The sequence below is a fragment of the Triturus cristatus genome, chromosome 2_1, assembly GCF_964204655.1.
Source record: "Triturus cristatus chromosome 2_1, aTriCri1.1, whole genome shotgun sequence".
Classification (NCBI taxonomy): domain Eukaryota; kingdom Metazoa; phylum Chordata; class Amphibia; order Caudata; family Salamandridae; genus Triturus; species Triturus cristatus.
Window position 1 is genome coordinate 797,688,747 of NC_140581.1, and position 72,089 is coordinate 797,760,835.

Below are 72,089 nucleotides of genomic sequence, written 5' to 3' on the forward strand. Positions count from 1 at the left end.
CCGGGTTGGGGTCCGGGCGCTCGTGTCTCTCTGGCCGCTTCCAGTCTCGGGCGCCCGGGTTGGGATCCGGGCGCTCGTGTATGTCCAGGACCGGCTTCTGTTGGGCGCCCGGGTTGGCTCCGGGCGCTCGTGTTCTCCTCTGCCTGCTTTTGGATGCGAGCGCCCGGGATGGGGTCCGGGCGCTCGTTTATTCTTGCGCCTGCTTCTGTTGCGAGCGCCCGGGATGGGGTCCGGACGCTCGTGCTTTCTGGGCCCGCCTTTCCGTGTTGAGCGCCCGGGATGGGGTCCGGGCGCTCGGTGCTCTTCCGGGCTTGTTTTTCTTTGGAGCGCCCCGGTTGGGGTCTGGGCGCTCGCTTTTCCTGGGTCCGAGTTCCCGTTTCTTGGATGACGACGGGTGGGCTCCGGTTGAGTTGCTGGCTTGTTCTGCCTTCGGCGGCCGAACTCAGCGTTGTTTTCTGTTCTCCTGTGCTAGCCACGCCCCCTTTTACCTCTCTTTCGGTTCTGCTGGGGGGGAGGGGTTTGTCTTGGATTCTTCAAAAGGAGTCCTTTCTCAATGTCTATACTGCGTGTTGGTCTTACCTTCGGTTACTGCTCCTGGTTTGCTGCTGTTTGTAATGGGGAAACATCATAGAAAGCGGAGGCATGTGTCTCCTATGTCCTCTTCTTCTTCTCCTCCGGATAGTGAGGATCCTGCGCCTGCGGTGAAGCGTCCCAGGTTGGATGAGGACCGGTTGAAGCTTCTGATACTGAAGACTTTGTCTGACATCCAATCCTCCAAACACTCTGCTGCCGGTCGTTCTGGTGGGGGTGTGGCCATTTATTCTGACATTTCATCTTCTGGGTCCTCTGATGATGCTTCTTTGAGTGCGGTGGATCTTAAGGGGAAGTATGTCTCCAGGGAGTTGTTGCCGGACCTGCTTTCTCATGTTCGTGAGAACATGGGGTTTCCAGAGGACGCTGTGGCCAGTACTTCGTCGGATGCTGTTCTGCCGCAGTTTCGGAAACCTGTTGCGACTTCACTTCCTATTCATCCGTTTGTGATGGATGTGCTCTTGAATGAGTGGAAGGACCCTGATCATATTATGTTGCCGCGCTTCATGTCAAAGCTTTACCCGTTGCAGGGCATGGAGGATTCTTTTCCTGAGTCTGTGCAGGTGGACTCCATTGTCGCTAGTTTGGTTGGCCGTCCTTCCATGGCTGATGATAACATTCTTCGCGATGGGGTGGATAAGAAGATTGACTCTGCTTTGCGTAAATCCTATGCTGGTTCTCTCCTTGCCATACGTTCCGGTATCTACGGTGCTTATGTGGCTCAATCACTCCTGACTGACTTTAAGACTTTGTTTTCAACTATGCAGGAGGGTGGCTGCTGTCCTGATTTGCTGGAATCTATGGAGCGTCAGACTGAATTCCTTTCGGATATTGCTTTTGATTCTGTGCGTGCTTCTGCTCTGTCTTGTGGTTCCTCTATCGCTGCCCGTAGGAATCTACTGTTGAAGGGTTGGAATACTGATGCCGCCCAGAGGTCCATGGCCTTACGTTTACCTTTTACTGGCCCTCGTCTCTTTGGGGATGCCTTGGAAGACAAACTGCATAAAGTGTTTAAAGAACGTAAACATTCCTTTTCCTTCCGGAGGCAACCTTCCCGTAAAGATTTTTCCTCTTCGCAGGCCAAGTCTTTTCGTCAACCTTCCCGGTTTCAGCAATCCTCCTTTAAAGGTTCTCGTGGAGCCGGTCGTGGTTTCCCTCGGAAGTTCCAGAAGAAGCCTCCTCGAGATGCTGGTCCTGGGCCGCAGCGTTCCTGACTATGCCCCTCCGTTCGTGGATCCCACTGGAGTGACGCCCGTGGTTGGTGGGAGATTGAGGTTGTTCCTTCCAGCCTGGCGTCTGTCGACCTCGGATCAGTGGGTGCTGGATGTCCTGGACCGGGGGTATCGGATCGAGTTTCTGTCCCCTCCGCCTCCCTCGGGTGTGGTGCGGACTCCGACTCCCTTGTGCCACTCCCGTCGACAATCCTTGAGGGACGGTGTTCAGGCCCTGTTTTTCAAGAACGCTATTGTTCCCGTTCCCAGGTTGGACTGGGGTCTGGGGACCTATTCGATTGTTTTCCTGGTGCCGAAGGTCACGGGGGGGTTCCGGCTTGTCATCAATCTCCGGAGTCTGAACCTATTTGTGAAGAAGATCCCGTTCAAAATGGAGACCTTGCAGCGAGTGGTCCCGCTGATTCAGGCCGGATGGGTGTTTACTACTCTGGATCTCCAGGACGCCTACCTTCATGTGCCGGTGTCCCGGGAGGATCAGATGTTCCTGCGTTTCTGCCTGGAGGGTCATCATTGGCAGTTCTGTGTCCTTCGGTTTGGTCTCCGGTCCGCTCCCCGGGTGTTCACCAAGGTGGTTGCTCCTTTGGTGGCCCTTCTTCACAGCCGGGGGGTGTCTGTGTTCCCCTACCTGGACGATTGGCTGCTCCAGGCTCCCTCCCCAGAGGTCATGTCTCAGCACCTTTCATTGACCATCCTTACGCTAGAAAGTCATGGTTTTCTGGTGAACTTTCCAAAGTGCCAGCTTCTTCCTGCCACTCGTCGGACTTTCATTGGGGCCATCTTCGACTCCGTCCTGGGCAAGGTGTTCCTGCCGGATTCTCGGATTCAGCGTCTTCAGTCCCTGTTGCGGATCTTGTTGTCCCAGGCTGTGGCCCCCCTTCTTCAGTGGCTCGAGGTTCAGGGTCATATGGCCGCTACTGTCTTCACGGTGCCCTGGGCCAGGGTTCATCTGCGGCCTCTGCTGTGGCATGTTCAGCGTTGGGTGCCGTTTCCAGTTCGGGACTATGCTCTGTCTGTGCCTGTGTCCTTGGGGGTGGTGTCGGATCTCCAGTGGTGGCTGGATTCCGCGAATCTCTCGAAGGGGATGTGGATTCACCTGCCGCCCCCTTTGGTGTTGACGACGGATGCCAGTGCGGCCGGTTGGGGGGCCACGTTGGGACAGTGGTCTGTTCAGGCTCGCTGGCTCCGGATGGAGTCCCGTCGCTCGTCCAATTGGAGGGAACTGTCTGCTGTGGCCAGGGCTCTTCGTTTCTTCCATTCCCGTCTGCTGGGGTGCAATGTCCTGGTGAGGTCGGACAACACCGTGACTGTGGCTTACATCAACCACCAGGGCAGTACTCGCAGCCCTTCCTTGAATTTGGTGGCTTGTGCGATTGCGGGTTGGGCGGAGCGTCATCTTCTGGCTCTCTCGGCTCAGCATATCCGGGGGGTGGACAATGTGGTGGCAGACGCCTTGAGTCGCAGGTTTCCATCTTCCCTCTCCCTGTGTCTCTCCCCCAGGGTGTTCCGGTTGATCTGTCGGAGGTTCGGGACTCCCCTGCTGGACTTGTTTGCCTCCCGGGCGAATGCTCAACTCCCCCTGTTTTGTTCTCGGGCCCCGGAGTTGGGTGCTTGGGGGGTGGAGGCGTTGTCTCTTCAGTGGCCCCCTTGGTTGCTGTACGCCTTCCCCCCCTTCCCCCTGATTCCTGCCTTCTTGCTGAAGGTCCAGCGGTTGGGTGCCCAGGTGGTGGCGGTCTTGCCTCACTGGCCGCGGAGGTCCTGGTTCCCTTTGTTGTTGAGCCTGACGGTGGGCCCTCCTTGGATTCTGCCACGTTATCCGTCTCCCCTGAGGTCCCCCTCCCCTTCCCTCCTGGTCCCTCTCACCTTGGCGGTTTGGAGGTTGAACGGCTGTCGCTTGGAGTCCGGGGTTTGCTTGATCACCTCATCACTGTGATGCAAGGGTCTCGTAGGGGTTCCACTTTGTCCTCCTACTCTAAACATTGGGCTTCTTTCTCCTCTTGGTGTGCGGGGCTTGGTCTCTCTCCTGTCTCTTGTCCTATCGCTTCCGTTCTGCAGTTTTTCTTGGATGGTTTTCAGAAGAAATATGCCTTATTTACTCTGAGGGGCCAGTGGGCTGCTCTTCGGGCTTTCCGGGATCCGGCTTCTCTTCCTCTTGCGGATGGTTTGTTGGTTTCCCGTTTGTTCCGGAGTTTCTCTCTGTCATCTCCTTCTTCACGCTCTCCGGTTCCTCCTTGGGATCTCTCTTTGGTCTTGGGTGCTCTGCAGTCTGCTCCTTTTGAGCCGTTGGAGTCGGTGGACCTCAAGTTTCTCTCTTTTAAAGTGGCGTTTTTGGTTGCTGTGACTTCTGCCAGACGGTTGGGTGAACTCACTGCTTTGCGTTGTTCTCCTCCCTTTTTGCGTTTCTTGGATGACGCGGTGATCCTTTCTTTGGATCCTGGTTTTGTTCCCAAGATTCGTTCTAAGTTTCATTGCTCTCAGGAGTTGATTCTTCCTTCTTTCTGTCCTTCTCCTTCTTCCCCTGCTGAGTTGTTGCTTCACTCTTTGGATGTGCGGCGTGCTTTGTCCCTTTATGTTGCACGGTCTGCGGGGTTCCGTTCCTCGGACTCCCTTTTTGTGACTTTTGGTTTGGCTGGTCAGGGTAAAGCTGCGTCTCGGCTTACTCTTGGTCGCTGGATTAAGTCTGTTATTTCTTTGGCTTATCAGGGATCTGGTTTGCCTTGCCCTTCTGGTGTTCAGGCCCGTTCCACTAGGGGTGTTTCTGCTTCCTGGGCTGCTTTTCATGGGGTTTCCCTTGATGAAATCTGTCGGGCTGGGACGTGGGCCTCTGAGTCTACTTTTGTGAGGCACTATTGCTTGAATTGTGCTCTGTCTGACCGACCCAATTTCGGTAGTGGTGTGTTGCGTGCGGTGGAGGTTGTTCCGCCTCCCTGATTCTGTGTTTTTTCATTAAACTATTTTTGCTGCACGCCTCTTTGTGTTCGGTCTCTGTTTTCTGTGTGGTTTGCCAAAGGCCTGTTGTTGGGGGTGCTTTGGTATGCCTCATTAGTGATGACTGGGTCGAGGACGAGGGACGTAGAGGTAATGCTATGATTACTTACCGGTAATCCCCATTACTCTTAGTCCTACTCGTCCTCGACCCAGTCATACTTCCCGCCCGCCCTCCCTATCCAGGCCTTTGTTGCTTGGTATGTCAGGATGTGCTTTTGGTTGGCTGGGTTCTTATAGCCCCTGACGGGAGGGTGGGTGGAGCCTACAAAAGCGTTTCCTGTTTTGTTTCCTGTCTTGTGGAATACCTCATTAGTGATGACTGGGTCGAGGACGAGTAGGACTAAGAGTAATGGGGATTACCGGTAAGTAATCATAGCATTATGTATCGTCATATGTTGCCCTAAGCCCCGCCCCTAGCCCCGCCCACTCACCACGCCTCTAGCTCATATTAATGATGTGTAATTTCCTGTGAAATGTAAAATATATTCCTGACAGCCACCACAGAATGCCGTTCTCGTTCGTGACGCTGTGTTCCTCGTCAAGAACGAAATGTGTGTGTGTATATATATATATATATATATATATCTATATATATTATGTATACACACACACACACATCAAACGTCTCGTGCAGAGAGTTACAAACAATATTCGGTGTTCCTTAAGGAAACCCCGATTCTCCTCATTAAGCATGAATAAGCTTGAAAGTGGTATATTTTATGGATGAGTGTTTGGTTGTGTGAGTACTTGTATGGGTCCATGAATGGGTATGTGAGTGGATGTGTGGGAGTGGAAGAGGGTGTATGAGAGGTTCTATGGGTGTGTGTGTGGGTGTGTAAGTGGTTCTGCATACAATGTAATTTGAGATGTCATCAGTGATGTCATCAGTGATGTCACTGACCATATCATGAGTGATGTAATATGTAAGATCAAAAGCAGTGGATTGCAGGGGCATGAGTTATAATTAGCTCAGGTAACTATAAATGCTGAATTTCTATGGTTTGTATGAGTAAATCTGAGCCTAACTATAACGTCCCTGTAACCCTTGTTTTTTTCTGTGAATTTCAAAGTTTTTTTAATTGTATTTCCTAACTATAATGTCCCTGTAACTTTTGGCTTTTGTAAATGAATTTCGATGTTTTAAAAAATGTTATATCCTAACTGTAACTAATAACCATTCACAGTAAGTGTGTGAGTGAGTGGATGAGTATCTCAGTAGGTCTAAGTAGGTGAGAGTGTCTGAGTGAGCCTGTGAGTGACTGCATAAGTACCTCTCTGGGTGCGTGAGTAGGTGCATGAGCATCTGAGTGGGTCTGTGAGTGGGTATGTGAGTGTCTGAGTGGTTTGCGAGTGCCTCCATTGGTATTTGAGTCAGTCTGTGAGTAAGTGCATGAGTGAGTGGGTCTTTATGTGGGTGCGTGAGTATCTGAGTGAGTCTGTAAGTGGGTGTGTGAATCTCTGAGTGGCTCCATGAGAGTACATGAGTGTCTGAGTGGTCTGTGGGTGAGTGCATGTGTCTCTGAGTAGGTCTGTGACTGAGTGTACAAGTCTATAATCGGGTCTAAAAGTGGATGCATGAGTCTCTGGTTGGGTCTGTGAGTTGGTGTGTGAGTCTCTGAGTGGGTCTGTCAATGGGTGTGTGAGTGTCTAAGTGGGACTAGATGTCAGTACATGACTGTCGGAGTGGGTCTGTGAGTGGGTGCATAGGTCTCAGAGTGGGTCTGTGAATGAGGGCTTGAGTCTCAGTGGGTCTGTGTTGAGTGCATGAGTCTCTGAGTGGGTCTGTGAGTGAGTGTATGAGTCTGAATGGGTCTGTGAGTGGGTGCGTGAGTCTCTGAGTAGGCCTGTGAGTGGGTGCATAAATGTCTAAGTGAGTTTGTGAGTGGGTCTGTGAGTGGGTGCATGCATCTCTGAATGGGTCTGTGTGTGGGTGTGTGAGTGCTCTCTGTTTTGCCCTCATGCTCTGCTTTGCCTTTTCTGCTTGTTTGTCTGCCCTCCTTTTTGCCTTTCCTGCTTGTTTTTCTGCCTCTTTTGCTTTTCCTGGTAATTTTTCTGACCTCCATTCTGCCTTTTTCTGTACGTTTTTCTACTCTCTGTTCTCCCTCTTCTGCTCGGTTTTGCCTGTCCTGCTTACTATGAAGTTTGCAGCCTTTCAAACTTTTGTTCTTTGTACGTTACTGTCATTGTTTACTCCAATCATGTAAGAAGGTTTAAAATGTTTTCAAATCTTTATTTTCAGTAAGTCAAATGGCAATTGCTCTATTACCATACTGATGGAAGAAAATGCTACTATGCAGGCAAGCAAACCATATTTGCTGGAATGTGCTACTCAAATCACGGGTTGAAACTTTAAAAAAAAAGATTTGAATCAATGCAGCAAAGGGTATGCCCAGAAATTGGTATCTTGCTTGCTGTGCCACAGGTTGTATGATGGTACAACGCATGTCAGAACCACACGGTCTCAAACATGACAGCGCCTTTACCGTGCATGCCTTTCCCATGCATGCCTTTACCATGCAATTTTGTGGTAAAGACATGATTGGTAAAGGGACATTTGTGGTAAAGATTGCACACCTGCCCCCAGTCCTGAAAACTGTTCCTTTTCCCCCGATCCGCCCTAAGCCCTAAAAACATCCTCGACCGCAACCGCCCCCTGCCCAGAGCACTAAAAACTGTCCTTTACACTTGGAAACTACCAGACACTGTCCCCCCACCCTGAGGCCTATAACTGCCCACAGCCCTGAAAACTCTCCCTTGTCCCGGCCGCCCTGATCCCTAAAAACTGTACCCATGCCCTAAAACTATCCCAACTCCAACTACCAAAACGGAGCCCTATCCCTGTTAACTACCCAGACCCAGCCCCCCAGGCCTGAGGCCTATATTTGCCCCATCCCTGAAAACTGTTTCTTCCCCTGCCCCACCCTAAGCCCTAAAAACGGACCCCTTGCCCTAAAAACTACTACAGCTCCGTGCCCTGAGCTCTACAAACTGACTGAAAACTACCCGACCCCCCTGCCCTGAACTTGAAATCCCAGCACCCTGTCCTATAATCAACCCAACCCTAAAAACTACCCCCACCCCCAAAATCCGGCCCCAGCCCCACTTACCTGACCGCATCCTCTCCTGATCCTTCCTCTTCCTGTACCCCATTCCAGCATCTAGACCGCGCACTGCCTTAACCACGCATATGCGTGGTTAAGGCAAGCATGGTACAGCTTGCAGGGAAAGAGCACGCGTGGCTCAGCCCGTGTTTTTAAAGTCATTTCTCTGTGCCACATAATGTAAGCTATACATCACTGACAATGCCTAACTAGGCCCAAACCATTCTGGGGTTGCCTGCCTTCCCCTTTGGAGGGGCATCACTTGGCATTTTGGGATGGACTGTTCTCATAACGGCAGGAATAGCACTGGCACTGGTTATCATAAACTGGTCGTCTTTGTAGAGTGGTGCAGTGGGAAAAAGCAGTGGGTTAGAAGGCTACCAGTATTTACCAGTGGTTTAGACTATATGCAAGCATTCCTCCTTTTGTGGGTTAGAATCATTGTGAGTCAGTCAAGTTGCTCATCCATGACCAGTAGTGACTCATGTCCCAGCAGAGTGGTGGGTAAGGGGGGGACGGATGACAAACACAGGAGACTCAAAAAACAAAAAACAAAAATGTACCTGCCACATTACTGCAGTGCCACTCTTGTGCTCTGTCCTCACCAGCACAGGTTTCTAAAATCCCCTGTGGCCAATCTTGATGCTTCTTTTATGCTGCTAAAGAGAGAGACGGCTGGCCAAACCGTCATGCGCACTGACAACAGTACCCTGCCCACCACTCCTCCTCCATGACGTACCCCAATTAGGCCCTGCCCCCAAGCCTTGGCTATTTAAGTGAGAAAAAACAAGAAACACTTTTATTGTAATTTTATTTTAAAGTATTGAGGCTGATGAGAGGGCAATGCTCTCCCGCCATAGCGGAAGATCCATCTCTGTCCATGACTGACTTGTCAGAATTTTATTGCGTAGCGGTATGCACAGTTTCAAAGTCTACAGACCTGCAGATGTAGGATTTAGTTTTTTTAAAGCCTTTGAAATTTGTCGAGTTCACAACTTTTTTTTAAAAAGAACAGCTTCAATGACTGGTTGAAATTCTCAATCCATTCCTAATGAGGCAACAGTCCTTTCATGGCATGATGCACATTCTCTCCGACCTCACCTCTGCTCCAAGGAACATTCCTGCCTCAGTCTTCACATCATTCACTAAGCCCTTGTCTAGTCCCAGCTTTGACCCATCCCACTCTTAGCCTGACCCCCTGTTAAGACAATTTCACTTCCGTTTCACTAGCATATATATGTAGGTATGTTGAATGTACATGATATTTCTATAGCGTGAACCTAGCCAAAAGGCAGCTGAGCATAGTACATGGTCAAAGACAAGCATAAAGTCAACCAGTACAGGGGAGGAAGCTAGGTTATATGTGTTAGTGCATTGTAATGTAGTGTTCTTTAAAGTGGTGAGTTTTTAATTCTCCTTTATTAGAGCAGTGTTGGAGTGGGCTTGATTGATACAGGCATATTATTCAAGATCCTTGGTGCATAGATGAAAAAGACCTGCTGCCTTATTTCTTTCTTTTTTACTCTACTTAGTCTGCAGACTGAAGGTGTCCTGGCTGTGGTTGTGCTGAGATCCACCAGAGATCACTAGCTTGCCTGCAAGATAGGTGTCGGTGTTGGTTGCTTTGTAAGTGATGGAGCTCGTTTTGAAGATAGTGTGGGACAGCAGGGGGAGCCGATGGAGTTCCTGCAGGATGGGGGTGATGGCATCATATATGTTCAGTCTCTGGATCAAACGTGCTGTGGCATGAAGGATGCACCTAAATGTGGAGTCTGGGAGGCTATGGAATATGACATTATCACCATACAGATACAAGAGTATGAAGGCTTGAACAGTAGTCCTTAAGTCGCTTTCTGTAAGAAAGTTCTGGTAGCAGGGCGTTTTTGGTTTTTGGCAACGAGGATTTGAGGGTGAGGTTGGTGTCTAGGGTGAATTTAAGCAACTTGCCATTTGGTTAAAGTTGGGGTTTGAAGTCATCAAGGTTCATATTATTAAGCAAAGTTTTACTGTATTTTGTTTATTGTTCTTGGCAAATTACAGAAATTCTGTCTTGGTTCTGTTGAGCTTTAGGAAGGCACTGGACATCCAGGTCTGAATGATAAGCTAGCTGTGTTTGATAAGTTGGATTTCTAAAGCAGAGGAGATTTTCAAGTGAATTTGTGTATCTTTAGCAGACTGTCAAATCTTGATAATGTTATCTGTGATCAGAGCACAAAGTGGCTCCATGTACAGCTTGAAAATGAAAGGAGATAGCGTGGAGACCTAGGAGTCTCCACAGGTGATAGGGATCTTTTGGGACCTGGACTGATGTCCAGGTCCCAAAAGATCCCTATTTTGTGCAGTCCAAGTCACAAAAGATCCCTATCTTTTGTGGTCCAGGTCGCAAAAGATCCCTATTTCTTGTGTGGTCCATGTCTCAAAAGATACCTATCATCTGTGGAGACCCCTAGGGCTCCATACTGCCTCCTGTCATCTACAACCTATACGTGGAGCCACTTGGTGCTCTGTGAAACCTATCTAAGTGTTCTAATCTCAAGACAGCTCCAGTGGCCAACAAGCAGTCTACAGTCACATCCTGAGGGCTATATCTCAGGCTGCTGCCTTCACAAGTGAACAAATCCCAGAGGAGAGAGAGAATCCACTGTCTTGTGCCAAACAAGGCAGAGATACCCATCAAGTTTCACAAAACATACATGCTTTGTCTTTAGACAGCAAAACAGTTACTATGACTACACAGAAAGTACAAGTTCAGGCCTCAGACAGCAGAGCTGTAGTTCAAGCCAAAAATCTGACACTCCGAGGCCTGACAGAGGATAGCTGTCCCTAAGTTTCACTTCTCTTAGTATATGGCTGATTGAACATAAATTGTAATGCAGGGTAACCGTGTAGGTTGTCGAGCAAGGAGGTGGTACCTCATGACTTGATGCCTACCTTATGTGAGGCCTCTCAGCTCTACACCCTGATGACTTGATGTCTAACTTATGTGATGTCTCTCAGCTCTATACCTGTTCTCTGATGGTTGCTGAAGCATGGAATTTCAGTATTAGACGTTCACTTTGTATTTTTATTTCTTGCATTAGTTCAGTTATGACTGAAGTCTGTCTTTTGTTTAGTGCATAAACTGTTGTGGTGTCATTTATCCCTATCTGGTAATAACTGTGACAAATACACCCCGGGGCAAAGAGCACCAGAGGGGTTTTGTACTAGATAAATGCATTTGTGCCAAAAGATGTGGAATAACATACACAAGTGGTGTTCATGATATAGAAGTGTATGTTATTGACTGTATTTAGGCTAATGTAATGTCTAGTGGGATGCAATGAACCAAGGAGAAATTGTTCTTGTGAAGAAAAGAGGTTGTCCTTAACAAATGGTAACAGGATGTGGGCATTTCTGACGTATAACAACAAAACTTTCCCAAATGATGCCATACAATGTATGCATAGAAGTTTAGAGAAATGTTGTGGGCCAGGCATGATTGTGTTAAGATTAGGAGTTCTGGGATAGAATGTGGGAGAAGGATGCACAGGCTTGAATGTTGAATACATTGTTCTGATTAGTAGACCAGTGGATGCTTTGACCATAGCAAGTGATGTTTCAGTGGTACCTTAGCTATACCCATGTTGCCCCACCTAAAATGAGATGTGAAGTGAGCATAGTTAATAGAGGGGAGTGGCACTTTGTGTTCAGGGTTGGACTAGCCTATAGGAAAATCAGGTAGTGCCTGACAGGCTGGTCCGAAAGATTAGTGTGTGGGATGTTTTTGTGGCGGTTTATGGGTCTGTTTCATGCTATGCTGGGCCTGGTTTGCTGTTTATTTTGCTGATATTAAAACAAACACGGCTTGAAGCAAGCTCAAATTCATGCAGTCGTCTAATATCTCAAAAAAACATGCATACAGCGTGCCTTTAGAAGTTCAAAATGGCCCCACCTTGCAAACACAGGCCACCTTTTTAGCTTGCTAATTAGCTAATAGGGACCACGTTTATTTTGGTGCCCGGGCCTACATTCTGTCTCAGTTCGACCCTGCTTGAGCTGTGCCTATTATAAAGGGGTTTGCCAAGGACTATCTGCAAATCTAAGCACCAATGTGTGACCTATACAACATTTTTCTAGTAGAATTTTCTGGAGATTACTCCTAAATTTGACTTCATTTAAGATCTTATGAAAATTTGCAGAGATAGTCCTTCTAAACATCAGACATGCTTTTTAGAAACTGGGACAAATTGATTTTGACTTTTTCCTTTAAACGTATCATCCCTCATAGAATGCCTTGAACAATACTAAGCATGTATTAACATTTAGAAACTACTATTTATCCTTGAAGTCAATTCAGATATTTTAGAAATATGTATTTGTTTAGCACCCACACTTCTTCCTGTTTATTGGTGTTTGATTTACTTGCTTGCCATAATCAGAACAAATTTAAGTTAGGGTCAGATTTAACAGTTATTCTCAAAGTGCAGCGCTCCCTTTCCTAAGTGGAAATCATAGCCTTCCAGGACAAAATACCATTCTTAGACCAGCTTTAACCCTTTTCTCTCTTTGTATGTGTGTTGTAAATTGCAGCACGCAATCAAAGTCGGAAAAGGAAGGAGAAATGAAAGCATTTCTCCTTCCTTGTGCCTACTTCAAAAGGGAACAGTTTTCTGATGCTAAACCCTGTCTACTTTATTTAGTAAACAGGGTTTAGCATCACAAACCTCGGATGGTTGCATGGGAAAGCCCATGCACCACCCATGGTATGCCTGCTTGGCACAAAGTAATGGAAAGCAGTGGATACTTTACTTTCCACGTTATTTCCAGTGCTAAACAAGTTTAGCGCTGGAAAGTAAAGCGGAAAAAAAAGATTTTGTGATGATTTACGTAATTATTGTGCTGCAAACACGGCGTAAAATCGTAGCAAACCTCCCCCTTGTAGTCTTGTATTGTTCCCAGTTGAAGTTGCACTGCAGGAGTTCCACCTCCAGGCAATACTGATTATTGGGGGGCAAAATGCCTTCTCTGAGTGTCATTCCCTCACTCACCTCTCTGTATGTGCTTCTACAGGAAGTCAAAATATTGTAGGATGGACTTCCAGTTCTACAACGCATTTGGTTAGTAACTTCCAGGTTCTCAGAGCCAGGGTTTCCACCTACATTACTGTGCAGTCCACTGGGATCAATAATTGACTCACAGGAAACTCATTTCAGGGCTACTGATACTACCATCAGCTCAAAATTGGTATTAGCCACATAGGTGAATTTGGTTCTCCTTTTGGGGAGCTGCAGGGGGAGCATTGATGAGGCCTTATCGGTACATTGCTCATTGTCTTTCTCCCTAAGATCAGCTAGGTTGAAGTCACACATGCCTTAGCATATTTTAATTTGCCTGTACTCCCGGCACGTAGCCTGGTGTTGCATGAATTTGTTTAAACTAATTTGAGTTAGGTCTGGCTACTCAATAAGAGGATGCAACTAATGCACAGAAGTTCTCAATGGGAGGGGTATGAGGGGATACCTTAGCATTTTTCGCATTGGAGCTGCCGGAGTAATCACAAGGCAGACCATGTCCCCAAAGCAACCTCCTCATTCCATGAGTGCTCCCACTCCCTGCCTCTTGGGTGACTATATTAACCAGTCTAGCTGCATAACAGACCAGGGGCCATATTTAACATTATGCCCAGGGGGGCAGAGCAGGCTTGTGAGCCTGCTTTGTGCACTCCTCAGGCACAATGGTATTACAGATGGAGCAACAGACGCTTGTGCGTCCCCTTCTGTGATACAGATAATGCAGGGGCACATGTTGTTCCAGCTTTATCATAAGAGGGCGTTTCCTCATTTGCATGAGGTTGTGGCCCTTTGCAAATGAGGGAATCAATTTGCCACCTATACTGGCAAAGTGGTTTTGAATACTTTGATTGTCTTTTAACATGTATAGGTGTTCTTATCGAACTTAATGACAATATCATAATACTTGGTCTGAATAGCAACGTAAATCATGCGTTAATTTTTTCAGCATAATTATCAAATGACTGATAATTGCTCGGGATGGAAGGATTCTGCCTCACCTACGTTTAGTGCATGGATTGAATAAATGTTCTCTGAAATTTGCTTGTAAATGTACGGAGACACCCAGCATGGCTTCAACCAGGTGTAGGTAGTTTGGTGTTTCACCCCAATATCAAGTTGGAAAATTGTCTTACCAACACTATCATTGCTTTTTATATCGTGGTATCCAAAATATCGTCATCTGGAATATTGAAAGTAATAATACTGGGCCTGATCCACAGAACTAACTTAAGACAAAATCCTAAACTTAATACCATTTTGGTGTTCACAGAAGGCACTTACTCATTTTGGTATTCACAGAAGGCACTTACTCATTTCGGTATTCACAGAAGTTAGGAGTCCTAACTTTAGGATTCCTAAATGCCTTCTGTGAATACCGAAAGTCTTAAAGTTAGGACCTTTCTCAGTTTAGGAGTAGTAAAGTTAGGACTCCTAACTTTAGGACTCCTAAATGCCTTCTGTGAATACCGAAAGTCTTAAAGTTAGGATTTTTCTCAGTTTAGGAGTATTAAAGTTAGGACTCCTAGGTATTCACAGAAGGCATTTAGGAGTCCTAAAGTTAGGAGTCCTAACTTTACTACTCCTAAACTGAGAAAAATCCTAACTTTAAGACTTTCGGTATTAACAGAAGGCATTTAGGAGTCCTAAAGTTAGGACTCCTAACTTCTGTGAATACCGAAATGAGTAAGTGCCTTCTGTGAATACCAAAATGAGTAAGTGCCTTCAGTGAATACCAAAATGGTAGTAAGTTTAGGATTTTGTCTTAAGTATGTAATATTGTTTTTACAACATTTTTGTATTATTGTAAATGTTTTATGTTCTTTAATTTTTTTTTGTTTATTAAAGTGTTTCAATATTTTAGGAGCAGGCTGTTTTTGTAGGGCTATGGCGTGGATAGTATTTTAAATTGTTGAAAAATATTTTTTAAAGTTGAGATGTAAAGAAGTTGATTTTGATGTATTTTTGTTGTGTTCATTTTATTTGATTTATTTGGGGGAAAATTGGGGAGATTTCTTTGAAATAGTTTATTTTAATTTAAAAATATATATATTTGAAAATATAATGATCATTTCTTTATTTGTTTTAATTAAATTTGTTTTAAAAGTAGTAAGTCATTATTTTTTAATTTTTCATGTTTTTGAAGTTATTTTTTTACCATATAATTTTTTAACATTTTTTTAAAAATCTGTTAGAGATATTTTAGGCCTGATTCTCAAACTGCAGTTTGTAGTACATTTTTTATTACAGCAAGACATACTGCAGAATGTAAGTTTTTCCTTTACTTATGAGAGTGGAGTTGTCCACCCTGACTGTAGAGTCCTCACAGATGCAAGTATAGATTTTGGTAGTAAATGTGGAAAGAACACAGGGGAGTGAGTGGGAAAAGAGGCAGACTTACAACTAAAGGTAATGGGACTAGAGAGGAGTAAGAGAGGTTAAATAATATTGGATCAGTTAAATCAAATTGTATAATTAATTTATTGCATTAAAAAAATATATTTATAATTTATTTTACTACTTTTTTATATATTTGATGTAACATTTTACCTATTTTTTTGCTGTATTTTTAGTGAAAGTTATACTTTTTTTAAATTATAGTTGTATTTGAGTTGAAATAGTAAACATACCTCCATTTCAGTCCAACAATGTCTCCATTGTTGCATAGATTAGAGTGGGAATAGTAAATCTAGCCCCTTCAATGACCGACACTTTCCCCAATGTAGTTTACAAAGGAGCGGGAATAGTCAATCTAACCCGTTAGATGTTCAGCGCTTTCTTTCCCCTATGGTGCCTAGATCAGTGGCCACTCCTCCATAGAGAGAAAAACGCTGCATTTAATTTCTTAATTATTGCAGCTTTTACATGAAAACAAATGATCACACCGATCATTTGATTTCATAGAAAATCTGCAATCTCAACTTACACAAGACAAGGGCTTCCCGGGCCTGTATTGTGCATGTGTTAGGGAGGGCTGTTACAGTCCATCCTCACACAGACACAATTCATATCTGACATGCTGCACTAGCGTCAGGCAGTGCAGCATGTCAGATAATGGTAATATGGGGCCTGTCTGTCATGCGCTCTTATGCCCTCTCAGAAGCCTCGATAAAGGAAAAAGGATAGCCTCCTTTCCTATCGAACCTTCTGATTGGCATAAGGTTGTGAACCTTTCTCTGGGGCGATAAGGACTGAGTTCCCTGGCAACGAAGTGAGTGAGGAGAGTGCATCTATAACAAAATCCTCTGGATAGGCTAAACCAGTATGTTACCCAATGCTCATGTTTCAACATGACACACAGCTTTGATTTTGGAACACAGCAATTACACAGCCCTTACCTCATAGAAAGCACAAGGAAGGGAGAGTGCGAGTCCCGAGCTATAAGTAAGTCTTTCATTTCTGCACCTTTCACAGTCTATGAATTAAATAAATATTTAATAATAATTATAAAGTTATTATTAGTTCATTATAATTAATTTACTTCCCACACTGTACTGCTACAAACCCCACAACCCGGACCTAAAGCTTAACTTAAAAAATAAATGAATTACACAATGTACCTAATTAATTATCAATTAAATAATTAATAATAATTGAAAATGAATTACTAATTAATTATAATTAATTTACTTCCCACCCTACAAACCCCAGAACTCACTATGACACAAAAATTACAATAAACAATTAAATGACATTTATAAACAACAAAAAATGTAAAAATGTAAATGGGCTAAGGTTGGGATTGATACATAGTCTTGCATTTCAAATTCTATATCTTTCGTAGATATTGAGTAAAGAGGGGAGAAATGGCTAACCCAAGTTTTAGCGTCTTAAAATATGTCTTTGCTACATCTCCCCACTTTGTTTCCTTTAGATATCAATCGCCAAAAACCAGAATGGTCTTTGGCTTTGGCTGCACTAATCAATTCAGTCCAGATGTTATGTTCCCATTGTTTCTTAGTTTGTATTAGTAATTTCTTATACTTGTTCCTTTTCTCCCTTAAGGCCACTATATCTTTGTTGCCAAAATAAGTTCCTTTTTTGCCTCGCAACACTCTTTGTTATACCAGGGATTATCTAAATTACGTGCATCAGTTTTCCCGTTTTTGCATTCTTTAGGAATCCTACTCAGGATAGGTGTCAATGCATCTACCAATTCACAATGTATGTTCATAATTGGTAACTCTGAAGCAGGCAGATCTACATGCGGAGAGATAATGTCTGCAAAGGTTTCGTAAATCTGCTTCATGGGCTCATCATTTCCACCTATAGAGGGCCATTTTAAAGCTCTACAATTATTACTGAATAATGGTTCAATGACACTAGAGTTAATATCTCCATTATTCGAGGGAGTTGATTGAAAAAAATGAGCTGCTAGTGTCAAACATAGGGGATAATGATCACTATCCAACCTAACCTCAACTACCAAATCATGTAAAATTGGCCAAAGGCTAATGGATACCAGTATATAGTCAATGCTGCTTCTACAGTTATCCCTGTTAAATGTAGCAACATTCGGGCTATCAGAGGGCAATCGGCCATTACAAGCTCGGAGTCCATGTCCTGACACCAATCTTATTAACTCTGCAACGGTGACTGTACAGGGTACAACAGGGCCACTTTACAATGGGGGAATGTTGTTTGCCATATCCTCTTCTTTGAAGATATTGTCAAATCCCACAACAGGCTCACATTTACGATTGAAATCGCCCCACAATATTACTCTTGGATCTATTGAAAATAATAATTGGTCTAACTGTTATATTACAGGGGATTCTTTGCTAGCTAAACTAGGTCTGCTATAGATATTTACTATATATAATTCAGTTTTATCCTGAGTTCGGATCTTTACTCCAGCTATATCCTTTGATGGAAAATCCAACTGAGTTATATCAATACATAAAGTAATTCTTAGCCAAATAACAAGACCTCCCGAAGGCCTCCCTCTAACTGAAGGAGTAGCATTAGTGCTACATGTTTTAAATCCTACTTTATGAAGGGTTTCCACGGCCCAAGTTTCTTGCAAAAGAATTATGTCACTTTGTCCAATGTACTCCTGCCCCGCTACATCCATTTGTTTTCTTGTCAGCCCCTCTATATTACAAGATGAGAATCGTATTTCTGATTGCCATTCATTCCTTATTTGCTGATAGAGTACTACTTCCATCTCATTCCCGGTTCCTAAGGTTTCCTGATCCCTATTATCTAGGTTGCAATTATAATTAAGAAAATTAATTTCATTATTTTGTAATGGCTGGTTAACCTCAGCTGTAACCACACTTTCGCCAGGCAAAAGCACTGATGGTACACCCGCTGCATCATGAAGCGTAGCTGCTTCTTGTCCATTTGTCAAACATATCCGATCCTGATCGTCAGTCATCAATTGTGGTTCACCTGCATTTCTGTTCGAAGTGTTTAAGCAGTAATACGTGTTGTTAGTTGTCAAATGATGTCCCTGCATGTTGTTACTCAAAGCAGTATGGTCATAAGCCATTGCGCTATCTGGATGTGCTTCAATCATTAGCCCCGGGCATTACAAAGTAGGATTTTCATTTAAAACTTCGGAATTGCTATGGTCAATGTATGCGGCCTCCATTGAGTCCATAGGTGCCAGCAAGGCTAGGGGATTTGTTTTTAGCGGGCCCTCTAAAATCTGCTTGTTTTGTGGTAGGAATGAGTCAGTCTATATCTTCCAGAGATGGAAGTATTTCAAATCTATTTTGTAAAGGGAGACTAAATTGTTGGCGAATAGTATGGATTGTAAGCCTCTGTAATAAAGGTTGATGTACGTAGTGCCTAGGAGGGTAAAAGTATCATAATGTTAGAACACTAATTCCATCTTGTGACACGTGGTCACTACCGAGTCTACACAGGAACTCAGGTACCAGTCTCGATGACCTAAAAGTTAGAACAATGCAGTCGCCAGGCAGTGTTTTTTCCCTTCTCCATACCCAGCCTATTCTTCTCACCATCTTAAATTGGTCCCGAGCCAACAGAGGGCCTTCTTTCTCAGTGTCTCCCATGATTCAAATACCTGGGTGGTAGGGTGTGGTACATTCACTAGAATTATGGTATATGGAGTGGCTTCGGAGGGCAAGTTCAGTCTCGCCTCCTCCCTTACCAAAGGGAATGTGTCTGGGAGTGGCGGCAATTGGATTTCACTAGACTTGGTATGGGCCAAAGCAGAATTAAGTAGTGGGCCAATAATAGGCATGGGACCTAAGGGCTCGCAGTTTAAAGAGTGCGAAGAATTTGCCTGGGAAGAAGGGATCACAACTCCATCAGCCAATAAACAATCTGAGGGGTTGCAAAAAGAATTAGTGGTATGTGCTCCATGACCCTTTCTCAGCAAATCCTCAATGGCTGTTACCCTAACCAGCATGGTTTCTAGGGGCGCTGTAACAATAGTCTGAGGAGCATTTATACCCAGGCCTTCCCCTGTAGGAAAAGTAAGCTGTGATGACACATTTAGACTAGACAATTTACATAATTCATAGTTCAGAAAGTCTAGTCGGCCCCGAAGTTCAGCAAAGCTGTTGTCGAATAGTTCTTTCAGTTGTGCAAAAGCCATACCCACAGTGATTCTCCCAGCAATTACAGGCACGGTGTTCTCTGGGGAACTGCTTATGGGTGTCAATAAAGCAAAGTCAGTCTGTGTGCCAGTAGTGCCAGTAGTGCGATCCTGAGGCTCCTCAAGGTTAGGTCTCTAGGGCCGCTTCAGTTGTTTGGATTTTCGGGTGCCCTCCCCCTCCTCCGCTTCCCCAATACTTCATTCGTCTTATCCTTTGAGTGAAGGAAAAGGGCCCGTGACCTTGTAGCTAGACTGGGCCCATTTGAGGTAGTGGAAGGTGGAAGGTGGAAGGTGGAGGAGGTGCTTCCAAATCGGTTGCAGAAGGGGGCTGGTACTGACCATCTGCAGTGGAGGGCAAACAGGTAATAGGCGCCCCACCCGCGGTGTTAGAGCCTAGTAAGGGGCCTAAGGAAGAGCGCCTCTGCAAAGATAGAGGTTCTAGGGACAATCGTCTCTCTGTGAGTTCAATCTCATGTGTGAGCATTGATTCTGCCCTAATAATGAAGGCGTCCAGGGTGCCCACGACTCCACCATGTTTGCTCATTGTGAGTAAAGGGACGACGTCACAAGATTTAAATACTCTTCAATATTTAATCCTATCGGGGTATGTGTGTGCAATTCCAAGATGTAACATGACTCGAGTTTTCTGAGCTTTTTTTCTCGGTTTCCACCTCGAACATTAGGTGGAATACAGTCAATTACAAAGTACGATAGACCTTTTGCATTTTTGTCATGATGAGACTCAAAGTGGCGCGCCACTGGGTAAAACCTGTCCCCATTACGGATTGCTCTTAGATACTGCAGCACTCTTTTGTGTATGGGGTGAATTGTGCTACCCACATACCTCATGCCACAAGGGCACTGGAGGACGTAGACTGCATAGTCTGTTTTACAGGAGAAGAATCTCTTAATCTTTTTTTCTCTTCTAGAGAGACCTAGTACATACAATGAAGTGTTTTTACTGTACCCACAGGCCTTGCATTTGGTACATTTGATAAAACACTCCTTTCTTTTTAGCCAGTTAGTGGCATGACCAGCTTGTTGTTTCTTTGACACCATGTTGCTGACTAACATTTGTTTTAAAGAGCATGCTCTTCTGAAAGTTATTGCAGGTCTTTTCTGTACTAGATTGCCTAGTAGCGGGTCATTGCGAATTAGATGCCAATTTCTCACCTTCCCATGTTGGCGATTAAAGGAGGTGATCATTCTAACTTGATTACTTTTAGCTTGTTCTGATTTAATTTTACTCTGACTTTTATTACAGAGGATATCTTCTCTGGATCTCTTTTTTGCTCTATGGATGGCAGTTTGTACATTTCCTCTGTGTAACCTCTTGCTTTGAAACGAGTTCTCAAGAAGTTTAATTCTTTATCTAAGACATCCTGTTCACTACAGTTGCGTATTGTTCTCAGGCACTCTCCATACGGAATGCTTCTTATCAAATTATAGGGATGGAAACTAGTTGCATGAAGCAACGTGCTGCCTGCTGTTGGTTTCCTATAAAGCATTGTGTGCAATTTGGAGTCTTTGACATAGATAGTCGAGTCCAGAAAGTTAACAGAGGTGTTGCTGATTGTGCTGGTAAATTTCAGATTTAAATCATTTACTTGTAGCTTTTTAATGAATTTTCTCACTGATTCCACAGTACCTTTCCATACGACGAAAGATCGTCGATGAAATGACTCCAATGTGGCACATTCTCCTCCCATTCCGCCTGGTAGATGACCCGAACCAAGTGCTCCTCCCACCAGCCCCTATGCAAATTCGCATAGCTAGGGGTGAAGCAGGTGTCCATTGCTGTCCCGCAGATTTGGTGAAACAGCTCGTCATTAAAGAGGAAATAGTTGTTTTTCAAATAGACAAAGACCATGGATAGTAGCATCTGTGTATGTGACCATAGTTTATTTGGTCGATTGCTCCGGAAATGCTTGATAGCCTTTAGGCCATCTTCATGCCTGATGCTGGTATATGATTTGGTGACATCAATTGTTACCAGCAGCAGGTCTTGGTCCCAGGGAAGGTCATACATTTTCTTCAAAAAGTCCCCCGTATCCTGACTATAGGAAGCGAGCACCTTTACCAAAGGGCACCAAAACGAATCTATGAACTTTGAGGTGTTTTCTGCAGCTCCACCAATGGCGGAGATAATCGGGCATCCTATGGGAATCTCAAGCCTTTTGTGAACTTTTGGTATTAGATAAAATACTGGCACCAGAGGATTATCAACTTTAAAAAATAGCAGTTCTTGATGTGTGATTAGACATCGATTATACCAATCCTGTAGTTGCTAATTGTACATCCTAAAACTAGTATGCATAGTTGTTTCAGTAATTTTAGCATAGTTACTCCGATTGTTCAATTGCTTATAGGCTTCATTAAGATAACTAGCCTTGTCCTACAAAACGACATTCCCAACCTTGTCAGCATTACACACAATGCAATTACTGTTCAATGCCAATTGAGTAACCAAAGCAGAGTACTCTTTTTCATGCTGTGATAAAATTGTATAAACAACAATTGATGGACAGAATGCAGAACAATGTCATACATTCACCCCAGTACAGAGATCTGGGCCTAAATCCATCGTTTTTTTGCTCACCATGCCGTTCCAGTTTGAACCCAGCCATATGCAAATCAGTCTTGACCCTGTGCCTCATGGGAACAGTCCAGCCCGAACTGCCAAGCCAGGTCCTCCCTGGACTGGAAACAAGCATCCTAGGACCGGTTTCTGGCATTTCAGCCGTCTTCAGCCAGGCTTGCTTGATTTCCAGTGGCATGGAGAGCAAGGGACCCACGTCTGGGCATACCCTTCCCACTCGGGGTGACAAATGCAAAAACAACAATTGATGGACAGAATGCATAACAATGTCATACATTCACCCCAGTACAGAGATCTGGGCCTAAATCCATCGTTTTTTTGCTCACCATGCCGTTCCAGTTTGAACCCCGCCATATGCAAATCAGTCTTGACCCTGTGCCTCATGGGAACAGTCCAGCCCGAACTGCCAAGCCAGGTCCTCCCTGGACTGGAAACAAGCATCCTAGGACCGGTTTCTGGCATTTCAGCCGTCTTCAGCCAGGCTTGCTTGATTTCCAGTGGCATGGAGAGCAAGGGACCCACGTCTGGGCATACCCTTCCCACTCGGGGTGACAAATGCAAAAACAAAAATTGATGGACAGAATGCAGAACAATGTCATACATTCACCCCAGTACAGAGATCTGGGCCTAAATCCATCGTTTTTTGCTCACCATGCCGTTCCAGTTTGAACCCAGCCATATGCAAATCAGTCTTGACCCTGTGCCTCATGGGAACAGTCCAGCCCGAACTGCCAAGCCAGGTCCTCCCTGGACTGGAAACAAGCATTCTAGGACCGGTTTCTGGCATTTCAGCCGTCTTCAGCCAGGCTTGCTTGATTTCCAGTGGCATGGAGAGCAAGGGACCCACGTCTGGGCATACCCTTCCCACTCGGGGTGACAAATGCAAAAACAACAATTGATGGACAGAATGCAGAACAATGTCATACATTCACCCCAGTACAGAGATCTGGGCCTAAATCCATCGTTTTTTTGCTCACCATGCCGTTCCAGTTTGAACCCAGCCATATGCAAATCAGTCTTGACCCTGTGCCTCATGGGAACAGTCCAGCCCGAACTGCCAAGCCAGGTCCTCCCTGGACTGGAAACAAGCATCCTAGGACCGGTTTCTGGCGGAGAATGTCTGCATTGTCAGCATTCCGTCCATCATTTGTTTGTTGTAACGCTTTTCGCCCTAAGTGGGATGGGTATTCCCAGACGTGGGACCCGTGCTCACTACGCCACTGGAGTCAAGCTATCCTGGCTGATGACGGCTGATAGCCAGAAACCGGTCCTAGGATGCTTGATTCCGGTCCAGGGAAGACATGGCTTGGCAGTTCGGGCTGGACTGTTCCCATGAGGCACAGGGTCAAGACTGATTTGCATATGGCCATGTCTAAACTGGGGTGGCGTAGTGGGCAAAAGAACGATGGATTTAACCCAGATCTCTTGACTGGGGGAGAATGTCTGCATTGTCAGCATTCCGTCCATCATTTGTTTGTTGTAACGCTTTTCGCCCTAAGTGGGATGGGTATTCCCAGACGTGGGACCCGTGCTCACTACGCCACTGGAGTCAAGCTATCCTGGCTGATGACGGCTGATAGCCAGAAACCGGTCCTAGGATGCTTGATTCCGGTCCAGGGAAGACATGGCTTGGCAGTTCGGGCTGGACTGTTCCCATGAGGCACAGGGTCAAGACTGATTTGCATATGGCCATGTCTAAACTGGGGTGGCGTAGTGGGCAAAAGAACGATGGATTTAACCCAGATCTCTTGACTGGGCGAGAATGTCTGCATTGTCAGCATTCCGTCCATCATTTGTTTGTTGTAACGCTTTTCGCCCTAAGTGGGATGGGTATTCCCAGACGTGGGACCCGTGCTCACTACGCCACTGGAGTCAAGCTATCCTGGCTGATGACGGCTGATAGCCAGAAACCGGTCCTAGGATGCTTGATTCCGGTCCAGGGAAGACATGGCTTGGCAGTTCGGGCTGGACTGTTCCCATGAGGCACAGGGTCAAGACTGATTTGCATATGGCCATGTCTAAACTAGGGTGGCGTAGTGGGCAAAAGAACGATGGATTTAACCCAGATCTCTTGACTGGGGGAGAATGTCTGCATTGTCAGCATTCCGTCCATCATTTGTTTGTTGTAACGCTTTTCGCCCTAAGTGGGATGGGTATTCCCAGACGTGGGACCCGTGCTCACTACGCCAATGGAGTCAAGCTATCCTGGCTGATGACGGCTGATAGCCAGAAACCGGTCCTAGGATGCTTGATTCCGGTCCAGGGAAGACATGGCTTGGCAGTTCGGGCTGGACTGTTCCCAAGAGGCACAGGGTCAAGACTGATTTGCATATGGCCATGTCTAAACTGGGGTGGCGTAGTGGGCAAAAGAACAATTGATTTAACCCAGATCTCTTGACTGGGGGAGAATGTCTGCATTGTCAGCATTCCGTCCATCATTTGTTTGTTGTGACAAAATTGTATGCTTTACACTTGTGCATTTTTCCAAATTCTTCAGATCAATAATTACTAACTCATTGAAAACATCAACTGAGTCTCTCGTGGTCATTGGTATGAATCTGGTAGCTGGTCTAAAGTTTGTGGCGCGCATTGCCGCCAATATCCACTTCTTGCTCCCGAGCAACTTCAAGAACCTGGCTGGCAAACATCTGAGTGTCCATATTAAGACTAGATGGATCCATCTCAATTGTTTTTTCCATATTTAGACTGTGAGCTTGTTTCACTTACATTGTCCATTCGCCTTAAATGTAATAGAAGATCCATTTATGTATATATATATATATATATAGCACCAAACTTCAAGTCCATATGAGCATTCTACAACACCTCAGGGCAATGACCAAACTTATCCAGTGGCGAGGCACTTCAAAGAGGTTCATAACAATAACCTTCAACACCTCAAATATTTTGTTATTGACAATGTGCCTGTATCAAGAAGAGGTTGTAACCGGGAAAAACATCTTAGACAACTGGAGTCACGTTACATATTAGACCTTAACACCAAGACACCAGGGGGCCTTAACATGAGTGAAGATCTTTACAATTTCTTATAATTAACTGTTTCTGTACCTGTGTTCAGATTTTTGTCGAATCCACTAATTCCCTATTTTTTTCTCTTTCTTTTTCCTCTTCTCCTGGTTAATAGAGTGATGATTGTCTGTTCCAGGCATCTTAGTTAGCTACATAATTTAGCATCATGCAACTATGTTCAATTTCATGCATTCTTGCATCATCATGCTACACTTTGGTATGATCATAATCTATGTATTTACATGATCTCAATACCCTAGACTATTGTCTATGATCATTTTGTTAGCTACTCTTTTATTGTTCAAAGAGTATCTGGTTGAACTCTGATTAAGTTATCCCACAATTCCCGCCTCTGGTGGGGATGGTGGCGTCTGGCTCCCATTTTATCAATCTCTGGTTAACTAGAGGACAGCACATTTAGCATTTATACCTCACACTGTATATATCAATAGTATGTTACCTTTTCTACACTTGTTTCACCTTTGCACATTAATTTTGCTGTAAATGCGTTTGCAGTTCCAGCAGCACTTTCTTCTTTTAATTAACACTTTGTGCACCCAGCACCTCTTTACCTACCCGGATCAACTCTTATTAGCCAGACGGTTATCTTATATTGACTCACCAAACACCTTCTAGTTGTCCTGATTCACCACACAGGTAGCTTAACGGCATTACAGGGCTACGTGTTCAGAGATATGTGGTTTTTTAACATATTGCATTATACAGAGATTAATTATTGAGTGTACTCAGATTGGAATATTTGTGGTTTTAGCTATGTTTTTTTACTTTCACCATTTAGTGAACTACTTGTTTTCAGTTTGAGCCACTTGTGAGTTATTATATGACATGATTCAGCTTTTAACTAAAAACAATGAACATGTCTTTAATGTCTGATGTGCCTGGTCGTTATGAGAGTCTGTCCATGATGTCTGTGACCAACTTGTTACTACCATGTGGTATATGACCTAGGGGAAGGCAAAGGTTCTCTCAGCTGTGCAAATTCACGTTGAGAATGACAAAAGGGTAAAAAGACTGTACCTTATATAAACTTGCCATTTGTATGTAGCACGTAATGTGAGCAAGGCCGCAGGTCAGCGGCCGAAACTCTTCATGTGGACCATGTCATTGAATAAAGCCTTTCACACAATTTGGAGTCTGTGCCCGAGCCATGATTTTCCATTCACCTGGAAGGATTCGGATATATATATATATCTGATTGGGAACACTGGATGGTGGGAAAGCTGTTGAGTGCCTCCTTGGAGCTCTGACATTTGTTTGAAAAAATATGGACACGTCGGCCCTGCCGTGGTGGAGTGCACCATCTGTGAATCAAGAGAGGCTGCGGTTGGAACCGTATCCGAGCTGCTATGCAGCACAGTGAGTCATAAATGAAGATTGTGTTGCCCTGACAGTCTGGTTCCTACTAAGGACAGCTAAATTGCTTTTAATAAAAAGATGGCGCATTGAACTCCCTTAGGGGAATTATTTATGTTTTCTCTGGAGGACCACATGTCCCAGTGTGCAACGCAGATGTAAGCACACTCAGCGCAGCCCACTCGGGCCATCAGCAAATCAAAGCACGCCCAACAATTGATTCAAAGAGAGCCGTCATTGTACCACATGTGAAAGAAGCCAAGCCTTTGAGGAAGAGGCTTCATGCCTCGAAAAGCGTCAGGCTATTGAATTTTTACCGGAAGGTTGAGGTGATCCGATTGGGAACACTGGATGGTGGGCAAGCTGTCAAGTGCCTCCTCGGAGCTCACGGGCATTTGTTTGAAAAAATATGGACATGGCAGGCCTGCCGTGGAGGAGTGCACCATCTCTAAATCAAGAGAGGCTGTGGTTGGAACTGTATCCGAGTCGCTATGCAGCACAGTGAGCCGTAAATGAAGATTGTGTTTCCCTGACAGTCTGGTTCCTATTAAGGACATTTAAATTGCTTTTAATAAAATAATGGCGCATTGAACCCCCTAAGGGGAAATATTTATGTTTTCGCTGCAGGACCACATGTCCCAGCGGGCACCACAGATGTAAGCGCACTCAGCGCAGCCCACTGGGGGCCATCAGCGAATCAAAGCACGCCCAATAATTGATTCAAAGAGAGCCGTCATTGCGCCATATGTGAAAGAAGCCAAGCCTTTGAGGAAGAGGCGTCATGCCTCAAAACGTGTCAGGCTATTGAATTTTTACTGGAAGGTTGAGGCGATCTGATTGGGAACACTGGATGGTGGGCAAGCTGTCGAGTGCCTCCTCGGAGCTCACCGGCATTTGTTTGAAAAAATATGGAGACGGCGGCCCTGCCGTGGAGGAGTGCACCATTTCTAAATCAAGAGAAGCTGCAGTTGGAACTGTATCCGAGCCTCTATGCAGCACAGTGAGCCGTAAATGATGATTGTGTTGCCCTGACTGTCTGGTTTCTACTAAGGACATTTAAATTGCTTTTAATAAAATTATGGCGCATTGTACCCATTAAGGGGAATTATTTATGTTTTCTCTGCAGGACTGCATGTCCCAGCGTGCACCACAGATGTAAGCGCACTCAGCGCAGCCCACTGGGGACCATCAGTGAATCAAAGCATGCCCAACAATTGATTCAAAGAGAGCCATCATTGACCATATGTGAAAGAAGCCAAGCCTTTGCGGAAGAGGCGTCATGCCTCGAAACGCGTCAGGCTATTGAATTTTTACCGGAAGGTTGAGGCTATCTGATTGGGAACACTGGATGGTGGGCAAGCTGTCGAGTGCCTCCTCAGAGCTCACAGGCATTTGTTTGAACAAAATAAATATATAATATATATTTATATATACATTTACATATATATATATATATATATATATACATATATGTATATATATATATGTTTGGAGATATATTAAAATTATTATATTATATATATTATTATTATTAGATTAAATATTTTTATAGGTTTTGCATTGGTGATTTAAATTAACCATTTTTATTTAATGTTGATTTAACGTTCATTTTTGTTCATTTAGTTTAATGTTACTTTGATATATTTAATTTTTTGTTTTAAATATTTTTTTGTTAAAATAGATATTTTAAAATATTTTAATGTGCTATTTAGTAATTGAAAACATTTAAAATAAGTAATTTAATGGAATTTGATTATAGATTTTTTTATTTATTTTCAATTATATGTTGGTTGTCGATATCTATAGTGTTGATATTTGGGTATTATTCTCTATAGTTACATACTCATGATAGTGTGTATTTATTTATTTATTTTTTAATATTTGGGTGTTTATGATATTTTTCACTGTGTTATTTTTGTAGTCGATATTGCAGTTTTTTTGTACATGTATAGGGTGCCGATATTTTTGTGAATGATTATTTTTGCTGATATTTCTGTATTTCGATATTGTTATTCTCGATACTGTGTTATACAACCAGGTAGATTTGTACTTTTATATAGAATAAAACAGAGATCCAGTTTTCCTCGTGAAGTGATATTCAAAATGTTGTTCTATTTACCTGTGCCTTCTATCTTGCATCTGCTTGCAATGCTTGTAATTTCGTCATGTACAAAATATGATACTAGTGAATATCTAATGTAGGTTATATTTCTAGTCTGCAGAAAAATAAAGAAAGAAAGCAAGAAATAAAACAGAATATTCCAGTGGTTTAGACAACATCACCATATCCACCCATACTTCACTGGCTAAGGAGCCAGTGACAGACATTGTGGGTCAGGGATGGCTTCTGGTCAACCCTAAAGAAGGGTTGATGAGACCATCACTTCACGATAAATTCATGTATTGTCATCTTTGCTGATCTGCTGCGGCATTGTCCTCCCTGGGGCCCCTGTGACGTACTGGCAGGAATCCTCTGTTTTGCTGTTCTTCCCATGAATACGTGGGCTGTGCAGTTATGTCCCACTGGAGAAGTAATGAATCACAAGAATCAAGGAATCATTAACCTGCTCTGGCGGGCCCTGGAAGGCCACAGTGAAATATGAGGCGCTCTCTCCAAAGGGCATTCTTCTTCATAAAGCACGTTGTAATGCAGTGTTGTCGTTGGCTCTGCCAAATGCTAGAATAACAGCCATATCAAGTTAAAGTGTACTATTCACCCCAAAAACATAATTTCTTATTAATTTAGCATAATTTACGGTGTGTGCTGCGCATGTACCTGAATTACCATAGATTCCAACTTCCTGATCGAGTTGTCAAAGGACGCCGTCCGGTCTGCAGGCTTCTGTGTCTGCAAGGGGTGCAGATGAGATTCCTGCATAGAGGGTTCGTTCAGATGAACTGAATAACAACTTGTACTTGATTGGAATAAAATATAGAAGCTTTTCTTATGCTATGCTCTGAAAGGGCTGCAAGTGAAAGATTGATGGCAAGCATCAAACTGGTTTGGAAGGGAGAGTCTTATGACATCAGCCAGCGAGCTGTTTATCTCTAATAGCAACACTATATGGGCCTTTATTTATGAAGGCCTTCGACATTCTTATGCTGTTGTTGCGTTAATGTTTGTGACACTGCAGCGGCATAAATAATGCCCCATGTTGCGCCATATTTACAAAGTGATGCATCTACGCAGATGTGTCACTTTGTAAACCCCTGCACTACATTATACCTGCATCAGTTATATGGATGCAGGGTTGGCGTCCCCACACAATAAAGGGTCTTTGGAGTGGCGGAGTGAAATCTCTGAGATTTCACTGCGACACTTATAGGACGCTATTGTGTCAATATCTCACACCTGCCTCACTGCAGGCTTAAGACTGATGCAGGCCCTTTCACATGGGGCTTGCAGGGCACATTGTTGAAGTTGCGTCTGTTTTCCGACACACCACAGCAATGCGCCACTTTTGCGCCTACAAATACATCAGAAATACTGACATATCTGTAACTTCTTGCGACATGGAGCACCATACACTAAATACCACGCATCCATACTCACGCAAGGAGGGCGCAGTGAAAACTGTTGCATCGCTGTTTTCACGCAGCGATGCAACAGTTTTCATAAATGAGCCCCTACGTCTTTATGGATAGATATATTTTTTGTATACAGGGCTGTTTGTTTGGCATGAGAGGATTAGGATGGATTTCTTGTAACCTTTTTATTAATTTTGGGCAGCTCAAAATCACATGTTACTAGGCTGGGATCTGGACTAGTATCACCTGCACACACTGCTTTAACCCCTTACCTGCGGGGGTAATTCCCCCGTGGTGCAGGGGGGGCCGCGGCACCGCTGTGCTTGTGACGAGCTGAGCTCGTCCTGACTCACAGTGGAGCTGTGCTCATGACGAGCTGAGCTCGTCACGACCCCGCCCACTGATTAATTCTCCCACACAGGCGGGGCATTAATCGCGCCTGGGCGGGCCGCGGCCGTTATGACGAGCTGAGCTCGTCATGAGCACAGCTCCACTGTGACTCATGACGAGCTGAGCTCGTCATGAGCACACAACGGGTTAAAGAGATTTAAACTGTTTTAAAGGAATTATTTATATAAGTATAAGCAAGTCCAAATTAAGCCAAGTGTGTGTTTTTCTCATGCAAGGCCATGTAACACTTATTAATTATCCACATATTAATTATTTGATATCTAAATTGGTTTGACATGGTTTATCTAATGTTGAAAAGAGCAACACACATGCTACAGCTTCAGAAACAGTTTTCATTCACGTATATATACCATATTAGAACATTGGTCGTTTGGGAACTCTATTGAAGACAATGGAGATTCAGAGGGCCGATAATGGCTGATAGAGACATTCTATATAAAATACTAGAGGTTATTGCAGACCCTAAGGGGAGATGGTTGATAGCCATTGTAAACATCAACAGCATTAAATATTTCCTGATCACCTATTATGGTCCAAATGTAGATGATCCTTCCTCCCTGCAGGATCTATTCCAACTACTGCTAGACAACAAAAACATTATTATAATGGCTGGTGTCTTCAACGGATTACTCGATCCTGTTCTAGACGAATCCTCTACACGACCAACGGTGAATACCCCAAAATGAGAAATGTCATACAAAATCCAATGAAGAATATGGGGTTGATGGATCCCTGGAGGCGTAAAGAGTGCAGCAGCAAAGGCTACACATACCACAATAAGAAAGACGGCCAGATTATTTTCTAATCGATGTCAGGTTAGGCAACAAGGTTGCAGCAATCACTCATCAATCTGAACACCTGTCAGATCACTCCGCAGTCAGACTGGTTTTAATTCTAGATAGTGATACACCTACTCCTCAGTGGACTCTAGATAGATCCATTTTAGAAGACCAGAAGCTAACAACGAGTCTGAAACGAGACACCCTAAATTTCTTAGACATAAATAAAACTTCTGCTCATCCGGGTATAATCTGGGATACATATAAGGCCTATTTGCAGGGGAAACTGATAAGCTATGCTACACATAGGAGAATGGAAGCCAACCATAGAATAACCGGGCAAGAGAGGTTAATAGCTGCTGGGCTCTCAGGTCTAAATAATGCAGTTGACCGCGGAGAGGTCACCAGAATCCAAAAACAATTGGACAAAGCTAAAAAGGCACTCTCAGAATATCTATATGAGATTATACAACAAAAATGGAATGCTAGCCAACTTGCACATTATGAATATGGGGAGTGCTGTGGGAAGCTACTGGCTTGGAAGGCAAGAGGGGCTGTGACCAGAAATACAATAAAAGAAGTTGAAGTTGAAGTAACAAGGGAAATTTGCCAGACTGATCAAGATATTGGATGGCCTTCACTACCTTTTTTTAAAACCTGTACAGGGAGGACTGTCCTGCGACAAAAATCCAGATCGAGAGTTGGCTAAGTCTGCACTCATTCCCAAAACTCGCACTAGACAGAGAGCAATATCTCAACAAAGAAATAGCCTGCAAGGAAGTTTTTAAAGCTATAAGCACGCAAAAAAGAGGAAGGCCCCAGGCCCAGATGGTATTCCGTCTGAGATATACAAACGGCTAGCGGAGGAAATACCTCCAGAGTTGACCTCGTTATTTAATCTTGTTTACATAGATAATAACCCCATACCTGATACGTGGAACAATGCTACAATCACTTTAATCCTTAAACCAAACAAAAACTACAAAAGATGCGAATCATATAGGCGAAATTTCACTACTGAACACCAATTATAAGTTGTTTACAAATATTCTGGCTAAAAGACTGGGTGGAGTTTTGGGACAACAAAACAACACTTCTCAAAAGGGGTTCATGACAAACAGACATCTACATGAGTTGGTTCACGACCTGGTCTGTGCGATTGATTTAGCCACTGTCCAACAACTTCCCTTAGCCATAATGATGGTGGACGCCGCCAAGGCATTTGATAGGGTGAGCTGGCCCTTCCTATATGAAGTCCTAAGATTTAGGGCCTCATGTAGGTAAATAAATTTTACCGGTTCTTAAATACCGAGCCGTACCGAATCGGTAAATTAGAATCGGTAAGTTATATGTAGGTAAAAATTCGGTAACAGTTACCGATTCGGTAACATTCGGTAATCACGAATCGGAATTCACCGAATCGGTAAATACCGAGGTGGTATTTACCGAATCGGTAATTACCGAGGTGGTATTTACCGAATCGGAAAATACCGAATCGGTATGTACGGATTCGGTAAATAAAATCACATGACTTGACGAAACAGCTAATCCTGTGCAACGACAGCCCACCCAACCGGGAAGTGCCCACACCCAGGCAGGTGTACATAATTAGCCGAAGTGGCCACACCCAGGCAGGTGTACATAATTAGCCGACCCTGGAGAGGCTTGGAGTGCAGAGGAGAGGCAGGGAGCCGTTGCATGTGCGAGCGGGTAAACGAACAGCATGTCCAGCCAGAGAACACAGAAAGACGGAGGGGAAAGGAGGAGGAAGCTGAAATTTAGCCCCAAGGACCTCCAGGTGCTGGTGGAGGAGGTGGTGAAGCAGCACCAGAAGCTGTTTGGAAGGCAATCCCTGCAAGTGCCTGAGGCGGAAAAGCGCAACATATGGCTGGCCATCCAGGCGCAGGTCAATGCTGTGGGAGTGACCCACAGGGACATTGAGGTCCTCAAAAAGCGCTGGTATGACCTGAGGATTGTAACCAAGAGGAAGATGGGCGACATCCAGAAGGAGGCCAGCCAGACCGGAGGTGGAACCAACAGGGCACCTGCCCTCACCGAACTGGAGGAGCTGGTGGCGGCCACAATCGAGCAAGAGAGCGTCGTGGGTCTTGGGGACGCCGACAGCTCTGCCAGAGCCGCAACACACCAAGGTAAGACGAAAGCACAGCAATGTAGCCCCCCCTACCCCTATCCCACATCCCCCATTGTGAAACGAGAATCACACTGCAGTCCACACGTGTCAGTGCAGACAGGCAATGCATTCCGGGAGATGTAGTCAGGGCAACACTAACCATGACGTAAATGTTACAGGGCAACAAGGCATGTCACGCACTCGAGGCACAAGGAGACAGAGGACATATTGGAATGTGAAATGATTGATTGTGACGCTTGCAATGCAGCCCTTCGGGGACACTGAGCCAATGTTGTATTTCTGTCCACAGATGTGACATCATGCAGGACAGGGCATGCTGCAGGAGAGACGGCACACCGGCCACAAGTATCACCTCTAGCCAGCACAAGTTCAGACCAGGGAGCAGGCCCACTGGCAGCCGCACCACCAACACAGCCAGCCTCACCGCACCCAGAGCCAGCATCACCTCACCGAGAGCCAGCTGCACCACAACCAGAGCCAGCATCGCCACTCATGTTCGAATCACCGGCCACATCTCCGCTTGCAGGTGTGAGAATGAGGAGGCGTCCAGCAGCCAGGCTACGAGCCTTAGACACCTCGTCAGACGACAGCATGGGCCCAGAAGACCGCACCGGGCCCCAGGAAGGGAGCCATGCCACTGTGCCCCACACCTCACAGGCAGCACAGACGGGAGCAAGAGGGCGCCGCAGGTCGCGTGTCCAGAGTCCACCAGCACCCACTGACGGCCATGGTGTCTTCTTGGGGCTCGAGGGCCAAATGTTGAAGCAACAGCGCCTGCAATCAAAGGCAGTTATGTCAGTCCAGAGGCACATGCGGGTGATGAAGACAACATTAGTCAACATGGACAATAACATTAGCGGCATGGCTGCGGGCATTCGGGACATGTCCCAGTCAATCCAGCAGTTGTGCAGCAAATTAGATGCTGACATCGAAGCACGGCGCCGGGAACGCCAGAGAAGGGACACTACCAGCAGGGCACTCAACCGTCTGGCAACTGCGACTTCTCTACTGTGCCGGCGCTCTGTGACGATGCAGGAGGGCCTAACACAGTGCTGCAGCGACCTGTCTCGGGGGATGGTGCAGGTGACAAGTGCACTAGGGGTGCTATTGACTAGTCAGGCGTCGACAACTGCTGCAGGGGATGCTGCGGAGAGCATCGACACCAGCAGCAGCATCACACCCCCCGTCCCAGAAGCACGCAGGAGCAGCAGGCGGCTTGGGGTTGGCTCTAGTGAGGATGCACAGGCCGTGCAATCCACCACTGCAGCGCGTATGCGCAAACATTGATGTAGCCCTGCTTAGCCACTTCCCATTGGGTGACGTAACCCTGGACATACTCCTTGTATAGATGGTATATTGCCAGATTGGCCTGTTCATGTGTTCATGGCGTGGTGCCACATTAAAACTACGTCATGACTTCTCACAACTCGCTGTGTCCCCTCACTTACTCAGAAATAGTTGCATGTGATCTCTGCCCGTCTCTCTCTCCCATCGATTGCAGTTGGCACTCTAGCTGCGTTGCCCTCTGGCTGGCCTGACTCATCCTCGTTGTCCTCAAAATATGTCAGTTCCACATCTGTCCCTTTTTTCGTGGCAAGGTTGTGCAGCATTGCACAAGTGGCAATAATCTTGCAGCAGGTGATGGATTTGTACTGGCGTGCGCCTCCGCTCTTGTGCAGGCAGCGGAACCTGCTCTTCAGTAGTCCAAACGTGCGCTCCACCACATTGCGTGTTGTTTTGTGTGCCACGTTGTATCGTCTCTCACTCTGGGTTGCTGGGTGTAGGTAGGGAGTGAGGATGAATGAACGGCATGCATATGCACTGTCGCCTGGATGAGTAAAAGGGAACCATCAGTAACATGCCTCTACACACTATGATTTGCAGGTTTCAAGGGGCGTCACTGTTACTTACCTAGCAGGTATCCCTCTCCGAATTCTCCGGCACTCAGTCGTGTGTAGATCCCACTATTCTGGAAGATGTAAGAGTCGTGGGTGCTCCCAGGAAACTTTGCAACAATATCTGTGATGATGTTCCCTGCATCACAGATCACCTGCACATTGATGGAGTGGGTGGACTTCCTGTTCCTGTAGATGTGCTCTGTGTCAGCTGGTGGACAGATTGGGATGTGTGTACCATCAATACAGCCGATGACATGGGGGAACTGTGCCATGTGATAAAAGTCTGTTTTTGTTTTCTGCAGTGCAGCCTGTGTGTTTGGGAAGCTTATGTAGTGGTGCATTCTCTGCATCATGGCATCCAGGAACTTCCTGAAGAAACGTGACAGGCAACTCTGGGATACCCCACCCACCGCAGCTATCACCACCTGATAACTGCCGGATGCCAACAGATGTAGGCTGCAGAGCACCTGCACATGTGGGGGTATGGCGTGCGCCCTTCTTATTGGATGGTCCAGGAGTGGGTGTAGGTCCCTGATTAAGTCCATGATGGTTTCGGGGTGTAGCCTGTACCTCTCATGTATCTCTGCATCAGTCAGCTGGAATAGTGTGATGCGCTGTCTGTGGATTTGTTCCTCCCGTCGCCACACCCTCAGTCCTGCTGCCTGTAGACGTAGGAACCTTGCAATGACGTACATAGCGGCCATGTTGTCCACGCTGTTGCATTTTGGGATTGCTTATGTGCACTGTTGATGGTTACCACCTGCTTTCAATCCGTGTTAATTACCGACTCTTATTTACCGATTTTCCTGGATTTCTTAATTACCGAGTGCTCCTACATGTCATTTTAATTTTTACCACTTCATATTTACCACTTCATATTTACCGATTCGTTAAGTATGTATTCGGTAAATCTGATTCGGTATTTTAGAATTCGGTAAATATGAATCGGTATTTACCGCCTCATATTTACCGAAAAGTGGTTTTTGGACTCCTACATCTCACTTGTCTGAATACCGGTCGGTAACGGCATATTTACCGAAAATCGGCGTTACCGACCGGTATTTGGCTACCTACATGAGGCCCTTAATGAGGTAGGCAGCAACTTCCTACACGTAATTCAAAACATATATAGATACCAAAAGGCAAGGATCCTGGTTAATGGCACGCTTACATCTGTGATGGAGATAGGGAGAGGCACCCGGAAAGGCTGCCCCCTATCTCCATTACTGTTCGACTTATACATTGAACCTTTAGCCAGAAGAATCAGGTAGGAACAGCAAATCTCACCATTCCAATATCTAGAATGGACCAAGAAAGAGGCCCTCTATGCAGATGACTTAATGATATACACACATAGGTGCCTATCCCACCATTATGGATATATAAACAGATTTTGGAAAAGTTTTGAGATACTCAGTCAATGAAGGGAAAACTGAGATTATGGCATGGAACACACCTTTAAACACAACCCTGAAAAAGCAAGAGAAGAACAAGATCAGGTACTTCAGTGTACAAGTGCCGAAAGATATAGATATCATTACAGAGACTAATTGGTCAAAAATCACAAAAGAAACCAGAAAGTTCCTAAAACTCAGGTCCCACCTCCCCTTATCGATTATTGGCAGAACTAACCTAATTGTTTCTCCCAAAATGTACCTTTCTGTTTAATGCAGTACCCCTCCATTTTCAGGCTAAGGGGATGAGAAAGGTACAGGGTGAGCCAAATAGTTTTATTTGGGACAATAAGGGCAACAGAATTTCCTGGAAGAAGCTGCAGAAAAACGAAATCGATGGTGGTGTGACCTTGCCGGATTTCCAAATAAACTGTTGGGCCTTCCAATTAAAACACTTCAAAAGTCTCCTAACAGATCATTTTCAAATGGGGACGTCCTGCTTTGGAGCCTTAACTGAAGATCTGGCAGAGCAAAGAGCTTACTTTTTATTCAAATTTGGGCACCCCAAATCTTTTAAAAAGGTCTGACTTAGGGTTTTGAGTGCGCCATGTAAGTAGTGGATACAGGTTCGGAGACTCCTTGGAATCTCCTACTATTGTCCCAATTTGGAAGTCCCCGGGAACGCCGTTATGCCTAGCGGACTCATTGGCCTAGTGACCTAGTGGCAACACCACTTATTGAGGCCGGGATAGAAAAATGGGGCCAGCTGCTAGGGGTAGAGAATACAATTTCATGGGACCTCCTTGCTCAAGAAACAAACAATACGCTGTCAAGGTTTAAATATTTACAATTAACAAGTTGGGCTCGTGAACAAACAGATGCAGGTTGCGCTATGGACTGGGTAAAAACATTTGTGACACCAACGCACAAAAAAAAGAGATCTCAACCTTGTACTGGATGCTGATTCACACAGAAGATTGCCCTAACTCCCTACCAGAAGAAAGATGGAAGAAAGTTCTCCTTGCAGTTGATATGCCATCTCCGTGGCAAGTATCTATGGCTACTCTTTGGTCTTTTGTCAGATATGCCCGATTAAGAATAAAACATCTGTTTACTTCACATAGAGTATATTGGTCCCCCCTGAAATTGTCCAAAATAGGAGAGGAAATTAAGCACTGTCCGAAGTGCGATGAGGAGAAGGCAGATGACATCCACATGTTCTTAAAATGCTCAGAAATTTAATCTTATATGCAGGATGTGGGTAAGGTATTGACTATCCTTATGGAAAGAAGAATAGAGGTAAGCTTAACACTGATTATCTTTGGGGTACTAGAAAATAATGACCTTGTGGGAAGAGCTAGGAAGCTCCAAGAACAACTTTTACTTACCTTGATAATCATCGCATGTAGGGAAATCTGTTTTAAGTATGTTTCACGCATACCTCCCTCTTGCGCAGAATGGTTAACAGCCGCTGAACGCATTGGTAGACTAGACTGCTTAAGTGGGTCACCAAATAGAATCAAAAATTGGGAGCCTCAACAGTACTGACAGGAATTGGTCCAATGATTAAGACACTCGCCTCCAGAGAGAGCTTGGGCGGGTGATCCAATTACCGGTCGCAATTGGAGCAGGAAGGTACATCCGGAGCAAATGTGCCCAACAGGCAGCGGGCTCGGGGCGCCAGAAAAATATAACACCTGATTATATGCCTTTGCAATTCGTCAAATATGAGGTCTAAAAAAAAGAATTCAACCAAAATTGATGGATATCTGAAATACCATCCTCCTGTTGGCAGACTGGACATGTTTGTTGTGATGGAGACTTATCCGCGCAGTGGCTGGCCTGAGAGACATAAAATGAGGTCTTTAATTTACATCACTGGTAAATTAAAAGCAGTGGCGACCGGCACAGGTAAGAGCGGTAGGGAGGTATGGCGGGGCGGGGCGGGGAGGAAGTCGACAGATGATTGAATCAGTAAAATTAAATTAAAAAAATAATAAAAACACTTACCTTGCATTTGTGCTTTTACCGTCATCTGTTACCTCACCACAACCCATCCAAGCCCACAGCTATTACCTGTGCCAGCTGCCACTGATTAAAAGGCTAGTGTACTTGGAAGAATTGAGCAGTAATTTGATATGTGCTCCTTAACGGGGCCTTCATTAAAATTCTTCATTAAAGCACTAATTATGAATGGCTCAATTTCACATGGAGTAATAACTTTGAGTGGAATTCTGGCACCCCAACATTTTAAAGTAAACATGAAAGTGTTGGGCAGAATGCTTGAATTAATCTCAGTCATTGATAATTATTCTGACTGCATCCCAGTCCATCACTATTTTGCCCATTATGCCACCTCATGTTAGACCCAACCATATGCAGATCAGACTTGATTCTGCTCCAATAGGAACAGTGTAAGCCTGGTTCTCTCTGAACCAGAACGCAAGCCTCCCAAAACCACCTTTGTCCTAGTTGAGACTTTTTTGATCAGGTGCAGTCACCATGTTTGAGGCTCTTGAGTCTGGTGTAGCATGGGATGTAAACCCTAGTAATTAGCAGTGGCTGATATTAATTCAAGCATCCCACCATCACTCTTTTGTTCACTTCAGTGCAACATCTTAACTATGACGTGTATGCCCAGATGTGGGTCCCAGGCTGTCTTTGCCACTGGAACCAAGCTGCAACCAAATGAAGAGCTTCAGCTAAAATGAAACCTGATTTGGATTGCTTGCGCTCCACATCAGTGAGGGCCTAGCTTGGCAGTTCGCACTGGGCTGTTTTTACTGGAGAAGGGTCAAGAATGATTTGCATATGATTGGGTACAAACTGCGGTGGCATGGTAAGCAAAATACTGATTTACTGGGATGTATCCTGAGTAATTACCAGTAGGCGAGATTAATTTAATCATTCAACCCATCATTTCTTTGTATACTTCAGTGATGCCCTCATTTATGACATCCCTGATGACATCTCAAATTACATCACTGCTGACATCACTGATAACATCATACAATGATTTTGGTATTTTGTTTTACAGTTTACATAGTGACAGGGAACTATCATATTACTTTTCTACCTAATTTTGTACAGCCTGTGTTTAGCTAATGGGCATAACTGTTTACAAAACAGATGTGCCTCTAACGCATCATAGGGGTGTAGATGTATTGAACATGTTACGAATCTTTGCATTGAAGAGTAACTCTGTGTGCACATGACAATTGACGACTTGTGTCCAGTATGTTCCACACAGGTTTTTTGACCCTGCAGGAAACGTTTCCAACGGGTCAAAGATTTTAAGTAGTAGATACTAAGTATTGTAAGCAGTTATGAGTTATTAGACAGAATTGTCTCAGTATGACAATTTCTACATAACATAGAATACTTTGTGCACCAGTTACTAATCTATGTACATGTGCTTCTTTTGCTTCAGAAGATGAACTATCTGTAAAGTTTGCATCAAAGTATGAAAGCTGCAGATAGTATGATTTTTACCACATTCAGATCGTTGTTATTGTTTGTGAATACTGTCTTTTTGGCAAGTGTTGCCTAGACTGTACACTGTTCTTTGTAGATACTTTTAATTCTTTGTGGTGCAGGTCCCCTGAGAGTTTCAACTGTCTGCAAACAGCGTGGTATAGAATAAACTCTTTCCATAGAGTGAATACTGTTTATAGGACCCATTTCTTTACTCATATCAACCTCATTCCTCAATGTATGTTCAGTGACTGTGAGGTGTTTCACACAGATAAAAGCTGTCTGTATTTGGGCATTCGTTTTGGAACAGATGCTGAATATCTTAAGTAACTTGGCTTTCTCTGAACAGTTGTATACATATTGAACACTGTGTGCAATGCGTGTTTCCCATATATCTGTGGTTGATTGTAAATGTGAACTAGGGTACCTGTGAAGTGTGCGGTGTAGGTTCAGGGCTGCTCAGAACACTTGCTTGCTACACTTAAGGGAGTCATGTATGTGATGGCAATAATAAAGCTTCATATTATTTTGAGCTATTTTGTACTTACTTTCAGGCCTCTAATGCCATACTAGTTTGTAGAGCAATGTGCACAAAACAAGTTTGGATGATGTCATCAGTGATGTAGTCAATTATGTCATTCGTGATGTTATAGAACATGTCATGAGTGATGTATTATGTGAGGTCGTAAGCAGTGCATGGTTGGGCACAAGTTATAGTTAGCTATGCTAACTATAACTGGTAGATTTCTGCGTTTTGCGGCCCCCTCCCCGAGCCTATTCTGGAGTTGGGGACCCATTCCCCTTGGGCCGAGGGCCTATGGCACCCACCATGCACCAGGTTGGGGGTTGTGGGGGGAGCCCCAGGGCATATATTATATATATAGGGCTATGTTATGCCGCTCCCTTACAGCGAGAGCAATATCTTGATCTGTTTCCCTACCCACATCAGTGCGTGCAGGGAAACAGATTAAAAGTCTGCTCCCAGCTGGTGTGACTATTTTTAAAGCTCCTGCCTGCTGGGAGCAGACTTTGTGTTTGTTCCAGTTTGGCAGACATTTAAAAATTAGTCCCACCAGGCCGGAGCAGACACAAGTTTCCCTGCCCACACCAGTACGGGCAGGGAAACTGCTGTATCTTGGGGTGAGCTCCCCAGGACACAGCAGGTGAACTAACCCCTCGGGCTGGGGTCCCCGGGCCCATAGAAGGCTCAGGGAGGGGGGCCCATGGCCCCCTCCTTTTTAACTGAAAGAGCAGCCCTGGAAGATGGTGTTCCCAGTGCCTTTTAAAGGCGAGGGGCTGCGTAGTCCCTCTCCCCTTTTTGGAACTTTGTGGCCTGGGGGTGGGCTCCTCAGGGCCTATATTAGCTCGGGAGGGGGGCCACATGGCCTCCTCCCCTTAATTAATGCAATCAGCCCTGGGGGATAGGGTCCTAGGGGCCAATGGAGGCTCGAGAGGAGGTCGGCTCCCCAGGGCCTACAATGGCTTGGGAAGGGTGCCCCGTACATAGACAATGCGGCCCCAGAGCCTGGGGCTGGGCTCACCTGGGTCTATAATAAAAGAATGCTTTCACAACCACCATTATTGTTTTCAATCTCGCAGGAGTACTGCAGCATAGCACCAACAACTGCTGATTTGTTTTGTATTTTTGCCCCAGGAGGAGTGCCTCTGGGTTCCCCTTCCATGAGATATAGGGGGCAGGGTATTCCTACTCTCACCTTGTTTCACTACTTTTGTTTAACTTCAGGACATGGGACTAAGTCCCAGAGTCCTCTAATGGCAGCCAGCAAAATCTTTCTGATGTTGCTGGCGGCCAATGAGAGCACTTGCTCCTGCAGAATTCCATCTCCCATGAGAGCGAATTGGTCCAAGGGAAATAAAGATCCCTGGGCCAATTAGAATGTTCTATTTTTGGATCGGCACTCCTGCAAGAGTCTCTCTCTCTCGAGCCTCTCGCTAACCCAACTGTCCAGATATACAAATATTGTTCACCCTTAATTTAAAAAAACTACTGAACCAACTCACAAAAAGCGCAATCTGTGGACTAAGATCTAGCTTCCAGCCAAATTTTGTGTAACTCCGTTTGCAGTTTTTTCTGAAGGCCTGCCAAAAGATGTTCATGGAAAATGCATGGGGATTTTGTTTTCTTGGCCTCCGCTTAAAGGGTCACCCCGAAACTTTCCATGCAGAAACTAGTCAAACAATAGCACCTTTTTACTGAGTTTCGTGGAGATTCCGCAAACGGGGCCAAAGTTATTAGCAACACAGAAAACGATTTTCCAATGAAACAGCTGACCTAACTATAACTGCCCAGTGATGGCTGTCGGGGAGAACCATCACTAGGTGCATGTTCGTGGCAAATACAATCATGGAGGTGTTACTATATTGCATAGCGTCAGGAGTAACTGAAATGAAATATGATAGGGCACACCACACACATTCACCGCTTGATGATGCCAGACAGCTGCGTGCCGTGTATACTCTTTGTGTAACTGAATATGCTCTCGCATTTCTGGATTCATTTGACAGAGATGGCACAGTCGAAACCTGTGTCAATGACTGGTAGTGGGCATGCCATTATTATCTATGAATTTCTTGTTGACAGATGTGAATTAGTTTTTATGGCACTCTATAAAGTCGTTTCTACACTTCACATGTAAATGTTTGCTTCTCATTTCCCCCTTACACTTTGGACCCATGTAATAATTAACTATTAGATTACATTTCAGGCATCAACATAAACCGAAAACCAGCCAGAGTGGACCAGCAATGCAGCATCACAAGCTAAATCAGAATATGGTCTGAGAGTGTAACCTCAGGACTATGTACAAAGCCACTGTGTTGCCAGAAGCGTTTCCAGGGCATAGCAGTGCAAGAAAGCGCACTATACAAACACCACTAATGTGATATATTATGACATAGCATGACGTGACATGATGTAATGTAACATGGCATAACACAAAAGATCATAATAACTCTGTAAACACCCTGCATTTATTTTCGTATTAGAAACATGTTGTGACATAAGAACTTGGTTTGACATGAAAAGGCCTCATACAACATTCCCTGTAATATTTTAGGTGACAAGTGATGTCACAATGCACTGAAGGCACTGGCCACGCTAGAACATATCTCCTCGTCTTACTGTCCTTCTTTTACAAGCTAAAAATGAGCTATCAAGGAGGTGGCATATTTGTGGGAGTTACTTTTATTTCCTTTTCCTGACACTTTCGACAATGTAACAGTTGCAGTATTTAAAAAAAAAAACTTATGACACTATAATTGAAACTTGGGACGCAAGAGGCCCGCGAAAAGGGGGTGCACCGAATTGGTTGCCCCAAGGTAGCCGCTGGCCCCCCCAATCAGGAGATAAGGCGGCAAGCAGCCGGAAAAGTTAAGAAGGGGGACAGGGCCCAGTTTCAGCATTCTACCCCCCAAGACGAAGACGGAATCCCACCCACCCCAAAGGAAGCGGGCGTCGCAGCCGCTGGGTGGGAGGGAGGGGCGGAAGAAACCCAGAAAAAGTACACAACAAAGAAAATTACTAGAGGTAGATGGGTGGCTCTCATAGTGTCCTTGGGATGCCTAATGGCAGGGGCACTGAGGGAGCTAATGGCAGCACACAGCCACAGGCAGAGTAGATGAGATGCTCGCACAGGGTCCTTGGGATGCCACAGGCAGGGGCACTGAGGAGCAGGTGAGTGGCCAACAAAGGGTCCAGGGCAAGCAGAATGGTACTTGCAGCCTGGCAGGTCCATTCAGCTGTCATTCTTTGCCCGTTTTCCGGCACTTCCTCCTAACATAAGGAACCGGCACAAGCCGTGGTTAGCTTGCTTGGACCGCATTTTGACTTAGTAGAGGACGCTTGCATCGTGCACTTCTGAATAGATTTGAATCAGTAAGTATTCGTACCTCCCCGTTACTCGGCGCTTCCCTTCACGCCCATATGTAGGTCCTTACACCGCCACCTCATGCCTCTAGCGTACCAGGCCATTTTTGTTTCTTATTTAAATTTTTGTATTTAACATTGTTTGTGCTCAACCCTAATTGATCTTGCTTGTATAATATTAGTTTACCGGCGATGTTACTTCCAGGCCGTATTTGACGCTCTTTGGCATCGTGGCTCCCAAATTTTCTAGCATAGGCGATGCACAACTTATATCGCGCATCTATCGACCACTTCCTGGTTTTAGCCTCTCCTTGCAAACTCCTCTTTTTGTTCAAACTTTATCTTCACACTTCGCAGATACTTAACGCCAACTGCAAAAGATTCATCTGGTAAGTTGAACTTGCCTGACGCCCACAACTACCTAAGAAACACTTATTTTTGTACTGTATGTTCCCATTCAGCAATATACATACCTGCGCATAATTTATGTCGACTACTGTTTTACCGTATGCAAGGTAACACGCTATGTTCTTGTGTTCTACTGCATTTAAGCTACACAAGTCACTCAATACTGTGTGCCAATCTCCCCCAGCGCGCATGCACCTAGCTGGGGTAAACCAATATGAACATGTTTCACCTACTTGAATCAATGTAAACAATTTATGTTTTGCCCTCTCTACCTTAATACTTTTCTACATGACCTGAATGTAGATTCACTTACCTGTGACAGAACTGGCTATACCTCCAATGTGGCTCCGTCTCTTTTGGTTCCATTAATTTGACATATATTTTTGCTTATCTAATTGCTTATATTTTTTCGTCTTTCTAAACTTTGCCTTTGTTTTCATGTGCTTATTAGCTGTACGTTTATGACTAATGTTGAAATTACTTAATTATCTTCATCGACATCCTTACTGTATCTCTAATTGAATTGTACCCTTTCTCACTTTCAACTTACTTTTTTCTCTCATTTTCAATATATCTTCATACACTCTGGGCCTTATTGTGTGTTACTCACCAACCTACAAACTGCTTCCTTCACTGTATCAACCTTTTTCTCTGCTGCTGTCCAACCTTTCATTCTTTCTCTCCGGTCGTCACTTTCCTTTCTCTCCTTCCTCTCCCTCCTTCCTCTTCTCGCCCTTTCCCCCCTTTTTTCTCCATGACTTTCCATTTGTTTTGTTTCTATCTCTGCTCACCACCTACTAATATGCCTATCTCCTAAAACCTTATAACTCCACTCCCATATTCAGCCTTAAGAAAGCCCTGGCCTGTTGGCCCCTGGGCGAAACACGTGTCGGCTGTTTCTCTGTTTCTGCACATGTCTTTAAATAAAGAAGAAAAGAACACCACAAACAAGTACTCAATTTCTCAGTGCATATGACGTCTAGAATTGAACTTGGGGATTCAATTACCCCTGAAATCAATATCTAAAAAAAGCACAAAACCTATCACATAACTCTCTACTGCCATGTAAACCTGCTGCGCAGCTCTTTCAGAAATAGAGAGCATGTTTGTAAATATGAAGAATACAAATAGAACCTCTAGTGCAAAATTAAACACATCAAAAACCTGTCAGATAGTTGTTACAAAAGGAAATTAGAACGAGTTCTGTACAAGTAAGATTTTTATTAATACTGCAGTAACTCAGAAATTGTTTAAACATGAAGACAGATTCTAACTTTTCTATAAATACCTAAAGAATGCAAAAAATAATCACAATGTTTCTGCTAGTCACTGTAGCTAGGAAAAAAAGCAGAAGAAAGAAATGCAATGTTTCCTTTTCATTTCTTTGAACAGGTCCTCCACAACCTGACGTGCGGTTCACTTTGGCTGCTGGCAGCACAAATTGTGAAGTCAGAACTTGACTGTAATAACTTATTGCAGAGTTCTAACTCTTTAACCGAGGACAGGGTGCATCACGTCACCAATTATAAAGAAATTAAACACCTGAACTTATACAGGGATTGCAGAATCCCATATATTGTTATAGGATAATGTTCAAGGGCAAGAAATAGAGATGTCAGGAACAAATGTTGGCTAGTCTACTTGAAGCAGCTTGAGCAGTTAATATTAAAAAATATTTTAGAAAATTATATTAGGTGACAACCATACCCAGGAAGCTTCATTCAATATATGAATTAATAGGATATGATTAGTGTTGGCGTTTCTGTATTTTTTTATAACAGAAATGATGCAGAATCTGGTGCTGGATTTCTTTTTTATTTTCAAGCCGGCCTTAGTTGAACCTGAGGAAATTTTAGAAGCAGCAATGGTCCAAAGGTACTCCAAGAATTGTACCCCCGATTTCATGCTAAAAGCCTTATTTCTAGATGAACCTGATGAGTGGGTACCCACCCTGTGGAGGATGGGAAATACTTCATCCACTTGCCTTGGGCACAAGTGATGTAATTGTACGGTTATGTAAAAAGGGGGAGGGTTGCGTCCATGAACTATCACACCACAGCCCTGTTGGATTGGACCAGAAGGCTCTTGTTAAACCGAAAACAGGTATAGCGAAATGCGGAGTCATCATGCTTCAGTTTTCACAGATGAGTTAGAACATTAGATCATTGATCTGAATAATTTGCAATCAATTTTTAAAAATGTTGAGAAAATCAACAATATATTTAACATTTAATAATCTAAAATTGGAGTTTGACTTTGTGAATTGACCTAAGTTTTACAATGTACCAAAAGCATAAGAAACATCTTCGTGTTTGATACATTTTCGAAACTCTTTAAGGTAGTACAAATGACACACCAAATGTCTGTAACAGCTGGGGTTGGCAAGAGTACATATGGGTCCTTGCCTTTTTCAGTAAATTGCTAAATAATTTGGAGCCTTCTTACTAGCCAAGACATGTGTTTTCCATACACTGAATAATGTTTTACTGCTGATAGTGTTGCTTACACCTATAGAACTGTTGATGTACAAGTTTCCCATCTACTGCACTGACAAAAGTCTAGTTATAAGTAAGGCCAAAGCAAAAAATGATCTTGGGAACCAAATGGAAGCCTGGGTTTGAGGTTTGAAGGTTTAGTGCCTTGGACTCGGCAAATCAAGAAGTCACTGCCACTAATGCAAGCTTCCAGTGTCACTAAATATTTCAAGACATTTTTGAAAGATGACTGAGGAGTTATTTTAAAGTTCAGGTTGTTGAAAACAACATTTTAAGGTAGATTTTACTTTTGGGCACATGGTCACTGCTGGAACGGGAATTAGTGTAAATAAAAACTCGGTTTACCATCTCATACAGGGTTGATCCCCACTGTTCTCCTTCCAAAAAATTGACTGACTTTGACCACTGTATTTGAGACAATCAGGAGCAAATCATCACATAAATATTAGTCACGATCTCTACCTTAAGTTCAGTCAATAATGAGAATATATTTAAGTTCAAAGGATTTTATTTCCAAAATTTAATCAATCATCTTTGTTCAAAATCATAAATTTTATTTGTATTAATTTCAATAATCATGCGCTTACAGAAATGAATAAAAGTGGTTAATTCAAAATTTTAATAAAATGCATTAAGCGTGTTCCATAAAGGAAGAATCCCTATTCTAAGAATGGGGCAGAAAAGGTGTCAGAGGGAACCCATAAAGAGTCCAAGTTTGAAGGAGAGTAAGAGCAGCAAAAAAGCTTAAAATTTATTAAAAAATTCAATAATTGATCAAAGTAGAACTTCTCATAAAGAGAGGTTCATTAAACTCAGTAGAGTCTCAAAACATTTAGGAATTAGGTGGGGTAAATGTGCAGTATCAGTAACAACCGCAATCATCAGTAAGGTCTGGGAAAATGGTAGGACAAGAGCATTGTGGCAAAAGAATGTGTGGGAGAAAAGTGTTAGCCTACTCTAGGAACATGTACTATTATAAACAGCCGAAAATTATGTTGCATCCCATGTTGCATTTTCTCCTCCTCTCGTTCAATCAGCTTTCGGTGTTCTTCTGAGAACAGGATCGCTCCTCTTCTTCTCAAGCGAAATACAATGGTCTACAGACAGTAATCTTTAAGTATGTAACTTTGCTGTCCATCTAAACTACACATGAGGCCTTTTCAATTCAAGACCTCTTTCCCACAAATGGCAGTATTTCTCTAAATTTCAAAGAAAACAAATTGCATGCTAGCTAAAACGGAACTATATAGAAATTGAAACATCTGCAGTAACGAGAGAAAACTATTAGTACAACATCATCCCTTGGAAGTAAAACAAGTATATTAAAAAAGATCAAGGGCAGTTTATGTGCAGCATTTTATGTGTGAATTTTCTTCATAATTCTACTAAACGATAAATTCTAAACAAGTACTTCAAACCTTATTTGTATAAGAAGAAACACTTTGCAAAGTCATGTGAATCATTTATTTAATAAGAAAAAACATGTTCGTTGTAAGGTCAAGAATTTAATATGTTATGAATGCTTCAGAACATCTCGTCAAACTGCTTGTTAAGCAGTGCTGCTTTTAACATTTTACGGCCTTCTACCGGTAAGTATGGCTATCTACTACAATGGGGCACATTTGTAAACATATTTTGTTCATTTAAGTCTGCATGTTAATATTGCACATGTATTTCAACTATATTATTTTGAGTTTTCCTAAAAACACCCCTTCAGCACCACTGAAGATACCAAATGTGGACTAGACAGCAGTACATTTAGAAGTAGCATTGGGTTGAAACAGGTCATGTTTTATGGTAACATTGTGGGTAACGGAGCAAACATTGCTGCATAAATTGGGATTGTTTCAGGTGCAGAATATAGAGCGGGGCAACACACTACCATGGTTTGTGCATATAATGGAAACTATTTCTGATTTGGGAAGGAAACTTGTTGAACTCCATCCCTATACCAAGGACAGCGTAGAAAAATAGTGCAAGCAAAGACTTAAATTTGGACTGATAAAAGTTGATGTAAGTCTCAGATTTGCACAAATTCATAGACACCAAAGATAACCTAGGTATGGGACCCTAAGACGAAATATACCATCCTTGGAGGGTTGTTCTTCTTATGACAAATGTGAGCTACAGGCAGTTGCATTTCTTTTTTTCTACAATTAAAAAATTGTCTGCTGGAACTAATGAAAGGGCTGCAAGGTTCGCACTTTGAAATTAATATTATTTGAATACTTTATAATGAATAATGTTGGAGTCGGTTTCCTATTTAATTGGTTCGATCATTGTTATTGCATTATTTTCCTTTTAAAATACATTTTTTTAACAAAAACAACGTACTTTTTGGAATAGTTTTCACTAACTGTCCAATAGTATTAGCCCAATAGAAGTAAGATCGTTTTTTCAAGAAATTTGACATGGTCATAGTTAAAGATGCAATGATTCATTGCCATTTAACCAGACCAGTGCAATATAGTGTATCATGTTGATTAACAAATGCTTTGAAAATCATTGAATAAAATAAACTAACCAGAAACAGAATTTCTTCAAAGATATTCACCTACTATGACTTAACAATTATGTTAGGCACATGGATGGATAACACCCATGCAGGCTCTCACACTCAAACAAATGCCAATACAAACTCACATACACAAATAGCACACCATATGTTGTTATCTGTGTTTGTACAGCACACACATCACACAGGAGGGTATCCTAGAACTGTATGGATAGAGCTAGGTGAAGAGCCAGGCCTTCAATTTCTTGTAGAATTCAAGAATTGGTGAGGCGGCCTTGATGTGCAGGTCTTCCCAGGTTTTAGTAGTGTAGTAGGAGAAGGCAGAACTGCTGAATCGGGGTCTCTGTATGAAGGTGTGTGTGCAATTAGGCATTTGGCTGAGCGGAGGTGTCTGGTAGGTTTGTGGAAGTTTATGTGGTTGTTGTGGTACTAGGGGCCAATTTTATGAAAGGCTTGGTATGTGTGCCCTGACACACTTACTTTAGTTAATTATTTGGTCATAAAATAGACAGTATACTCAGCATCGTTTGGGGTTGCAAACTCCCACGGCCCTCTTGAGTTAATGATCCATTTTCGATGAAGGTTAAGGCAGAGCAAGGCACATCATGCCTTGTCATTGATTGCTGCTCAGCAAAACAGCTGAAGATGGTGAAGCCAAAGGCAATATATTATCATCTGACTAGATGTCTCCCTGTGGAAAGACACAAGTATTGCTCTTGCAGACTGCAATTTAGAGGCACAAAAATGGACTGTAAGTTGAGATGGAAACTGAGTTATGAGATGTGAGACTCTACGGATCCAAGCAGAGCCCTACTGTGGGGAATTGGAGAATGCCCAATATATTATGTCAATGCGCCTCAGAGAGAGGGTTCAACCACCTTAATGAGAAATAAGCAGAGGAGCGGAACAGCCTCAATAGTGAATGGGAGTATCAGAACTTGTATGTGAACCTAAATGATCGTTTCAGGTAGGGGTGAGCCCACTTGCCCATTGATCATGAGTGTATTCTGTTATTTCGATCTCCTGTGAAAGATCTAGCTGTAGTCTTTCCATGATACCTTCTCAGACCTACGTAGGTGCTAGTTAAAATATTACAGAATGTATTTCATGTTTTTGTTTTCAGCCATTTTTGTTAAAAAACAAACAACACAATACAATTAAACACAGAACTTTTCTTTACCTCACTAATAGGAAGAAAAAAAGAGAAACAGTTAGAAATGGGGGTCTCTAGTTGGAAATGGTCTGCACCTTTGTCCAAATAGGGTCCCTTGCTTCTAGTCAGGATAAGAGAGTTACGCCCTTAGACAACCCCTGCTCACCCCCTTGGTAGCTTGGCATGAGCAGACTGGCTTATCTCAGAGTGTGTAAAGCTTTTGTGCACACATACAGTAATACAGTGAAAACACTACAAATGGACACCACACCAGTTTAGAAAAATAAGTAATCTTTATCTAAACCAAACAAGACCAAACCTACAAAAATCCAACATACAATCATCAAGATATGACTTTTAAAAGGTAAAAACATTTCTGTAGAACTATAGATGAGACACTTTCAACACAAAGTACCTTGATGCATCAAAATCATAAGCAAAAACAGCCGCAGGAAAGGTTATGCGTCAGTTCCTTACACACAGGGAAGGTGATGTGTTGGTTCCTTGCTCCAGGGGAGGTGATGCATCGCTTCATTACTGCCACGCAGTAGAGGTGAATGGTCGGTTCCTTACTGAAGAGGATGTGTAGTGTCGTTTTTTTACTGTACAGGGAGGTGATGAGTCAGTTTCTTAATGCGGTCCTGGCGTTGCTATAAACTTGGCACCCCGGTGCGATGCGTGGGGATTCCAGGAGGCGTTGGCTCTCGATGTGGCAACGGCGCTACGTCGATCTATACAGTCGCTTTCCCACAGTGCGTCGGTTCTTGCGGCCGCACAGAGTTGGTGATCTCGGACTTCATATAGCGGTGCACGAGACTCGACGTGCCGGGGTTTCTCCAGCCGCGGGTAGGCACTGTGTTAGTTTCTTCAGTGGCACGCCAGCGATGCATGGAACTTCTTCCTGCATGGCAGTATTGGTTGGAAACAGGTGTGAATGTGTCACACTTCTTTAGTTGCATCAGGTTTTCTCAGCTCCCAGCAGCAGGAACAACCTCCAGAGGCCCAACACGGTAACGGGCACCTTTTGGCAGGTCAGAACTCCCAGCAACAGAGTTCAGGGGAGCTGGTGGTGAAGCCTTTGTGTCCCTGAGACTTCAAAACAGGAGGCAAGCTCTACTTTAAGCCCCTGGAGATCTTCTTCAAGCAGGATACACAGCACTCATCAAAGTCTTTGTCTTCTCCTTGACAGAAACAGCCACTGCAGGCCAACCACAGACAGCACACAGCAAAGGGGCATTTATACTCCTTCAGCTTTCCCAACTCTTCTCCTTGGCAGAGGTTCCTCTTGAGTCCAGAAGTATTCTAAAGTTTTGGGGTCCAGGCCCCAATATTTATACTGAATTTCTCTGTGTTCTCTTGTGGTAGAGAGGCTCTGTGCTCAGTCAGAACCAGTTTGGTCCTCTCTGGTCCAGCTTCCTAGCAGGCGGTGGAGACAGCATTGTGTAAGGCAGACCAGGCCTATTCAGGTGCAAGGAAATCTCCTCTCCCTACTCTAAATGTAGTGCAGGTCTATTCAGCCGAGCCCTGACTCATCCAGGAAAGGCAGCACACACCTCAACCCCCCCCCCAGTGGCTGTCTGAGAGAATGGACATCCCCAGCACCTGTCACTCCAAAGCCAGACAGTCAATCCACAACCCAGAAGAGGCACCCATAATGGCTAAATAAGAAAATACCCACTTTATAAAAGTGGTATTTTCAAACACACAATATAAAAATCATCTTTGCTAAAAGATGCATTTTTATATTCTGAGGTCAGGCATACTAAACTCCATCTTCCTACCTGGTCCCAATGGTAAATTATACTTATAAGATATTATAAATAAATTCCCATTCTATCCTATGGGACAGATAACCTTTCCATAGTGAAAAACAAAATACAATGTATTTCATTATCAGGACATGTCACACACACCCGTATATGTCCTACCTTTCACATACACTGCACCCTGCCCACAGGGGGATCTTGGGCCTACCTTAGGGACTGGCAAGTGGGTGAGAGCCCTGCGTCACTTTGGCACCACATAAAGTGGTACTTGCGTGACGCAGGGCTCTGAATCAGATTTATGAAGCCACGCAAAACCACCTTGCATGACTTTGAGTGGCCTCATATATCTTGAGTAAGGCACCATAGCGCAAATCACTTCCGCAGGCCAGCAGTGAGGACACTAGAGTAAGTCTCAAGTTACTGATACATTTATGCAATGAGGATTTATGGAAACCAACCCTTTCACCAGAGTGCAGAGTGCTGAGTGCAGAGTATCATGGTTTGCTTTGTATCACTTATCTGCGTGTGATTACAATTCTAAAGATAAGGACATTCATTATTTTGTGATGTTTTGTATTTGTCAGCAGAGGAAATTGAGTGAGTAGCAAGTGCATGTTTTGTGTTTGTTCGTCTACCCACACATGCATACCTGAATGTTAGAATAATGAGGCAGCACAAAAACACAGGATTCATTTTAGACCTGATGAAGGCCTACTGAGGAAGCTCTGCCAAGGAGAAGTGCTGGGAAAGCTGAAGGAGTATTAATGCCCCTTTGTTGTGTGCTGTCTGTGGTTGGCCTGCAGTGGCTGTTTCTGTCAAGGAGAAGACAACGACTTTGCTGAGTGCTGTGTATCCTGCTTGAAGAAGATCTCCAAGGGCTTAAAGAAGAGCTTGCTTGAAGTCTCAGGGACAAAAAGGCTTCACCACCAGCTCCCCTGGACTCTATTGCTGGGAGTTATGACCTGACCAGAGGGGCTATCTCTGTGGCTGAAAATGTGTTGGCTGGGATAACAATAATTACGTCCTACAACCATCCACTCTTCTGAAGGTTTGTCATCTTTCCAGAGCAGCCACCATTAAACTACTATGTAGGTTAGGCTAGAAAATGTTACTTTTCTCTAACATTGAATAAAATGAACCAGCCTCCCAACATCATATCAAGAGCTCCAATTTTTGGTACCTATTTTTGGGGCCTATCTTCCTCCGTGACACAATAATGTCATGGGGGAATATAGGCCCTATAATGAAGTATGCCACAAAATGTGAGTGAGGGATGTTTTATCTTTCCAAGAGGAATTCTAGTATATACGAAAAATATAAGATCACAAGAGGTTTTATTTTTCTTCAAAGTTTTATATAATGTGAACTTGACACAAAGGCATCAGAGTGTTTTACACGAGCACCACTTGCATTACATAAGGACACATTCATTTTCGTAAGGCACAGGGAGATTAAGTGATTAGCCCAGAATCACAGAATGTTGAGCAACGTTGCCGAGACTCAAACCCGGTTTCCCAGATTTGAGGTTGACCGCCCAAGCAGTTAGGCCACATCCTCTCCCAAAAGAGTGATGACTGATCTTGCTTTGCCTTGCTTATAATGAAAATATTAGGGACCCAGCAGGCTCTATATTATCCCCTTGGCACGCCAGTTGAAGCAGGTATTTAATAGACTGTGGTTCACTCCTTTCGCTCTTGATATTGCCAATGCTGACAAACAATAATCCTCCAGACAGTTAAGCATTACTGGAAGAGGGGAAAAGTTCATATTTATTAGCATATTGACATAGCTCAGACAATCTTCAGAGACAGTGCCAAATGATTGCAATAGTTTAGAGACCTAGAATTAGAGTACTTCTATTGTTAAACTGTTGAGCCATCCGCACTACTGTGGCCCTGACTTCATAGCCCACCAACAAAGTTGTGAGCCCATGAGGTTAATTCTTATCAGGTCAAAAGGGGCCAGCCATGGCCTGACATGCAGCACTCTTCAGCATGAGGGATAACTCTCACTTGGACACAGCATAGCTCACCTTACCAGTCAGGCACTACCTCTGACCTGGACTCCAGGCCTCCCTATCAGAAGGCAGGTCCATCATATAAATGCATGCACTAACATGCCCTTGGCCCAGAATATTATTCTGGGGTGCAGTTGCTGTGATGTATCGTGCTAGACTCTGTTACCTGGCCTCTCCCTGTGAAGTCATCCAATCAGCCTCCTTCAACAGCACGGCAACCATTTGATGCTAAACGATGCTTCAGCCATGCATGACAGTGGCTATTTTGACATGATAACCACAGTGAGGGAGAGCTAACTTGAGGGCTGGCATAGCACAGGTCCATGATGATGTACTCTCCAAAACAATTGTCCTCTTGTGCCCAGTATCAAGACATATATGTGGATGTCAGTGAGATTTTCTTTTTACGTTTACAAAAACGGGAAAGTCGGAGAGGCTTCCCAGACTTCAGAAGAGATACTTCATATCGGATTTCCTCACAGGACCGGCCCTCCTCTTGTCCTCTAGATATTGGTTTTCCTGTTAATGGTCCTGTTTCTGTGGTCAATCCTCCTGGCAGCGCTCCTGTGCCGAGCCTTTTGAGTCCTGGTCTTGTTCCTGCATCTCTTGCTCCTCTTAGTCTTAGCCATCCTGATGCAGGTCCTCCTGGCCCCAAAGATCCTGGTCGGTCTAGGATTTCTTGTCCTGGTCCTCTGGTCCTCGTCCTCAAGCCTGGGTCCTTAGGTCCTTGTGCTCATGGTCCTCTTAGTCTTCCTGGCTATGCTTCCTCCTGGCTCTGTTCTTGATGTTCCTGGTCTTTGTCCTCCTCCTCTTGGTTGTGCTCATCCTCCTGGTGCTTACCCTCTAGGTCTTAGTTCTCCTGATCATACGAGTTCTGTCGGATCTGCTGGTGACCCTGATCATCCTCCTCCCCTGTCTCAGACACCACCTCTAAGCCTGTCATTCAGAATGGTGGCTGGTAGGGGACGGTGGGGGCAGGGGAGGTGGGGGGGGGGGTTAGGAAGTTTAAAAAAAGAAAATTTAACAGCTGATCGCCGATGTTGCCACCGCCTCTTCTCGCAGGAACCAGACTCCCCTGACCAATCACAAGGCTGCTGATAGCAGCGTTGTGATTGGTCTGGGCACAGTGGTTCAGCGCACAGAGAGGGAAAGGGACCTTGGGCATGTTCTCCACCCAGGCTGTAATGCAACCTGGGTGGAGAGTGCGCATGACTGTTTGGCCGTCCCGAGACGACCGGCCAAACAGTCATGTGCACTTTAGGAGCAGCAGCAGCCCCTCCTCCTCCCCGACGTCATCTAAACCCAGCCCCGCCCCACCCTAACCTGGCTGCAACTAAAATGCAAATAATAAAATGGTAATAACTTCCGTTAGTATCATTTTTTTTCCATTGCACTACTTTAAAGTAATGGGCTGACGCTCCTCTGCCGTAGTGGAGGAGGCGCCAATGGTCACTCATCACATTTTAGCAGCTTCTAGATTTTTATGGTAAGTTACGGAGAGAGCAGGAAAAAACATCTTCCTTTCAAGTATTTATTTTTGCCTCAGCACCGGGAGGAAGCACCCACTGAAAGCCCTGGGTTTAAGGCACCTATTGCAGAGATCTACGTATATCCAGCAAATTTCACGGTATAAGAGCGGTAAGTTCACTCTGGTGGTTAATGAATTTGCTGGAAAGAAATGTAGGTCACCCATAGTTCCAGGTATGAAGCATCATAAATACATCATAAAATATTATAGGGAATTAATATGCCTGATTCAGAGCTTGTAATGTGTAGGTAGCATGTTTGTACTCTAAGTAAGATAGCTCAGTAGGTGAATGATCTTGTTGCAGGCCACAACTTAAAAAGCTGGTAATGTACCACTTCAAACAGCTCCATGTAACTTTCAAGACATGTTTGAAATCTTGTGGGGATTAAGTCAATCTTTTGTTATTTAGTGGTTGATAAAATGTGCTCTGTGAGGTAATACTAAATAAAACACTAAGGAGCCAATTCACAAAGACTTTAGTGTACGTTTACCACTTTTGGGTATTCACGAAGGTAAAGTTATGAGTAGTAACTTTATAGGGTCAGAAACTCCGCCCCCGTAAAGTTACCATTCCGTTCTGAATACCCAAAAGTAAGAAACTTAGATCGGTTGCTAAATTTCTTGGCTGGATGTGGATCATTAGGGCTGGGAATATTCCAACAACAATAACTTAGTCCGGGGTCTCCCGGATTGCTGCTAATAGAGATGTTTTCCTGTTTTATTATTGATATTTGATGTGTCGAAATTGACAATAATTGTGTGGTTTTATTACTGAGAATTATTTTTATAATTCTTATTTTTATCTGTTTTTTAATCAATTTGGATTTTATAGTCTAGTAATATGTTCTTTGATCAATACTGGTTTATATTGTATGGAATTTTTTATGCCCGATTGTCATTTTACCTGTTTTTAGTTATTGTCATGTCTTTTATGATGAAATATCGAAATAACGACTAATGAATGAATGAATGAATAAACTTAGACTAAATTCTATGTTTACCTTTGTTAATTGGGCGCTCATTCGTTTATTGTAAGTGTGCTTACATTCATAGACACATATAACTGGCATTCTGACATAGCAGGGATAGACTTACATGTCTTACATGTATTACTTACATGTAATACTAAGTGGGGAGAGACTACAAAAACCTTCCGATCAGATTTTGTCTCTTGGCAATTTCTGAAGGGACATGTCCCATGTATGTAAGTTTTGCTTATGGTAAATGTGTTTAGCCCCAGCTGTGCTCGAAGTGATCTCAGACTCCAGCCAACACACAATTTAGACACAAAGAAGTTGACTCCCCTTTAAGGGAGGTATTTGCATCTCTCTGCGGGCTATGGTGATAAACATAGTGAATGTGCACGTGCACCATCCATCCTAGTCTCAGAATCCTGCATCAGGGCACTGATAGTACGACTCATCCGGGTCAGAAACAGTTGCTACATCCGGAATCCGGCTGGAACCCAGGCTATTCCAGCATTGCTTCTAGAAAATATGCAGTCAATTGCACAGAAATATGTATTCTTGTTCAATAATAGCTAACAGCTGGCACGCGTCTTCTGTTGTGTGAGGAAGTCTAGGCGTCGTGGCAGCACGAGATAACCAGCGGCCAATCTCAGGGTACTTACGCACGCGCCAGGGAAATTAAAATGTGTTTGCTATGTTGCAAGCAGCATATGGTAGCAATCAGTATTAGCAGGTGCACCTGGTCTCAGAGGCTGGATGAACGTCCTTAAATCTCTGGATCTGCGGCTTCCAGGGACGAAAATCAGTGCTCAGGCCATCATTTTGCCGATATCTGCAAGTACTGACGGGAGATTTAATTTCAACCATCTGACTGCTTGGAAAGGTGAGAGAGAATAATTTGTGAATCCCATATTCGTAGGGGTATAGTGTGGCACAGACGTATATGTTGAAATATATCCGCACCATCGGCCAGTTTATTTCTATGATATTTTGGAATTAGCAGAGTGGTGCTCACTGTCGTAGAAACGAGTTTTCGGGGTCTTCCTAATTTACTCGTGCCTGTTTCCAGCTGTTTGTAGTTGATTAGTATTTCTTTGACTTCTTAGCGCTATTCTTCATGCAGTTATAAATAATATGCTGATTGTACATAGAATAAAGTACGCCCCGTTGTACTTGATAAGGATATTGCAACTCAGTAGGGAGTTCTGGAGGATGCAGAGGAATGAGACCAGGGCGAATTCCTTTATGAGGTCATAGACTCCGAGTTGACGTGCATTTTAATATACAGCAGAGGTGTTTTATTCCTTATAATATATGGTTACTCCATTACCCTTCTCCAAAAACTTAAATCCTTAGTGGCTTGTTGCGCCATATGCTAGAGATAATAAGGCTGCAGATATGAAGAATAAACGCATAATCAGTAGAGAGCAACGAAAGAAACACACCAAAGCAGAATTAGTAATCTGCTGCAAAAATATTAGAATCAGTTTGTCAGTCAGATTTAAAAAGTCTGTAGCTCAAAATGAGTAGTAACATGCAGAGTTGCTTTCAATTAATGAACTATAGCATCCAAAACATAATTATGTCGCTGTAAATATCTTCTTTCTAATGATCACTGTTCATTTTAGAAAAACAGATCATAAGAAGGAAAAGACGGTTTTCATTTTCGTTGTTTAAAGAACAGTTGCAATGATTCTCCATGACCTGCCATTCAATTTGATTGCTGGCTCTGACAACAGGCATTGTGACATCACAACTAAACTATTTTTTTTTTTAAGTTTAAAGAGGATTTTATTGAAGAATGAAAAAAGTTGCAGTACAATAATAATATACATATATGATAAAAAATACATTATAAATCAGATCAGAGCAATGGAAGAGGTAGAGATGGAAAGAGAAAGAAGAAAAGAGGGAAAGAAAAAGGGATATCATCAAAAACATATTACAGCAATATATTAAATAAGTGGTAGTATAAAGAGCAAATATGATTTCATAATACAGGAATTATTATGTAACAAGAAATAGAGCAAATTGGTAAAGTTACCTATAATAGTACTATCAGAAATATTAACAAGAACAAAAGCATCAAGGAGGTTTAGATACTTCTTCTCTGCAGGGGTTGTGTAAGGGAATGGATTGGGCAGACACATTTAGAAAAGAGGTAACGGGTAGCCATAATAGGTCTCTTTTAATCGCAAGGGAGATAGGATAGACATATGCTCTATCTAGCCTATGGTTATAACAAACTCCATACCACCATGCTTGATAGGAAATAAGGGAAGTATCTTTCCAAGCTTTCGTGATTTGTTGAAATGCCACAGCAAGAAGGAGGTCAACAATGGAGGTATCAGTGTTGGAGGGGGACCATATTTGTGAGAGACTCCCAAGAAAAATATGAGAAAAAGAAAGGGGGAAATTGGTAGAAAAAATGGAATTAATTTGTCGCCAAACTTTGCCCCAAAAAAGGTGAACAGCAGGGCAAGAAAACAACATGTGGTTAAGATCAGCCACTAAAGCCGAACAGGACCAACAGCTGGACGGGATAGAGGGGTCAATGAGGTGCAGTTTGGATGGGGTAATTAAAAGTCGATTGTATATAAAAAATAGCGTTTGGGTTGTGTTCGCCGCTCTAGATGATTTCCTTATTTTGATCCAAATGTTATCCCAAGTAGTAAGAGGAAAACAATCCCCTAAATCTGATTCCCAGGCACATTCCACAGAAGATTTCGTTCGATTAGCAGACGTATCTCGTAATTTTTTATAGATTTGAGAAGCCGACGGAGAAGAGTGCAAAGATGGTAAGGAAATGAGAGAGGAATTGTGTTGAATGGAAGTATCCGTAAGGGCATCCAAAGTAGTCTGAGCCGCCGATTTTAATAGAATATATTTAGGGTGAGAAGAAAGAGGGAGAGAGAAACGATCCTGAAGAACAGAAAAGGAGATAAAAGAACCATCATGAAAGAGTTGATGAGTCCATTTGAGACCTAGGGAGAGCCAATCGTTCCAAAAGATAGATCTATTTTTAATTTTGATAAGAGAGTTATACCAAATAGGGGACTGTAAAAAACGAGCACGGTCGTCTAGGTTATGTAAAATAATGGGTTGAAAGGTCTTACAAACATGCTGGAGAATAGGAAGAGAAAATTTCTTTGGAGCTTGTGACAATGAAACAAATTCTTCAAACGTAAAAGGTTGAAAAAAGGAAGATTCAACCTCTACCCATAGAGGACAAGAAGAGGGGTCGGAAGTATGATCAGAAATGAAAAAAGCAGAATGAGCAAGGAAAAAGGAAGTATGATACGACGAAAAATCAGGAAAGTTAACACCACCTAAGTGTTTAGGAGATTTGAGTCTAGAGAAAGACATTCTGGCCGTTTTGTTTTGCCATAAAAATTTAGATAAAATGGAGTAGATATTCTTGTAATAGAACTTAGGAATGTGAACCGGAAGGTTTGACAAAAGAAATAGAACTAAAGGAACCAGCATCATCTTGATAGAATCTAGTCTACCCCACCAAGATAGGAACAAAGGATGCCATTGACTCGTAGAGGTAGAGAGGGCAGTAAGTAAATTTTTAAAGTTCAAAGCCACTGTGTCCTTAATAGAAGGTGTAAACCAAAGACCAAGATATTTGATTTTGTTCGGGCTCCAATTAAAGGAAGAAGTTAAAAAATCGGCATGAAAACAAAACTTATTAAGAGGAAGAATTTCGCACTTGTCCACATTAAGCTTATAACCAGACACTGATGCATAGTTCGAGACTTCTGATAAAAATGCTGGAAGAGATGTATGGGGATTCGAGAGAAATAATAAAATATCATCTGCGTATGCGGAAATCTTTAACTGTGTAGAACCATAAGGGAAACCAGAAATATCAGCGTTCATACGAATTTTAGTTAAGAAGGGTTCTAATGCTAATATAAATAAGAGTGGGGACAGCGGGCATCCCTGTCGAACTCCTCGGAGAAGCGGAAAGGAAGAGGAAACAAGGCCATTAGCTAGAATGAAGGATGTAGGAGAAGAATAAAGCATTGAAACATAAGAAAGAAACTTAGGACCGAAACCAAACCAGGAAAGGGAGGAAAAAATAAATTGCCAATTGACTCTATCAAAAGCTTTCTCAGCGTCCAATGCAATAGCTGCCAAGGACGACTTATGAGAGTGCGATTTACTTAAAACATTAAAGAAGAGACGGGTATTATCAGATAAGTGACGTCCTTTGATAAATCCACATTGTTCTTTGGCAATTAATTTTGGGAGAATTTTTTCTAAACGAAGGGCAAGGATCTTGGCAAAAATTTTGTAATCTAAATTAATTAAGGAAATGGGCCTATAGTTCTTACAAAAGGAGTGATCTTTACCATCCTTGGGGAGAAGACAAATAAGGGCCTCCTGAAAGGTACCTTCTGATCTTTGGGAAGTTATAAAGGATGAGAATAGATGGTGAATCCTAGGAAGAAGTAAGGTGGAGAAATGGGAGTAAAATTCTATAGTAAACCCATCAGGGCCAGGGGCTTTACCCCTCTTCAGAGTTTGGATAGCCTCCAAAATGTCATTACGGGTAATGTCAGCCTCTAAAGGGGAAAAATCAACTTCTGAGGAGGAAGGTGGGGCAATGGACGATAAATAACGAGTAATTTCGGATACAGTTGGAGAGGCATCCGGAGTATATAGACGCTGATAGAAATCCGTAAATTCGGCCAAGATATCTTCATCCTTATGGACCTTAACATTAGCGGAGGTAACAATAGATTCAATTTTGGTGCGTTCCTTCCTGACTTTGAGGTATCTAGCAAGAAGATTACCGGCTTTATTTTGGGCAGTATAATACTTAGCACTAGACTTAAGTAAAAATAGATTGGCAGAATCAGTGGAAATTTTGTTAAAGGAGAGCTTAGCCTTAATAAGATTATCTAAGTCGGATTGCTTCTTAGAAAGGTAAAAGGAGTGTTCTAATTGTTTAATTTGTGTGTTAAGTGATTGGGCTGATTGAGAGGCTTTACGACGCTTGCGGGCAACAAATGTAATAATGAAGTCTCTAGAGGCGGCTTTAAAAGTGTCCCAAATAAGAGAGGGAGTTAACTGAGGTGAGTCATTTTCTACAAAAAATGAAGAGGCAAAATCCATAAAAGCTGGTGGAAATTGTGGGTCCAGTAAAAGAGAATTATTAAACCTCCATCTCCTAGTGCCTTTCACGGGGGGGAGTAAGTCCAGGCTTAAGGAGACTGGAGCATGATCAGAAATTAGGATAGAACCTATGTCTGAGTGAGTAATTAGCTGAGTGAGGGCTTTGGAAATGAAAATATAATCTAACCGGGACTGGGAAGAGTGAGGGGGTGAGTAGAAGGTATACTCTCTAAGAGTAGGATGGCAGAGCCTCCACGAATCAACAAGGGCTCTTTGGGAAATAATGGATGTAAACAGAGAATGCATGTGGGAAGGGGAGAATCTAGAGTCAGATCTTCTATCCAAAAAGGGATCTACAACCATATTACAGTCCCCACCCAAAATTAGATAATCATCGGTGACTTGCATAAGTAAGGAGAGAATATGGGCCAAAAGACTTTGTCAGGAACAGTGGGAGCATAAATATTAATAATAGTCAAAGGAATTTTATTAATCAGCAAAGAAACTGCTACCCACCTACCATCTGTATCGTTATCTTGATTGACAAGCTGAACATCTAACTTCTTATGGCATAGAATGGCAACACCATTGCGCTTCCCAGAACCAGGAGAGGCAAACACATGACCAACCCAATTGCGACGTAATTTAGGAATTTCAGTATCTTTAACATGAATTTCTTGTAGTAAAACAATATCCCCTTTTAAATTTGCTACATGAGATAAAACTCTTTGGCGTTTAATAGGTGACCCAAGACCTTTAACATTCCAGGATAAAATATTCAAAGTCATTCACATTCAAGGAGAAAAATGTAAATAAAAGGAGAACGGAAAAGTATAAATAGGGAGAAATTGGATAGTAACCTTACATTAATAAAGGAAGGAAAGACAAAGCATTGCAGAGAGAAGAGATAGTATCAAACACAAGAGAGAAAGGTAGATACATAATATAATGAATACGACCAAGGAACTACCATAAAACACATTATATTGAAAAGGGAAGAAAATCAAAGAATACAGAGATAAAATGAGAATGAAAGAGGTATGAACAAATAAGGAAAAAAGATAAAAGATAGATTGGAGAAACTGAACCCCGAGAAAGAGAGAAGAGGAAAGAGAAAAGCAATAGGTAAGTGTAAAAGAAAGAAGAATGAAACAATGATACTGAGAAAAGAAAGAAGAAGTAAGAGAGGAAAATAGAAAAAGGAGAAGAAAGCGAGAAAGCATACAAAACCAATTCCATAAACATAAGAACACAATGGCAAAAGACATACCACAGGAGAACAAGAAAGGATGAGGGTGTTGGAACCACATCAGGGAAATGAAACGCCGAACGGGAAACCACAGGGCAACGACGGCAGGGAGGGCGGCATCCAGGAAAATTGAGGAGGATAACAGACAGGGGCCCACGTATCCAAAACTAAGGGGAAAAAAGACCAAATACAGATGTTAACGAAGTGGAACAATAAACCATATATAGTAAAACAGCTAACATTCTACACGAGAGAAGAAAAACAATCATAATCTGGAGACATCCATAGACTCATGACGACAGTTATTCAAAAATTGTTGGAGAACAGCCGGATCTTCATAAGAGACAGTCTTGTTATTATATGTCACTTTAAAAAGGCATGGATGGAAAAGGCCATATCTCGCATTCAGACTTCGAAGAGCAGGTCTCATTTCCAGGAATTTTTTCCGACGATCTGCAGTCACTTTGGCATAATCTTGAGTAAAAAATAGATTGGAGCCTTGCCAAGAGATCTTTCCTTTTTGTTTGGCAGCTTGAAGTACTTTGAGGAGGTCCGTATATTCCAAAAAGTATAGAATAGAACCTCGAGGTCTCGCTGAGGAGGAGGAAGAAGCAGACAACCGGCCCAAACGATGAGCGCGTTGAATGTTCAAAGGAGGAGATTCAGGAAGACCAAGGAGAGACGGTAAAAATGACTGAAAAAATGAAATTGGATTGGAACCTTCAAGGCCTTCAGCTAAACCATAAATACGTAAATTGTTGCGCCTGTTGCGGTTTTCCAATTGTTCGACTTGTTGTTTGAGTCGATCAACTTCTGTATGTAAGAGGGGTACTTGCTGTAGGGTATCTTCGGACGCGTCAACTCTTTGTTCAAGGACCACAACTCTCTGGACGGTGTGAGACCAGTTGTCTTCAAGGCTTTGTAGGCGCGAATTAGTTTCTTCCATATACGGCTTCAAAGCACGAATTTCCTCAAGGAGAAGCTCCATAGAGACTGAAGAGGATGTATTAGTAGGAGAAGGAGGGTTAATTTTTGCCCGTTTGCCAGAGGGCGGAGCTGTGGGTAATTTGGAGAGTTGTTTGGGGCGAGTATCCGCCAAAGAGGAGGATTTATGATCGGAGGACTCTGGAGAAGCTTCATCCATAGTGTCCCGTAGGACATTAAAAGGATTGTTGTCAGCCAGTGGCGAGGAGATAACTTGGTGAGCTCCAGCGCGGGCGCCACTGCGAGCACCGCGCGGCATTGCCATGAAGAAACAAAAGACAAGGTCTCTTTTGATGACGGAAGAGACGGACCCAAGTAGAGATGATTCGGATAACAATATCTGTCAAAAATTGGAAAAAGTCCGCCACAGAGCGTTGATGAAAGGAGAACAAAAAAAAAAAAAACTGAAGAAAAAAGATTTTGCGGGAAGTACTCCAATAATTGTCACAAAGAAAACCCGGAAGCTACACCATACATGAAGAAAAAACCTTTGTGCAAATATTATAATGTCAGTCTCGTAGTGAATGGTACTGATAAAAGGGTGACGAACGCATCAGTAAACTATCGTCACAGAAAACAAAATGGCGGCCGTTGTTCTGACTGACTGCATTTCTGGAAATAAAATCACCTTAACGGCATGGAAACTCTCCGTTATTCCTCACACCGATAGCTGAGGTATTCCGACGAAGGACATGTCGATTTTGAGACCCAGAACAGAAGAGAAGAAGCCTGGAAGCCCTCTACTGTCTACGTCGCCGCGGAGCTCCCGAAATCAGCGGCCATCACCAACGGCTCCAAAGCCACGCCCCATCACAACTAAACTATAATAAGTTATTCCATTAGAGCAGCTGCATTATTTTCCTATTACAAGTGACTAGAGATGTTACAACTCAACTGTAATAGGGACATTAAAGACAGGTTTTTAAACAGGGATTGTGGTTTCCATGTTTTATGGGAATACTGTTGAAATAATTTCCCCTATGGTAAACAGGAGTTTCTTATTTTTCTCGTTACCTTTCAATGTTGCCTTCCGAACATGCTATAGTAAGAAAATTACAACACTTACCTGCTTGTAATAACTTATTGCAGCTAAGTAAATATTTCTTGGTACACGCATTTCTCCTTTTACTGGTGCAATACTCTTTTCTCCACCCTCAGCATCCATCAGCATCCTCACAGACAAGAGGAGGGAGTCCTGGACAGCCCTTCTGTTTCCTTTGATCAACCTGGCCCCAAACTGGCATTAACTCAGCTGCTTTGTATAGTCTCTCACTGACATTTAATGCTGCAACAGGAGAGGTGCATGCTGGTGACAACCAAGCCATCACCCATAAACCCTTATAGGATAGGGCAGGCGATGACAGAATAGGCAGAACTTGTCAGCACCTGCCAAGCCACCTCTTGGAGCCTCTCACTGGCAGTAAACTTAAAGGCTGTGACAACATTGGGCGCACATGCCATCACCAACCAAGCTAACACCCCCAGCATCTCAACACAGTGGCCTTTTCACAGTTGAGACAGCACGTTCATGTGGTTCTACCTGACAAAGAAGTTGCACTAATGCTCACAGGAAGTACATAATACACATGTAATGGTTTGGCATGCTTATTTGATTCCATGACGGACTCCCACGGATACATGTAAAGTGATATTGCAAAATACTGTTAGAGTCAAAAAGGCTGTTCGATTTAGTGATAGTATACAAACAGATACCCAGGGGTCTGAGGGTGGATATTTTTCCCTCATTCGACGACTTGGGTTGTGAACCGTTAAAGGAATGGGAACATTTGATCACATCGTCATCATATGGCATGATAGATATTCTAATAAGAGATGCCAGTATCAAGAGAGAGAAACTACTAGCTGAAATTAAGATTGCGGAGGAGGAAATCAAACATATGAATTTACCAGAGGTAGTGGACAAAAATTAGAAAATTCTGAAAGATGTACTATATAACCATCAACTTTATATCAAAGTTAAAAAGATGCGCAAACTAAGGCGCGATGACAATGACTGCAAAAATGGTAGGGTTTTTACCTATGCCAGTAAATTTGATAATATCAAAATCAATAACAGAAGAGAGCCTGAGGGGGTACCAGTTGGGGCTCAGCGGCAACTGCTGCTTCAAGTGAAACTGATCTTTCCAGTATATCTAGTTATACTAGCGAAGACTCCACCACATCGGCTGGGCCTTCAACCAGTTCCAATATGGGACAGTCGACCTCTTTTTTATTGGAAATGGAGAGGTCCAGAAAGGGCACGAGACAAAGAACAACAAAAAATCAGGACCAAAATCAAAGAAAACAAAAAGGGGCAAAAAAGGAGTACAGAGAGGGTCAAACCGAAAAAGAGCAGATGACAACGAGATCAGTTTCTCGAACAGCACAGAAGTAACGGGCAGTGACAACACAGGGTCTGTGGATGTGTCTGTTGATAATGTTAATGTGATTAATTTGTCAGCCTATGCTTTGGACAGGGAAGGATTAAAAAATTTGAGCAAAGGTCTTGGCTTCTGTCCAGCATCTTTACCCAATTTTACAGACCTCCACATTGGGCATTTCAAGTTTGTAAGAAATCTTAAATTAAAAAAATACTTCTCAGGCAGGAATGATGGGGGAGTCATCACCAGTAGGTTGGATACAGATTGCCACATGACTGTTGGAGATGTTCGCGACATACAACTATTGTTACCCTTAGAACATGATGACAATGACACACCATCTATCACACAAATCCTACACGACTTGTCATTGTTGTTTTCTACTAGCAGGTAACAAATGAACTATACAGACTGGAGGATGATTTTTATGCAAAGCGGATCAATGTGAAACACAATATCAGGAGAGAGGAGAGATTGGCACTATACAGACTATCGAATAACAATGAGATAGTCATAAAAGAGGCTGATGAAGGGGGGAATGTGGTGGTCATGAGTAGAGAAGACTATATACAGGAGATAGACCGGCAACTGTCGGACATCTCAGCATATGAGACAATGACACACAATCCCCTGGGCAACATTACTGGCCGGGTAGAGAAAAGGCTAACATTTTGGAAAGAACAGGGCCTATTGACAGATGCAGAATGCAGGTGTCTATTTAATCCCACCCCTACATCACCATGCATATATGTCCTACCAAAAGTACACAAAAGGGATTCATTTCCACCTGGTAGGCCCATCATTTTTGGAATTGGGTCCCCAACTTAGCAGTTATCAGAATATATCGATCTATTCCTGCAATCTCTGGTACTTAACCTGCCGTTATACCTTAGGGACACCAAGGATTTATTGGGGAAAGTGGAGGATTTTGAGTGGACTGAAGGGCATCTTTTAGTCACACTAGATGTCAGTGCATTATATACGTTCATTCCCAAACAGAAGGTCCTGGATGCTATCCAACACTTTTTGGACACTAGGAGTGCCACTTTTAGTGAACATAACACCATGCTTATTGATTTGATCACCCTTTTTTTTTTAGATAACAATTGTTTTGTGCACAATGGAGGATGGTTCCGACAAACAAAAGGGGTGGCCATGGCCGCTAAATTCTCCCCGTCTTTTGCCAACCTGTAGATGGGGATGTACAAGAAGGTTCATGTGTGGTCGTTGTGTCCGTCTATTTTTACCGAACACATTATATTTTGGGCACGGTAAATAGAGGACGTCCTGATGTTCTGGTCAGGGAATGCTACAACTCTGAATGACTTTTTGAGCAAGAACAACTTTAACATAAGATTTATATATCAATCTAGTAATAAGAGCATAGACTACCTAGACACCACCTTGCACATGGAGGGACAGCAAAACTAGATCAAAACTATTCTGAAAACAAACAGCTTGCAATTCAGTGCTGCACACATCTAGTGCCCACCCACACACACAAGTCACGGCCATCCCCTATTGGGAAATGATCCGGGTCCGGTGTAATTGTAGTTCAGATACTATTTTTGCTGTGGAAATTAACAATCTGGATATGAGATTTCTGCATAGAGGCTATACTAAACAGACCTTGGAGCAAGTCAAGAACAAGATTAGAAAGGTACAACGCTCCGATCTATTACATAATAGACCCAAGAAAAACAAGTTCAACACCACTTATGAGAAACGTAGACTTGCCATGATCATTCCATGCAGTGCAGCCAGTAGTGATCTATATAAGATCTTGACAAGACATTGGCACATCCTTAAAATGGACTGTACACTCAGTAAGGACATCACAACCAAACCTAACATCATACACAGTAGGGGAAGACCGATTAGACAAACTCTGTGTCACAGCTACCTCAGACCCAATGTTGGTAATACCTGGTTGCCCACACTACCTGTGGGTTTTCACAAATGTGGTATATGTAGTGTGTGTTGTCTAGCTACGAATAAAGTGACGTAGTTTCAATACAACACCCGCAAAATGTATAAAGTCACAAAGTTCATCAATTGTAATTCTAAGTATGTTGTTTATTGCATTGTTTGCACCTGCGGTTTAATCTATGTAGGTAGCACTATAAGATCTTTGAAGAAACGTATACAGGAACATGTGCGTGCAATAAAAAACAAGAATCTTGACTATCCTCTAGCCGTGCATTACAATATTGCGCATGGCGTGGAAGGACGATTGAGAATCACCTTTCATGGTATCGACATGCTGAGCACGTCAGGTAGGGGAGGGGACAAGACGCTGCTACTTAGACAATTGGAAAGTAGGTGGCTCATCAGATTGAGGGCTGTTGACATGGGTCTCAATACGGATAGAGAACTATATACTTTTTTACATTAAGGTGAATTTTTATCCCCTGTGGTTTGGACTCACATGTTCCTGATGCCCATATGTTGAATATGATAAATATGGTTAGTAATTGCATATTTAAAACAAGCTACATATGGTGGATATGAGATTTCCCTGTGGCACAATTACATTGCTTAATGGGAAAGAAGCAAAAGAGGAAATGAAAAAATCAACAATTGCTATTTGTAAAAAATGTATAATTTCATGCACTCTAAACTGTTTTATCTTGCGATGACCACACCAGTACATGCCTAGGGGTCTCCAATGACTCTCTATTATATCATGATGCATAACACAAGGGGTGTGGAATACTCAAGGCGGCTACCTGTAGTTACAACATTGTGTGTATGACCTGAGGTTGAACCTAACAGGTCCTACATAATTCACTTTGGTGCACCAAGTGTGTTTGGGGGACAATAGGATCTCCCTTGACCCAACACTGGCGGGATTCAGTGGATACCTGTGGATAACATTCTGCTTGTCCATATATCATATTTATCTGTATTACCAAACACAACCGTAAGTTACTACTGTTATTCAAACTCACACGCCTTTCTGGTCTAGCATACATACTCTCTGTCTAACACATCGTGAATTTAATATTCTTGTTTCTTCCCCTTGTGTGGGCACATAGCCACGGCAACATTTATGTATTACTAGTGCCGTCCCCAGTGGTAACCCACCATCAATAGGCACATAACATATTTCCAACATGGCGCCCACGAAAACAGACGCCTGTCGGAGATCTAAGATTTGCCCCGTTTTCCATTTCTATTGACCACGCGTGAGCTCAGACATTAAACTCGGGTTGAACACAGTGTCTGGAGCTCTCGGCTAGCTGCGATACATACGGGCTTCCCGTCCTGCTGGGTGAGTTTTTTCTAACCATTATAAGAGGCCCGTCTGTGATAAGATTTTTGTAATGGTTTCTTTTTATAACTGTAATTTTGCTTACACACTATTACAGACGTATCAGGGCCTTTACTTGAGTGTTCCACCGATACCTATACGGTGGGGCTTATGGTCCTGTTTTCATGCACTCAGGACTCCTACCAGTCTCAACTTCATTAAAACTTTATTGAGGTCAGTATGGTCGCTATCGCAACACAATTATGCAAAGTTGCCAGATGGTGAATAGCGTTAATCCATTCTTCTCCCTTTTCTCCTCGTTTTATTTTTCCTTTCTCGTTGAACTTTGGTTATGTAGATTCGACTAGCACCCCAGGTGCTTAGGATATTCTTTTTGTTTATAAACCTCGACATCAAACGGACACTAGTTTGACATTGAGAATCCCTATAGGTCAGTGCGAAAGATCGCTTTATGTGTAATTGTTCTGGTCTAGTTTTGTTGGACTCTTGATTTTAATTATATTTCACGAACTGAGTGCTCATCTGTTGTTTCCTTCTTACTAGGAAGGGACAATTTTTCGTTTTGGGGTTATTGAAACCTTAGACGATATTCCACATCCACTTGTTCACACGTATTGCATTTACTATGCATTTACTATGCATTTACTGTGCTTGCAGGTTAGTCCTGTTTGAGTGATAATTGTAAGAAGTCGGGCTGGTTTTTACATTGCCATCTGTGGTATGATCACTAATGGAGTCAATTGTGCACTGCCTGGTTTACAATGGAGTTTCTTAATTTGTGCCGTGCTCCTGGGTATCGCTCCCTGCTTAGGAGAGTAAGAATTATCAAAATGGTTACATCCCCACTTTCATGGGGTGTCTCCCTGGGCACTGGTCCATGGCTAAATAGCTTTTCACTTTATTCTGAAGAAACAATGTGCTTCTCAATAAGTTGCTGAATGTTCTAGTTTGTTTATTTTCACAATCACATATTTATGTTCCAAAAAACTTCATTTCCCAAGATGCAATATTTCCGAATTGATCAATACAACATCTTATTCAACGTTCCAATGCATTTCGGCGAGAAGCCTTCGTCAGGGAACATCTATGAAAATCAAAATTAATCTGTGTATAATATGAGGAATTTACACCTGAATCACTACTGTTATCGCATCATGCCTTTGTCTCAAAAAAGTGCGTTGTGCGTTAATTCTTAGTTTTGTGACAATTTCACAATTTTTTAAAAGAAAACTAAGGTGTGTTATTAACGTGCCTTTAATGAAATGCGTTAATTTTTGATCTCTTTTGTAATGTGCCTCTAACATAAATGAGCGTGTTGGTAATTCTTATAAGTGTACGTCATCTTACGGTTAATGGTGAAATCTCGTGCTGGTGTTAGCGTATATGACATGCATCGAATTTAGTTTAAGATTGGCTCTCGACTTCCCGGTTAACTGATAACCTGATGTTTCTAAATCTTACCGGTATTACACGGTAACGTGCCTCTCTCTCCGGGAGCTGCCGTCTGTGTTGGTGATAATCCATGGCTGCTCATTGGATGGTTTATAACGTGTTTACGTGCTCGCGTGTTTGACTACATATAAAAAGAGGACTGATCTTGACGTGCTAAAAGCCGTTGTGTGTGTTGATAAAGTTATTTGAATACGATGCTGTGAGCGATGATAATCAAACGTATGAAAATGTAATTTACACGAGTATAATGAAATATTTAAGATGATCTGCTGTTTTCGAAATTCCTATTTAAATTGTATGTATATGAAGGTATACAATGTAATCACATGAATAATCACTTAACAACATGTAGAGTACATTAATAGTATTAACAAAATGATATATCGCTAGCAGTCCGATATGATACCCAGAATAACCTTAAATTGGTTAATATCTTGATCTTAATACAAATTGCTACAGTTCATATGAATATTTATCCGCCATTAGTGGTTTAAAGATAACATTGAAATTCCACTCTCTCATTCATTCCATTGGGCTGTAACGTGTTCAAATGGTAAATCCAAATGTTTTCTCTTTGGAGTAATGAGATGTGGTTATCTTTCCCTTCTTGTCTTTCTATTATCTCCACTACACAGGCTTTAAGTTGACTGATATGGTGATGTGCTTCAATGAAATGGTTGGCTACCGTTGATTTCATTTGTTTGTTCCTGATGATGCTT